General features: G+C 33.5%; 5 protein-coding genes across 7 annotated transcripts; 3 read left to right on the forward strand and 2 right to left on the reverse strand.

The window, feature by feature from the left end:
- Positions 1-2967: 2967 nt before the first annotated feature.
- Positions 2968-3774, forward strand: LOC122598502. The gene has a single exon (XM_043771095.1). The coding sequence runs from the start codon at positions 3015-3017 to the stop codon at positions 3696-3698; it is 684 nt and encodes a 227-aa protein (XP_043627030.1). The 5' UTR covers positions 2968-3014; the 3' UTR covers positions 3699-3774.
- A 140-nt stretch (positions 3775-3914) lies between these two features.
- LOC122598091 (probable LRR receptor-like serine/threonine-protein kinase At1g67720) lies at positions 3915-8596 on the reverse strand. The gene is made up of 8 exons (XM_043770698.1): positions 7783-8596; positions 6726-7177; positions 6493-6628; positions 6325-6396; positions 6138-6206; positions 5560-5631; positions 4835-4906; positions 3915-4148 (listed from the first exon to the last, which is right to left on the reverse strand). Exons 1-8 carry the CDS (start codon positions 8415-8417, stop codon positions 4106-4108), a joined length of 1551 nt encoding a protein of 516 aa, XP_043626633.1. The 5' UTR covers positions 8418-8596; the 3' UTR covers positions 3915-4105.
- A 20472-nt stretch (positions 8597-29068) lies between these two features.
- Positions 29069-30301, forward strand: LOC122596205 (probable membrane-associated kinase regulator 1). The gene has a single exon (XM_043768740.1). It carries the CDS (start codon positions 29142-29144, stop codon positions 30129-30131), a length of 990 nt encoding a protein of 329 aa, XP_043624675.1. The 5' UTR covers positions 29069-29141; the 3' UTR covers positions 30132-30301.
- A 19330-nt stretch (positions 30302-49631) lies between these two features.
- Positions 49632-58645, forward strand: LOC122598563 (C-factor). Of its 3 annotated transcripts, XM_043771157.1 has the most exons (7): positions 49632-49835; positions 50680-50832; positions 51059-51152; positions 51248-51330; positions 52197-52350; positions 57925-58174; positions 58408-58645. In XM_043771157.1, exons 1-6 carry the CDS (start codon positions 49671-49673, stop codon positions 58158-58160), a joined length of 885 nt encoding a protein of 294 aa, XP_043627092.1. In that variant the 5' UTR covers positions 49632-49670; the 3' UTR covers positions 58161-58174; positions 58408-58645. The 3 variants fall into 3 exon arrangements, with proteins under 3 accessions (XP_043627092.1, XP_043627091.1, XP_043627093.1); XM_043771156.1 differs by lacking the exon at positions 58408-58645 and having other exon boundaries at positions 57925-58391; XM_043771158.1 differs by lacking the exon at positions 58408-58645 and having other exon boundaries at positions 52218-52350; positions 57925-58391.
- An 853-nt stretch (positions 58646-59498) lies between these two features.
- LOC122596869 (ethylene-responsive transcription factor ERF087-like) lies at positions 59499-60461 on the reverse strand. Its single transcript, XM_043769513.1, has one exon. It carries the CDS (start codon positions 60459-60461, stop codon positions 59499-59501), a length of 963 nt encoding a protein of 320 aa, XP_043625448.1.
- Between the last annotated feature and the right edge of the window lie 11628 nt (positions 60462-72089).

Genomic DNA, 72089 nt, shown 5'->3' on the forward strand with positions numbered 1-72089 from the left:
TTATAACAAAGCTGACTGCATCATAGATATAACTTGCAACAAAACTGAATTGTATGGATTTATTAAACTGAAATTCTTAAAGTGAGATGTAAATCACAAAAATAAACAAACCACAAGAATAAATCCTATAATTAACTCTAGTGTAATTAATTAAATTTTTTAGTCTTATTTTGACATTAACACGATCCTTATAACTGCTATAGAATCTTTATATTAAATAAAAGAGGATTGTGATGACATAAGATTTTTAAAAATTGTACTTTTATGCATCTTTTTAATTATTTATGACATCATCATATTAACTTTAAAATATCCTTCCTTTTATATATATATATATCTCATTAATATAAATTTTTATTAAATGTTCACACTATTATGTTAGTTTTTAATCACCTTAATTTTTCATTATAATAGGCAGAAAACTATAATGTCTTTTTGATAGGTTTTACTTTTTTGTTTTTACCACCCGTATGTGTTTCAACATGTGTCCACAGCTGCACATGTTCTGTTTCCCTTTAGTTTCATTATCTACATAATAACTTATCATAACCTTTCAATTTATTTAACGTTGTTATTATACATTTTAATATGATAATATATTTTAAAACTATCCGGGTATAATTCAGTTAACTTGTAAAGCGTTTATAAGTTAACCCGAGTTGAACTCGGGTTGATTAGCTAGTAATTAAATATATCTCTTGAAAGTTTTATATTTTTAATATTGGAATTATCCATATTTATCACTGTTATATATTTACACCTTAGGGTGTTGGCAACCAAATCACTCACTACTCACTTCCAACTAATCACATTATGCCACCTCAAATTCATCACTCACTCAATTTTTGATGGCATTGCCACCACTCACCAATCACTCACTACAATTTTATTTAAAAAAACCAAATTCCATTAGGCATAAAAAACATTACATAATTCACTAAAACCATTAAAATACCTTACATAATACTAAAAAAAATAATAAAAACATTACATAATACTAACACTCATAATAGTTCAAGTCCACAGTAATGTCATTGTCGTTGCAATGAATGTACTGATACGGTTCAGGAGACTCGGCAACGTTTTCGGGTTAAGCAGATACGTACTCTTCCCCCGGGTCAATATGATAATCTACATACCGACCACCACCGACACTGCTTTGCCACAGCCCGTGGTCTAACTTGGCTGTTAACGTCGTAGAGGCGGTGGTAAGTTGGAAGATAACTTGACTAAGCCAATCATCTTCTGTCGAAGATATACAACATACTCAGATGCGACAACAGTACGAACCGGATTGGGAGCTTCAATTCGGTCGAATTGGCTCAGTAAGTGGCCTTGTTCTCATATATGCCATCCCAAAGAGTCATATATTCGTTGTTTGCCAATTTAGAAAGTGTGTGTGTAGTATGTGTTTGAATAATGTGTATACACACACACACACATATATATATATATATAAATTTGTTTTAAAAAAAAGAAACAATGAAAGAGCCGTTCCCAACGGTCAAACACACCTCGAAGCTCGCACCACTCACTAGCCAAATCGCGTGTTCCGACCACTCAAAATGCTTCACGCGTGAGTGCTTAGGTGATGACGGCGGTGTGCAAGTGAGTCGTCCCACCACTCACTACCGTGAGCACCCGTCGTTGCCAACACCCTTATATTTTTTTTATCATTACAAAAAAAAGTAATTAGATAAGAACCTCATGATCTCATATACCATTTGGTATCCACTAATCGCAAGCCAAAATGGTGTACAGGTGAATCTCAACCATTTAATAATCCGTTGATTATCTCAAGTTTGCCCTTGTCAAGTCTCGAAACCAGGATCCCGTGAAAAGTGACGGTTAGTGGGGTGGGGAGGTTGTTTGGTAAAGGCGGATCCTCTTGTAGTTACGTATATATTTATCTTTTTACATCGATTCAGTTGATGGCGTTGTCTCAAACAATAATTGCCACTACCACTAATCGTAGGCATTATCATACCGTCATTGTTGTCGTCGCAATACAACATTACTTTCACCTATCCTAATAATGACCGACAAGTAATTTTAACAACAATATGTCCAAACGATTGAAATCTCGTAAGCAAAACAAATACACATTTCAATAAAGGTTAAAATAGGACAAAACCAATTGTCATATAAATATTCATAAGATTCCTTATACTAACATATTATTACCCTGATTAACATAATAAATAAAAATCCATATGTTACCAAGTCATTGATCCTTTTGCTGTTAGGTTTGCATGTGCTACTCTCATAGTATCATGGCTCACCTGTTTCGGCTTCACCAGACACTACGGTTTTTAATATTCTGACCCTCCTATTATTATAATTATACTACTATAGAGTATTAAAAACAGGTAATGGTAACTTAAGATGAAAAATTTATGTTCACGTTATTCAAAATATAGTATTTGATTATAGTCTATGCATCTAATCGATATTTTAGCTAGTGACTGTCTATTATATATTTTTTGTTCTGACCCCCAATATATACTCATTTAACTAGATTACTTCTTAAAGCCGCAAGTCAAAACCAATTAAAAAAAATAATGTTTATTTACTTTAAACGATTACTTCACATAATAATTTCACTTTCGTTAGTTTTGTCATATCAATACCACATCAACTTATTATAAATTGATATACGTTTGTTAACAATATCTCATCACGTACTTCCAACTTTTTTATTACAATGCCGCGCGTCTCTCACAAGGACGTGCCCACGTACCATGTATGGTTTTCATTCGTTTAACCGGCAAGGTGGTGCAAATAACGTCGCTTAAACAATGAAAACTGACAAGACTGTTGAGACGAGCCTTAAAATTTATTAATCAATTTACTTTCAAAATAACAGGAGCCAACTAGTTAAACCATCTGTCACCACTCACCACCCCCCATTTTCTTTTATATATACCCCTGCAAATTTAACGGCATTTACACATACCTATACACACACCCACACACACAAAAAAAAAAAAAAAGGCTCCTTCCCCCCTAAAAAAATGGTATCACCGGAAATACCTCCAATTACAACTACTAGATCAATCGAGAGTCCGCGGATTTCTTTCTCCGCAGACTTTCTAGACGATGAAAATTTCATTTGCATTAACCCTCATGACAAAGACAAAGAAAAGGAGAAACCAAAAACCGGGGAGTTCGAGTTTTTGTCAAACAACATAGCTGCTCCTAATACTATGTTAACAGCTGATGAGCTGTTTTTCGAAGGGAAACTGCTTCCTTTTTGGCAAAAACAATGCTCAGATAAGCTAACAAAAATAAGCCTAAAAGTAGAAAAAGTCAATGAAGTTGCTACAACAGGTGACCATCAAGAAATGAAGATAGAAGAGACTAATAGAATGAGTTGGTTTATTGATGAAGATCCATCTCCTAGACCTCCAAAATGTACTGTTTTATGGAAAGAGTTGTTAAGATTGAAGAAACAAAGAGCTTCTTCACTTTCCCCTTCTTCTTCTACCTCTTCTTCTTCTTCTGCGTCTTCGGGTTCTTCATTAGATGAAGATAAGAAAGAGAAACACGTAAAAAGAGTTAAAAAAGGACTGGAGAGGACCAGATCGGCCGGATTAAAAATTCGGCCGATGGTTAACCTCCCAGTATGTACTCAAAATGTACGGAGTAACTCTCTGCCTCCTCTTTTTTCCATGAGGAAAAATATGTTAGACAGGTAAAACTTTAATTAGATAATGTAATGTAATGTTTTTCTTTATTATTATCTGTTTGATTAATTAAATCTTGATTGTAATTTTGTTCATTTTTTTTAAGGTAAATGTTATGTTTTAGCAATGTAAATGCTTTATTATTGAATGCATTTTTGTTTATGTTTTTTGTTGTGTTTTTGAATCCAAGCAATGAAATAAAAGTAATACAAGTTAATTAGATCCAAATTTGTTCACTCAACTTTAGTTAATTAGATGATGATGATAAAAATATAAGAAATCAGTTGTCAAAATAAAGCTATACAATTTCAACTAATCAACAAATGGGTAACAAAAGAAAAACTCTATCAAGAAGCTTGAATGACATCATCTTATGAGTTGGTGAGATATCTTGTATAGATGATTTCACAGATTTGTGGTCAAGGATTTGGTGGGACCAAAAGTGAATTACCAGGAGAAACCCTGAAAAACAAGAATAAGAGATAAAACATTAAGATTAGATTATATGTTCAAGATGAACTAAAACCCAATTAGCCAAAGACAAAACAGCACCAACCACTTCCTACTGTGTTCAAAAAGAAAAGAAAAATAAATCTTGAAAATTTATTCAATTTGAGATAAAAGTTTTTTCGGTAAAGAGATTTAGAAAAAGTTAGTGTACTTCTTTCTTTTTTTCTTAGACCGCTCCCAATGGTGCTCTTCGGTCACCATTATGTCGGTTTTGTGTGTCCTTTTCCATCGTCGGGTTAACCAACGAGTGAAGGACAACCTTCGTGGGTCTATTCTTCAATCCAACCGTTTATAAATGTTTTTATTTAAATGTGTTTAGTTAAGAAAAAAAAGTTAAAGTGATGAGGAAATGATGAAGTGTTGTTGGAAGAAGTATGTCAATCGATGTGGCAGTTTAGAATTACTGACGTGATGTTATTAACCCTTTTTAAGATATGGGTTAGCTTTTTTACATTTTAGTAAAATTTTCCGGCTTACATATCATCAAAATTGATAATTAAACAAAAAAACAAATACATATTTTGGTGGCCTATATAAAACTATTTTGATATATGGATGACCTTAGTGAAGAAAACTAAAAACTTAGTTGGCATTAACATGAATAATCCCAAACATAAAAATTATTGGAGAAAGAATACCTTAAGTTCAATCCGGGTTTCCCTGTGAGGCTGCTTGGAATTTGACCGGTCAAATTGTTGTTTTGTAGGAATCTAAATAAGCAATGATAACAACAAAAGTCTTATTAATCAGAAGTAACAATAAGCTTCAAAAATAAGTAATAATTGATGGTGGAACAGGTACCTGAAATACATAACATGGCAAAATTTACAAGTCTGTTCAATATATATAAATATCCATCTTCTTATGTCTGGTTGTTACAACTAGTACAAGTCTAATCGAAATGGTACTTCTGTCTATCGAATTTTAATGTAACTTTTTTTTATCTTTCTGTACACGAGTATGGTAGTCATTCTACGTGAAAAAGCTAGTTTCTGTGACGTCGGATTGACCCGTAACATATTTTGTGCATTTTGAAAGAATGGAAAAATACATTTTGGGGCAATTTTTGAGTTGTTTGGTATGTTTGGCCGATTTGATTCATTCGGTCCTTTTAATTGGTTTCTTTTTTGCTCATTCTCAAGATTACTTATGATCTATAGAACAAGGTTCAAAGTAGCCTAAATCATAAGCATATTAACTGATGTTTATTAAGACTGGTGAAAACATGTCAAGATTCTATACATGTTGCTAATAGCCAAAGTTTATACGACACGCTACACAACAGATAACAGCTCGCAATGTGACCCGCCATAAGAAGCATTATAGGTAACACACATTTCATATGCATGATAGTAGTACTTACAGTTCCTGCAATCTGTCAAGATTTCCCAGAGACGAGGGGATCGGTCCATTGAACTCATTGTCTTCCAAATGTCTGTTTAGGAGAGAGATAAAAGTTAATAAACTCGCATGTACCACACAAACTTCATAATGTGAATGGGCTCCATTGTTTAACTTACTCCTTTGTACATCAATATCTAATCATTTCCAACCTAACCCATCCAATGTACATATACTTTCTTCTTATTTTCACTTTACTTTCTTTTGGACCAAATAAATGCCATTTTATATTTACAGATATCTGCCAATAAGCTCTTGGTCTAGCGGTCTAAGGGGGACGTGGGAGGCATTGCCTCATGAGGCCCGGGTTCAAATATAATTCGGGCATTGGCATTTGAATATTAACAAACGTTTGTCATTCAAAAGCAAAACCATCACAGATACCTTGTGGGCTTGTGACTACTCTTAAAGTTCATCACTTTTAGTTGAACTGCTCATGGACTATAATGTTACTTTGGAAAGACTATTTATTATTCTATTGATTTTGTTATAGTAACAAAACATGAAATCATTAACTACGTCTAGCAAGATGTAACTCACATAGTCTTTAACATCCTTAATGTACCGAGATCAGGAATTGGTCCTGATAAGTTATTGTTCCCAAGCCATCTGAAAAAACAATCAAAGGTTCAATAAAGACTTTCAATGGTATGGCCTCAACCGGTTACATAATGAACTCTAGTTATGGAGCACATGAGGATTTATAAAAACAGTTACAGATTCGTACAAGTCACTTAGGGCAGTCAAGTTTGCTATATTGGGAGATAATGATCCCAAAAGCCCCATGCTCGTAAGGTTTCTGCAAAAGAATAAAGAAAATAAGATGTAGTCAATATATGAAAATCATCAAAGTAACAGATAATACATTTTATAATCATTAAGACATTCAACTCACAATCCAGTCACGCGAATATTGGATCCTCCAGAACAAGTAATCCCAGTCCATGAATTCTCCTTGGGTAAACACGGATCACCATTCCAATCAAATGGTGGGTTCTGGAAACTTTCCTTCAAACGGGTCAAGCCAATTGCTGTAACACAAGAAAATCATAAAAACATGTCAATTTAGCTAGTAAGCCAAAAAAACATAGAATTATCTGATTCTAATTAGAATAAATGGAATCAAACCATCTCTTGTGTGTGTTCTTCCAGCAACTTGCAGAACTTCAAAAATTTCACCACCATTAATGAGAGGACCAGAAGTAGATCCATTAGTAGGGGTGAGTATAATCTTTGTTAGACCAGAAAGCTGCCAATGGTTTGCAAACAATGCAACACCAGATTGTGGAACCTTAAGATCGCTATAATATGTAACGTTATTTATGCTAATACTGAAACTTCTTGATGTCCCGGTTTCTTCTGCAAAGTAGAGTGCAATGTAGTAGATTGAGTTCGGCAGAGGTTCAAGAGGCCATTGTAACTCTAGTGGCCGTAGTTGGTTAATCATCAATTGTGTCTGAAATACTTTCAATGGAGGAAGGTTCCAAAAACCATTGATCGATACATTTTCTCCTCTTGAAGTTGTAGGATTATTTTCACCATATGGCTCCCAATACCGATCAAATTGATCATCAGGATATCTGAAATTTCATAAAATCCTTTAATAACTGAAAGTTGAAGGCGGCGTATAGCACATCAAAAATGGTAACAGAATCCTAATAGCTTAAAAACATAACAAGTATAGTTTAGTATCTAACTAAATGAAACCCAATAACATTTTAAGCCAAACATAGCAGCAATAAAGAAACATTGGAGCAAGAATAAAGAAACATTGATAAGATAATTGGAGCTACTAATCAATGTTTCGATCCCTAATTTTAAGCCAAACACAACAACAATAAAGAAACATTGAAGCAAGAATTATGGATGTTTAACCGACGAAATGTGATTAGCCTAGTCCGTGTTCTGGAATACATAGATATCTCCTATTCTGTATATAAGACAAGTTTCAAGGGTCACATTCACAAAAACCCAACTACACATAATTGCAAATGTATTTTCCTAACTACAATTGGGAGTCATTGCTTACACAAGATAAAAACCTCAAATTATCCTTTCAAACTTCCTATTCGGGACATGTTTCCTAATTCGGGCTGGGTTGAAAGCCCATTTGGGCCAATAACAAATCCAAACTCCCTCAGCAATTAATCAAATATAATAGACAAGAAACAAGTACTCAAAATACCTTATCAGCGAACCGTTGTATCCAAAACTATGCCTTGCAACCAATCTAAGACTAGAATTCCCAAAATCTGTCGAGTTATACAAAGAATCTGCCAACATCACAAACTCCAAAGCGGATATAAAAGGTTCAGATTCCGTGTAAGTATTAGAAGCCAAACAAAAACTCATCGACTTCCCAGCAGCAAGAAAAACCCCTTCATAATACGACGCGTCTCCCTTAACATAATCCTCGGTCGTATTCACCACACTCCATAAAGTCCCATCAACAATTTGATCAAAAACCGGAGGAAAAGCAGCCCCATCATTAACACCACCATAATAATAAGTACTCCTAACAAGATACTTAGCCGACCGATAAACTGGGACCACATAACAAAACTTCCTACGACGATTATTGTTTTGAAGCAAAGGAAACAATCTAACAGTTGACAAAGTTTTATTAACAACGTCAGTTGGTTGTGTTATGTTTCTTGAAACACCTGTAGATATAAATCCACCATCCGGGACCCATTCTCGACCGTTGATCACCGAGGTCGTGGTGGCACCGCAGTCTATGAGGACGGCTCTCGGGGGTTGAGAGAAAGAAAAGGGAAGTAAAGTGAGAGCCAAAACAATATATTGGAAGATATGAAACATGGTTGAGTTAGTTAAGAAATGAAATGTTCCAAAAATGATATAATGATCATGAATAGAATTGAAGTTGAAGATTTTTGAACTTTTGGGTTTGATGGATTAGAGGAAAGTGTAATGGAGTTGACAGGGTCGTTAGGATGACCGAGTAATGGAATTGGAATCAAGTAAAGAATAGAATAGAATACAAAAAGATGAAGTCGGTAATAGGGAAGGGATCAACGCGGGAAGTGTATATATATGTATATATCTTATTTTATTTTTATATATGTTTTATAGTGTCATGTAATAATTTATATTATTAAAAAATTGGATTAGGCAAAGCGGCGAATTTGTTATTTCAATGTTTTTTATTTTATAGATTGATTGTTTCTTTGGTCTTTCATATTAGGAAGCGGCAATTTGTTTTTTTTTAACATTGCGTTTCTACATCACATTGCCATCTGCAACGCGAACTCAGAAGATCTAAAAATCTAAAGTTAAAGAGAATACTTGAAAATCTTAACTTCACGGCTTGCTCTACGGAAAAACTGGTGGGTTCGGGTTGGGTAAATAACAAAATATGAATTTAATAATAGTAATAGTACCGAGTAATTAGGAGTATATATATCTATTAAAAGAGTAACCCCACATCATCTAAAAAACCTCTAAAAGTGACTATTTTACTTCTTAATTTCATTAGAGCATTCACAGTTGTAGACATTCATCTTCCAAGAACTAGTCCCTGTCAGCTCCACATCAGCCTAAGGACTAACCAAGGACTAATCTCCCAAAACACCCACAATGTAAGGACTAGTCTAGGACCCACCATTTATTTAACTTTACATTTTCAACCCAATATTCTACCATCTATTTAATTATACACTTTTAACTCTCTAACTTATACAACTTCAATAATTTAATAAAAATACACTTAAAAATTTCATTAAATAAAAAACCATACAATACAATACTAAAAAAACAACATACAAGTAATTAAAAACAAGAAGTGAAAAAGACATGTTGATTTTAGATATATGAATTTGTGTTTTATGTTTATAAAAGTGTGTTTTTGTGTATAAAAACTATAGATGTAAAGATATATATATATATACATATATGTGATAAAAAGGGACCAATACTAAAAATGTGTATAAAATTCGGAAATGGCCGTTATAGGGACTGATTGTGTAACTTTTTTGAAAATTTTGGAAAACTTGACTGTTGGCTAACAAAAAAAAACGCTCTCACTCGTTTCTGGGGGGACGAATGTGCGCAAACGAGCCTAGAGACGAGTCACACCTAACCGTGTGCGCTCGTCCAACGAGCCCTGAACGAGCGTGAACGGACCCATTGTGAACTCTCTTAGCATCATTAAATATCTCCACCTAACAATATAATTATAATACCCACAATAAAATAATTTACAAAATAAATACACCTGCCCTTAAAAAATACAACACCTTCTTTTACATCACTTACTTTACAATAACAATCACATCACCACCGCCCGACATCGCCGCTACCGTTGCCACCATCCACTACCGCCACCGCCACACCGTTGCCATCGCTGCCACCACCACATGTAGTCGCCACCACCACACTGCTTCCGCTACCACTATTAGGGCGATTAACCAACCGAATGAACACAAACGAGACTTTGTTCATGTTTGTTTGTTTAACTTATAAAACAGTTTACGAACGAATCAACAAACATAATGTTGTGTCCACAAATGGATAGACGAACATAATGGTTTATTCATATTCGTTCATTTTTGTTCATATACGAACATTCACGAATACAAACGAATGAAATTTATTAAAAAAAAAAGTAAGTGTATTAAAACTTTTTCTTAAAATGTAGATAACTAAGCATTGATAATAAAATATAATTTACATTAATATATTTCTAGTGAGAACACCTATAAAATGAGAAAATAGTAAGAACACTCAAAAACATTATTTGATGCATTAAAAATCCATAAAAACTAACATAGTGTATAATTAATTATTATTATTTAAGTGTTCAACAACACGTTGATCCTTCAAAATTAAGAAAATCACGTTTTTTTGTTTTGTGCATCCATTTTGATGAATATGCATTCACAATGGATGCACAAAACAAAAAAACATGATTTTATCAATTTTGATATATTAATATGTTGTTAAACACTTAAATAATGATTATTAGTTATACATACACCATGTTAGTTTTATGAACTTTTAATTAATCAAAATGAAGTTTTAAGTGTTCTCATTGTATTCGCATTTTAAGGTTATTCTTATTTGATTGGCCTCTATATCTATACTATATTGTAATGCATGATATACAATACATCTAAACCTTATTTTAAGTTTCAACTTTTACTTCCCAAAATTGCCTCTCCTATCTCTTCTATTTTTACCTAAAATAATTATAATACTATGTCTCTTTTATCAAATCTCAACCAGTCATTTTTTTCTCTCTCTTTCATAAGTTATTTTGTTCCTCTAATTCATTCAAAATTTTTTATCTCAAAAACCATACATCGATAAATTATAAAAATTATATGGGTGTTCTTAATATTTTATGCTCTTTCATTAGACAGGTTATTCGATATATTTTTGACGAATTTGTAAATCCTGGGGCAAAGCCCATACGGCCGAGGGCGAAACCAGTCGGGTAGATCACCCAATCACCGGCACCGCAGCCACCACCGTTACGTCATCACCTCAATCACCGACGCAATGCGCGGGTACCTTTCTCTCGTATGATATAAAAGAGATATTTATATTTGAACTATTTTTAATATAGTTAACTGAGTATTAATATACGTTAGCGAGCATAAATAAACGAATTTTCACGAACACAAACGAACAAATATTCACGAACAGATTATCAACGTTCATGAACATAAATAAACAAATGAGAGATTTTGACATACTCGTTCATTTAACTAAGCGAACATTTTTTTGTATTCATCGAATGAACGAATATGAACACGAACGAATTTCATGCTGAATCGTTCATAAATCGTTAAGTTTGTTTAAAGCCCTAACCGCCATTGTTGCATCGCATTAACTATGCCTACAATATAAAGCGGGAGTTTAATGTAATTTTCATTATGAAATCAATATCAAAGTTATTTCGGTTAGGGAATTACAATAAGTTTGGTTTGTGTTTATTAAAGTGATATTGGGTTTATTTTTCAACTTTAAAGTCCATGAAGCTCCTTCTTCAACACGGGCCTACATAGAGCTGAAAACTGGGCCAGATGGGTTTCCTTATTTATATCTCGAACGTATCATTTGGACGGGCTAAATGGGGTACATCTATTCTTTTATACTAGCATGGTATCCACGCGTTACAGCGAAGATACGATGAAAGAAAAAAAGAGATATTGAAATAAAATTGCGTGTGTATGAATGCCTACAAATGAAAAGGAGAGAGTTTTCTTGTGCATGGTAGTTTAGACATTTTCCTCATGTAACTTTCAACAAAAATAAATTGTTTGAAATACCGTTAATAATTATATTACACTATCAATTTTTTATTTTTTAAATTATCTTCATTAACCTTTACATTAACTACTTATACATCAACTATTTATACCACTTGACGTTGCCTCTACCAGTAATAGTCGTTCCTCACCACCACACTGTCTTTGACACAAACACCTTAGCATTACGCGGATACTAAAGACAAACACCTTAGCATTACGCAGATACCATGCTAGTTGTATAGTAGAATTGTATTGTATATAAAGAATAAACTATATTCAAGTGAACAAGAGTAGCATAATAGGGGCAGTAACTTAGTTATATGCTGTAGTTTATTGTTATAATATATTTATATAAAAAATTGTGATAATTTATCAATTTCTATAAATTATTGACGGTTGGAATATTCTATTTTCTATCAAACACATTTTGAACCTTACATTACTTTATATATGATTCTAACTCAAAGAATTTAAACCCGTTAGCTCAGTGGTTTTCGGGTTGTTTATAATGTTTTTTTCTTTTAGGGGTCTCAAGTTCAATATATACAAATGTAGTGAGCAGAGGCGGTAGAGGTGCACAAAAAAACCGGTTAATCGAACCGATTCGAAAATTAACCTATAACCGTAACTGGTTACTAAACGATACAGTAAAAACCGATTATAGATTAGGAAAAACTGACGGTTAGTAATCGATTTACACTTTCAAAACCAATAACCGATTTCTAATCGGTTAACTAGTAATCGATTTTTATTTTTAAATTTAACCGGTTAATCGATTAATTATATATATATTGGGATTGTTTCCTATTTTATACTTACCAGTGGTGATTATTATACCCAATTTAGCACCGATCGATTCACAAAATCACAATTGCCAAATAAAAACCCAATTTAGCACCGATTTATTCACAAAATCACAATTGACAAATAAAAACCCAAATAATCAATGGAATGTAAGTTTTGAACTAATATATACATTCAATCATATTACACACATCATCATCTATCTACACATCACACACACACAGACCTGTAAACCCATCGTCGGGAAATCACCATCACGGGAAACCCGTCGTCGTTGTCTATCTTTTTCTTGATTTCACCGGAAAATCACCATTTATATCAAGTAACCGATGACGATGGGTTTCTGCTTTCTTTCTTTTCCTTTTCCGGTTAGATGACGATGATGATGACTATGGGTAATCAAGCAGCCGATTTCATGGGTTAGATGACGATGAGCACGTAGTTATCCTGCTTTCTTTCTTTTTCTTTCTCATTCTGCTTCTTCTTTCCTCTTTTTTTCTTTTGGACTTGTGGTTGTGGTTGCGTTTGGTGAGATATTTATATTTGGTCTCAGTCGGTTAAAAAAAAACCCAAATAAGTTAACCGGTATCGGTTGACCGGTTATTATTAACCGGAACCGATTACACCGGTTAAGGTTTTTCCAAATACAAACTGGTTATTAACCGGTACCGGTTAACCGTAATCGGTTAACCGTAATTCATAACCGAAATCGGTTAACTGGTATTTGCACCTCTAAGAAGCGGAGCTAGGAATCTTGATTGGCGGGGGCTCGACCAGTAGCGACAAATATGTTATTCAAACATTTTTAATAAAGCCGAAATATACACGTTAGTTTTTCTACTTAACACCAAAATATTGATAATTTGATATGCTATACAATCAAACTAATAAAAACATCACTTATAAGTTGAAAAAAGTATTTGTTATACATTTTTAATGAGAAAGTTTACTACATAGTTACCATTGATAAAGTAATTTTAACTTGATGGTAAACCATTAACTTCTTCTTGGTCTTGGTGGGGGTCATGTAAAAACTAAAGAGACATCTCAAAATGAATTACTCATATATTATTATTTCTATGCTTTGACGTTTTTGGCCCATTCAGGTAATAAAATATGAAAATATCTAATGATAGAAAAATAATAAATCATGTTCATCTTCTTCTTTCTTATATTCCTGCATCCACCTACGACCTACAAACACCATCATAATTCATAACCATTTAAACTCAAACCCACCACCATTTTAAAAGCGTATATATGTTGGATCGACTGATTTGCAGCTGGGTAACCAGCAACTTCCGACAAAAGGTATGATTTCTCATTCATATTTTTTGCATTATCCGGAAATCGATCAACTTTAGGGGAGGCTTGATTGCAAAAACATTATCAACAAACAGGCATGACACTAATCTTCTAATGGAAAACATGATTTGTTGGGGGTGGCTAAGCACCGACTAGCCCCCCCTTGGCTCCGCTACTGGTAGTGAGAGGATTGAGTAACGGCATACCATCAGATACATGGTGAGCAAATCCTTTAAAGCATTGTCAGGAATCGAACCAGTATGGGCACATCTGGATGGGAAATTTTAGCCATGCATTTATCCGTTGCTGTTTTTAAAAACTAAAATTCAATCCTTATTTGATTTATATAATTGTTGTTTATTTAAACGGCGACAATTGTTTTAAGCCCTTATTTGTATATTATTATTTTGTAACAAAATTTAATAATCCCAAATTTTGTACACAAACAAGTCATGGAACAATACTTATTAGAGTGAAAATCCCCTCAAGTTAATTTCAATTTAAAGGATTAAGTTAGAAAAATTTAAATAATTGAATTATAATCAAATGTCAAAATTTAAAGATGGTTAAAATTTAAAAATTATCTTTAAATTTTAACTTTTGATTAAAATTTTATAATCAAGATGTGTTATCAACTGAACTAGTGAAATTGATAAAGTTAAAGGGAATCATTCCCTAATCCCCCAATCAACTAACATAAGCAATTACAAGCTATTAAGTTTAACTATAAAATATAAATATTATTTCGTAAATAAGCATTGAACAAACAAATAAATAGTTACTTAGAATTTTATATAAATTTTGATTTATTTGTTTCATTTATACATATAGGGACTGTTTGACAAGGGCTTTTTAGAGGCTTTTAAGGGCTTAAAAGCCCTTACCTTTTAAAAATAAGCTCATTTGAAAATTATAGCCCTGTTTGGCAATACATAAGAAATCAAAAGCCCCAGCCCCCGAAAAACTCATAAAAGTCCCAAAAAGTATTTAAAATAAAAGCTCGTAGGAAAAGAATTGAAAAAAAAGCCCCAACCCCTAGCTCCAACGTTAAGCTCCACTCCTAAGCTCTTAACTACAGCCTCAGCTCCAAGCTTTTGTGCCAAACATACTCATACTTTTAACGTTTTGGGTGAAAAATATAGTGTCAATTATTGGTTCCGTACTTCCGTAGGTGGGTTGCCGAAAATTAAAAAGGAAGTGGGAAAAGTAAATTCGTTGATTGGATAACAATTAATTCATTCTATATAACTATTCATTCATACTTTATTAATTTTTCTTATTATCTTTTGTTTAGTTGTTTTATACAGTAACTATTTATGAAATTGTAAAATAGATGGTATTTTAGTTTTAGAAAAAATGAAGTTTTCTCAGAAACGGTATTTTTAATTATCTTATAAATTTTGTATTTAATTTTGTTATTTTTATATATAAAAAATTATTATGAATATAATTCACTCGCTAAAAATAAATAACTTTTTTTAGTATGTATGGTAAATTTGCTATAAGTTATATTAATAATAAAAATTTGGTTTAGAATTAGGTTGTAAATATAAGTGAAAATTTGAGTCAGGTTGAATAGTATAAGTGGAAGAGAGAAAAATTAAGTTTTATTTAAAAATTGAGTTGTGATGGATTAATATGGGTAGTCTTTGGGTATCCAAAAGCCGTATTCTTATCCCATGAACAAATACTCTACATACTGCTCTCATTTCTGATTAACAAGCATTGTTTTCATTTCTGATTAACAAACATTACCAATAGTCGTCTCTTTTATTTTAATAATAATAAAAAATAAACTGGACAAAACTATTTGCTATTTTTTTTCCCCTTGGTCGAAGTGGGGAACTACCCACCTTGCGATCACTTCGAAATATATATAGTCTTAAAAATGCTAATTTTACATATGTAATTGAGTTTTAGTTCATTGTAACCATTGAATTTTTAAAATTGTTGGAATAGCACAAGGGAGCCGCATGATTTTATTAGTAGTGTTTGCCATAGGGTGCATTTGGACCGAAACCCGTGACCCAAACTGGAACCGGCTCAAACCGACCCACCCGAAACATTAACGGGCAGGGTCACGGGTCACGTTTTTAGTGCATTCACGGGTTACAGGTTGGTCAGGTCGGGTGAAGCCAAAAATCAAAAAAATTGAAGAAAACTTGTGACCCGCCCGAACCCGACCCGAACCGACCCGGACCTTCACGGGCCAGGTCACGGTTCCTTTTTCATGCTTTCATGGGTCACGGGTCGGGCAGGGTTTCGACCCGTGCATATCCCTAATTTGATGTGTCTATTTGTTTTCACATAAAGAAGGATCGATATGGATACCATATGTGGCAATTACAGATTAGATCGATATGTTACATCAGCGATACTTGGAAAACACTTTAATGCTCATATGTGCATTCTTTAAATCTAATTTGAGATTCAAAGTACGTAAATCTTCTTTGAATTCCTCCATTATACACTTCGTTATCATACCACTGAATTTGGTTATTTTGGTAGCCTGGCATTATGTAAAAAGATAATGACCTGTGGATGTATTGGATTATACAAAATGTTATGTATTGATTTAATCGGGAGTCTATGTTATGTAATGAACTTACCAAAACTGTATAAGTGATACATGTTACCGGGTAATCTACAGGTAGCCGGTTATGTAACACCCCGAGCTAGGCTCGAAATACTACCGAAAATATATAGCGTATGCATGGGATTATCGTAGGACATGAACTATATGAAAATAAAGGGATTCGGTGAATCCATCATTAACAAACAAGTACATAAAACATAATGCAAATAGAGGCAAATGAATCCTTGATCCATGTAAGACTAAGCCCAAACTCTAGCGCAAGCATCCATCAACCATCACGTCTTGGATTCACAAGGTTACCTGAAAAGTGTACTAAACAAGGTCAACACTAGGTTGGTGAGTTCGTGGGGGCGAATGACGAGGATCTAATGCCAAAGCCATTCACAATATGAACTAAGCTAACGAGCAACGAACACACTTACAGTAAGCCCTTAAAAGGCACGAGTACTCAATATAGGTTGGCTCGTAGCGCAACCTGGACCCACATGTATCCATTGCACGATCATACCATAGCTAGAACACACATACTGCACAAGAACACAAAATGTCGACATCAACAAATATCCATCAAGTTCTAAAATGTCAAACATGTCCATCAATGTCCCTCAATTGTTCTCATGTCATCTAATTGTCATCAAGTACGTATAGCACACGTTTATTGCACATGCACACATTGTCCCACTATTGTCATCGATATTGTCATCAAGTACATAAGTACCCGTTTAATGTCATCAAGTACATAAGTACCCGTTTAATGTCGTCAAGTACGTAAGTACCCGTTTATTTGTACATGCACACATTGTCCCTCTATTGTCATCGCTATTGTCATCAAGTACATAAGTACCCGTTTAATGTCATCAAGTACATAAGTACCCGTTTAATGTCATCAAGTACGTAAGTACCCGTTTATTGTCATCGAATACGTAAGTACCCGTTTAATGTCATCATGTCCGTCATGTCCATCAACTCAACCATGCACAATGCACATACATTTCATACGACTTTACATTTAAGGAATCTTAGATGTTTGTATACAGGGTCACCCGCAGCCTTCCCACCACATCTCCAACTCATTAAATGTATCATCGTCTTCCATGTATGTACAACTACCCTAATCATAAATAAATCAATCATACTCAAACAATACATAATCAATCAATGTCCATCAATGACCCTCACATATGTACTCACATAATGAACTACGCAAGGTATTTAGAATACGCATAGTAAACAAGAACAAGTAATAATGATATCAAGAAGTATCTAACAAGTTCTATAACGCCCAACATGTCTATCAATGTCCTTCAATTGCACTCAACTACACGTAATGTACCTGATTGTACTCAATTGTGCGTAATGTACTTCATTGTACTCAATTGCACCATGACCATCAATGCCCACCCAGGAACAAACACTATGTGTATATACTTCGTACGATACTACTTTTGAAAGGCCTTTGATGCTTATATATAGGGTCACCCGCAGCCTTCCCACCACATCTCCAACCTTTCGAAAGTATTACCGTCTTCCATATATGCACGACTAACCTGATAATCAACCAAACATGCACATACAATAATCATATAATAACCACGTATTTACACGTTAACAATTCCATCAATCAAATAATGTCATCACTCAAGACACTCAACATATGCACAATCAAGTCATGTCATCATCAAGGAAATCAAACGTATGCACAATTGAACTATGTCATCAATCAAGGCAACACATAATTGTACAAACAAACAAGTAATCACACAAAGGTTGTACACTTTTCAGCCCGAATCTCAAACGAGTAGGGAGCTATGAACTCACCTTGATCGGCAATAGCAAGTTAATAGCAAGCTACGAATGCCCAATGGTCGTCAAAAGTCCACAACCTAACAATATATGTCACAATACAAGACATGGTCAATACTAGTTATACTATACCACAATTTCCCCTAAAGATGTTTTATAAGTCATTCGAGAACGTTTAAATGACAAATGAAGAGTTTTGGTTAGACACGGTTCAATGACTTAGCACCAAAATTCCACTTGAAAATCAAAGTGTTTAGAATTGTGTTTAACCAATTTTGTTAACCTTAGTATGTTAATATAAGACCAATAAACAAGTTTTGGATCATTAAAAGTCGACCGATAACCGAACGAAAAAGTTGGGGAAGGAACAGAAATACTGCGGTCGCTCGCACGGTCGGCCGTGCGAGCGTCTGCAGCACGGGAAGAACTGGGCACATAGCACGACCACAAGCACGGTCCGTCTGTCTGAGCGGCCGTGCTCCGACTGGGCAGATTCTTGACTTCAAGATCGACTAAGGAAGCTCCAAGACACATTTTTATGCATAAATCACCATATTTTAACATCATTGAACATAACCCATATCATAATTTTGATTCATAACATCAAATGAAGGTTAGAAATTGTTTTGACCTATTTGAAACCCTAGGAAACCCTAAATGCCCTTTTGCCCAATTTATGACCCAAATTTGCTTGAAATCAACTAGAAACAGGTTAATAAACATAAATGATGATTTTGGGAGGAGTTTAGCTTACCAAAACCTTCAACAAGTGTTCAAACTCGAAATTGACCCGAATGAGAGGTGTTCTTGCACTATGAAACCCAAAATTTTGATATGTTATAGACAAAATGAAGATGATAATGTTTCTTGTATAATTCTTGCTTTAAAAGACAATAATGGTGATGAATTTCTAGAGAGAGAGAGATATGAGTGTAAGTGTGTGTTCTTGAGAGTTTAGAGAGAGAAAAGAGATGAAGAATGAGAGGGTGGTGGTGGAATGGGGGAATAAGAGTTGGGTCACGGGTTAGGGTTAGACCCATGGGTAGGATCCACATTCATTTTACTAGTTAAATGTCATCCAAATGAAAATCGATTAGCACCACTAATGACCTCGACTAACACATAAACCATCAATTTAATAATACATTGACCCATATAAACGCATTGCACCCCATTGAACCTCAAATTGCACTTGAACTATATTGGTTAACTTAGTAGTTAGTTAAATTGTTCACAAGTCAAAGAGTCAAGGATCGCGGTTGTTACATTATTCCCCCGTTAAGGGAATTTCGTCCCGAAATTCGATAGAACCATAATCACTACACGAACGCGGGTGTTTAGACCTCATATGGTCTTCCCGCTCCCAAGTGGATTCAACCCCACTTCTAGCATGCCATGAGACTTTGACCATCATGTAACGTTTGTCCTTCACTTTCTTGACCTCAAGCTCTAATATCTATACCGGCTTGTAACAAAATTTGAGCTTCTTGTCCACTACTTGAACCTCGTTCATAGGCACATGTAATGTAGGATCCGCCAAGCACTTCCCTAGGTTACAAATATGGAACACGTCATGCACACCGTTATGTTCTTGAGGTAGCTTCAATCGGTAAGCCACCTAGCCCACTTGTTCAATGATCTCAAAAGGTCCAATGTATCTTGGTCCAAGCTTGCCATTCTGTAACACCCTTCCACAGGGAGACTTTCAAAAGCACATGATCACCAACATTTAACTTTAATGGCCTATGTCTCACATCGACATGTTTCTTTTGTCCCTCACAGGCCAATTGTAATCTCTCCTTAATTTTGAGAAATCACTTTTGTTGTCTCAATTACTATTTCCGGCCCAATAAGTTGGCTTTCGCCAATCTCCGCTTAAGCGAGTGAGAGTGACACTTTCTACCATAAAGTTCCCTAACCCAATTAAAGTAAATGATCTTCCCATGTTCCACCAATGTCAATAGCACAAGCCCTTAACATGTCTTCAAGCATTTGAATGGTGCTCTCGGTTTGTCCATCCGTTCGAGAAGGAAACGCCGTACTCATGTCAAATTGAGTACCCATTGCTCGTCGAAAGGCTTTCCAAAAATTTGAGTTATACCGGATATTTCCTTCAACAAGAATAGGACCCGTACTCCTTACTTGGACACCACTTCTTCAATGTACAAATGCGCCATGGTGTCAAATTTATCGGTCTCGCGAATGGCTAAGAAATGAGCCGACTTCTTCAACCGATCCATAATCACTCGAATAGTATCATGAAACCTTGCTTGTCTTCGGTAACTTCTTGATGAAGTTCATTGAAATTCTTGCCCATTTTCTCAAACGAGTTTTATGTCATCTCCAAGTGATTCATTTTGTTCAACCAGTCATATCGCGGTTAAGTCTTTCCCACTCGGATAGATATTAGGTTCTATTAGTTGTAGACATGTAACACTTATTATGACGATTTGACATATAGTCAGCGCACTCGTGACGTGTTGCACCCATTGTTTGGCGGCTCATTCATTGAAGCTAACCGTTTGCTCTCATTTCCGGTCTTCCCTTTGACAATGGAAGGGTTCATGTCCACGACATCCAATCCTGAAGGTACCCCCATTCGTGTGACAGACAACGATATAGCAATCCGTTTAAATTTCAAAAGTTTTGAGAATCGCACACTATAAGGACTCGAGCTTCCCTCATCTCACTTGTGGCTCGCACTATGGCACTTAATTGGCTCATCATTCCCCTGTTTATGAGCTCTCGATTGCGCATTAAGCTAGGCGTTCAATTAGATCAACATTAATTCCATCTTTGCTCACCACATGATCGAGGAAATGAGCTTCTTCTAGCCAACTCGCATTTAGAGAAATCGCCTACAAATTCTCTTTACTAAGCAATTCTAGCACTTTGCGTAAATGTTCGGCAAGATCTTCCTTCATCCTCGATTAAACAAGTATATCATTAGTAAGGGCAATGACAAACTTGTCCAAGTTGGGCCACCACACCCGCTTCACCAAGCCCATGAACACTGTCGTTGCATTAGTCAACCCAAACGGCACACAACAGTGTATTCTAAATGCACATACCTTGTATGAAACGTCGTCTTGAGATGTCATCTTTATGGATGCGCAATTGGCTCTAACCTGAAAGAAGGTAAATCTTGGAGGAGGGATTAACACCCTTCTAGTTGATCAAATAAGTTATCATTTATCAAAAATGGATAATGGTTCTTCATCGTGAGCTTGTTCAATGCCCGGAAATCGATACACATCATAAAAGATCCATCCTTCTTCCTGATAGAAGCTCCCCATGGCGATTGGCTAGGATAGATGAACTCCTTCTCTTGAAGCTCTTTAAGTTGATGTTCCAACTCTTGCATCTCCGTTAAGGCGAGTTATAAGGAGCTTTGGCTACCGATGCGACGTTAGGAGTTAGTTCGACATAGACATCAAGTTGTGGAGACGGTGTAAACCAGATAAATCATCTAGAAGCACATCGGGAAGGTCATGAACGATATGAAATGGTCTTCAACTCAACTATTGTAGTGGTAGCACTAAGTACTTTTGAACTACAAGGATCCGATGTTTCACCTTGAGCTCTTAAGACCTTACCGTTAGACAATGGTATCTTCACCACTATTTCATCACAATCAGTAACCGCATTAATCGTCAACATCCAATCTAAACCCGTAATGACGCCAAAACTTCCCATATCGAATGACACAGAATCAATGAATAAATCAAAGTCGTTTAAAGTCAAGATACAATCACGAAGTACTTGACTAAGTCTAGTTAGAGCACCATTGACCATTTCAATATCAAGCACAAGGTTTAAGGCACGAGGAAGAATATCTATCGAATGAATGAAGTTATGCCCAACATCAGGAATCAAATAACACCGTGGAGTAATTATTGTTAAGAGTAAATGTATGCGATACCACATTAGGACCATTGTGAACTTCAGTAGTACCCGCCTCAAAATTTCACTTATCCCCCTTTTCTCTGGTTTCGTCGTTTTGCACAACATCCCGCTTGTCATCATAATTGCTTGGCAACACCCACCGGTACGTTTAATTGTATCCACCATAGTAATGATCTTAAAGTTTATGACCCGACGGTTAGTCTCAAATCTCTTACATGTTAGTCACACTAGTAGTCAATGCTCTCATACCGACATGCCACACATAAATCATATCTTTACACTAAGGCAAAAGTACTAATGTTCTAGGGGAATCGTTATGTATCATGTCATCATACCAAGTTAACAATAATTGTTCCTCATCAAGCCACATACTTATGTTCAATACAACACACAACTGCACAACTAAAACAAGTGGTCCAAGGTATAATCCGAATTCGATATGTTCTCTAGTTATTGTCCGAGTATGTATACAGGGTGTACCAGCGGCTAACCCTCCACCCTATCAACTCCCATTAAGCATATCGGTTCCTTATTATACTCTAGGCCAACATATGCAATCCATGATGTCATTAACTTGTTATAACACCGGGTAACCATAAAATAGTTGATCAGGCTCTTTTAGGGTTGCCACAATGTTACATCAAGTTAACGCCATAACTTCATTTTGCCCTAAATCATCAAACAACATCAATTTAAATCATCTCAATCCAACAATATGCACATGACCTCATTGACCTCAAATAACCACATTGACCTCATGCACTTGACCATCACACAATAACACATTGTCCGCATCAACCCAGTTGTACTCATGTTATCACATTCATCACATTGTACTTGCCACAACATAACACATTGTTCATATTGTACCCGTCACAAAACAACACGTTGATCACATAGGTATCATCTCAAATCAACACATTGATCACATAGTATCCATCTCAAAATAACACATTGTCCAATTGTACTCATATCATTACGTATACGATCCTGCCTACGAACTCTTAGTGTACACTTACAAGGTTCATAAAATTCACATTGCATTCAAAATTCCTAACCATGCATGCTATATGAAGAGATTTAACTTAAGCCGTAGTCTAGGTCAAACCACCTAATTCTCTACGACTACGCATGGGCCACCATTCTGTAACACCCCGAGCTAGGCTGGAAATACTACCGAAAAGATATAGCGTATGCATGGGATTATCGTAGGACATGAACTATATGAAAATAAAGGGATTCGGTGAATCCATCATTAACAAACAAGTACATAAAGCATAATGCAAATAGAGGCAAATGAATCCTTGATCCATGTAAGACTAAGCCCAAACTCTAGCGCAAGCATCCATCAACCATCACGTCTTGGATTCACAAGGTTACCTGAAAAGTGTACTAAACAAGGTCAACACTAGGTTGGTGAGTTCGTGGGGGCGAATGACGAGGATCTAATGCCAAAGCCATTCACAATATGAACTAAGCTAACGAACAAGGAACACACTTACAGTAAGCCCTTAAAAGGCACGAGTACTCAATATAGGTTGGCTCGTAGCGCAACCTGGACCCACATGTATCCATTGCACGATCATACCATAGCTAGAACACACATAATGCACAAGAACACAAAATGTCGACATCAACAAATATCCATCAAGTTCTAAAATGTCAAACATGTCCATCAATGTCCCTCAATTGTTCTCATGTCATCTAATTGTCATCAAGTACGTATAGCACACGTTTATTGCACATGCACACATTGTCCCTCTATTGTCATCGATATTGTCATCAAGTACATAAGTACCCGTTTAATGTCATCAAGTACATAAGTATCCGTTTAATGTCGTCAAGTACGTAAGTACCCGTTTATTTGTACATGCACACATTGTCCCTCTATTGTCATCGATATTGTCATCAAGTACATAAGTACCCGTTTAATGTCATCAAGTACATAAGTACCCGTTTAATGTCATCAAGTACGTAAGTACCCGTTTATTGTCATCGAATACGTAAGTACCCGTTTAATGTCATCATGTCCGTCATGTCCATCAACTCAACCATGCACAATGCACATACATTTCATACGACTTTACATTTAAGGAATCTTAGATGTTTGTATACAGGGTCACCCGCAGTCTTCCCACCACATCTCCAACTCATTAAATGTATCATCGTCTTCCATGTATGTACAACTACCCTAATCATAAATAAATCAATCATACTCAAACAATACATAATCAATCAATGTCTATCAATGACCCTCACATATGTACTCACATAATGAACTACGCAAGGTATTTAGAATACGCATAGTAAACAAGAACAAGTAATAATGATATCAAGAAGTATCTAACAAGTTCTATAACGCCCAACATGTCTATCAATGTCCCTCAATTGCACTCAACTACACGTAATGTACCTGATTGTACTCAATTGTGTGTAATGTACTTCATTGTACTCAATTGCACCATGACCATCAATGCCCACCCAGGAACAAACACTATGTGTATATACTTCGTACGATACTACTTTTGAAAGGCCTTTGATGCTTATATATAGGGTCACCCGCAGCCTTCCCACCACATCTCCAACCTTTCGAAAGTATTACCGTCTTCCATATATGCACGACTAACCTGATAATCAACCAAACATGCACATACAATAATCATATAATAACCACGTATTTACACGTTAACAATTCCATCAATCAAATAATGTCATCACTCAAGACACTCAACATATGCACAATCAAGTCATGTCATCATCAAGGAAATCAAACGTATGCACAATTGAACTATGTCATCAATCAAGGCAACACATAATTGTACAAACAAACAAGTAATCACACAAAGGTTGTACACTTTTCAGCCCGAATCTCAAACGAGTAGGGAGCTACGAACTCACCTTGATCGGCAATAGCAAGTTAATATCAAGCTACGAATGCCCAATGGTCGTCAAAAGTCCACAACCTAACAATATATGTCACAATACAAGACATGGTCAATACTAGTTATACTATACCACAATTTCCCCTAAAGATGTTTTATAAGTCATTCGAGAATGTTTAAATGACAAATGAAGAGTTTTGGTTAGACACGGTTCAATGACTTAGCACCAAAATTCCACTTGAAAATCAAAGTGTTTAGAATTGTGTTTAACCAATTTCGTTAACCTTAGTATGTTAATATAAGACCAATAAACAAGTTTTGGATCATTAAAAGTCGACCGATAACCGAACGAAAAAGTTGGGGAAGGAATAGAAATACTGCGGTCGCTCGCACGGTCGGCCGTGCGAGCGTCTGCAGCACGGGAAGAACTGGGCACATAGCACGACCACAAGCACGGTCCGTCTGTCTGAGCGGCCGTGCTCCGACTGGGCAGATTCTTGACTTCAAGATCGACTAAGGAAGCTCCAAAACACATTTTTATGCATAAATCACCATATTTTAACATCATTGAACATAACCCATATCATAATTTTGATTCATAACATCAAATCAAGGTTAGAAATTGTTTTGACCCATTTGAAACCCTAGGAAACCCTAAATGCCCTTTTGCCCAGTTTATGACCCAAATTTGCTTGAAATCAACTAGAAACAAGTTAATAAACATAAATGATGATTTTGGGATGAGTTTAGCTTACCAAAACCTTCAACAAGTGTTCAAACTCGAAATTGACCCGAATGAGAGGTGTTCTTGCACTATGAAACCCAAAATTTTGATATGTTATAGACAAAATGAAGATGATAATGTTTCTTGTATAATTCTTGCTTTAAAAGACAATAATGGTGATGAATTTCTAGAGAGAGAGAGATATGAGTGTAAGTGTGTGTTCTTGAGAGTTTAGAGAGAGAAAAGAGATGAAGAATGAGAGGGTGGTGGTGGAATGGGGGGAATAAGAGTTGGGTCACGGGTTAGGGTTAGACCCATGGGTAGGATCCACATTCATTTTACTAGTTAAATGTCATCCAAATGAAAATCGATTAGCACCACTAATGACCTCGACTAACACATAAACCATCAATTTAATAATACATTGACCCATATAAACGCATTGCACCCCATTGAACCTCAAATTGCACTTGAACTATATTGGTTAACTTAGTAGTTAGTTAAATTGTTCACAAGTCAAAGAGTCAAGGATCGCGGTTGTTATAGGTTACCATCCAAAGGGATAATGACCTATGAATGTAGTGAACTATGACAAAATGTTTATGTTATGTATTGATCCAATCAGGGGTCTATTTACCAAAACTGTCTAAGTGATGCATGTTATTTATTGTTTCCAACTCTTCCCGAGTATTTGAGAACTGCTATTTTCTTGTTTCCATTTAGTTATTTATTAATATCCCGAAAAGAGAAATGATGAATTCTGAGGTCTAGGGGATTTGATCTTTTCAGCTTTAGGCTTGTAATGCGTTCTTCAAAGTTTGTTGTTTTGTTGCTTTAACTAAAATCTAGCAATTAGTTATTCTTTTTCATTTCAATTATAAGTTATGCTTCAAGGAGCCATGTAAAAATACGTCCCCTAGTCTCTCATTGTTTGTTTGTGTGGGTTGTATATATGTACCCTTATATTAGTGTGTGTCAATGTGTATATGTTTGAGAATATATGTAATGATTGGTTTCAGGTTCTTGACCTTATACGGGATCGTAATCTTCAAATGTGGTTTTAATTTTTGAGATCTTTGATTTTGTGGTATATAATTGTGTTAGGGTTGATTGGAAAAATGGAGAGTTAGGTGGCGGCCAGAAGATATGAAGGTGTTTACAGTTTTTATATAATTACAGAACTTATATACATATATGTTTCCATAACTTATATTTATTTATATATGTTAAATAAATAAATTAATTATTAAGATTAAAAATAAAGGGAAAAAGATCAATACATAACATAGATATTTTGTCATAGTTCACTACATCCACATATCATTATCCCTTAAAAAATGGATGGTAACAGGCTACCTGTAGATTACCCGGTAACATGCATCACTTAGATAGTTTTGGTAAGTTCGTTACATAACATAGACCCCCGATTAGATCAATATATAACATGGACATTTTATCATAGTTCACTACATCCACAGATCATTATCCCTTATGTAAATTGACACAAATTGAAAATATAATGCTTTAAATTCTCAAAATAAATAAATGTATAGATTAGGTGGCATTAGTTATTATTTTCCTTTAATAGAAGATAATAAGACAAAAGAATTTAGCCATTATGATATCATATCGACGGTGCTAAAACTAAAATATCTTGATTCTATATGAGTATATGATAAACTACACGTAACTACGTAAGCCGTCTTCCGTGTATTTATTGTCCATATAATATTGTCCATATACTACAATGCTGAGTTGCTGACAAGATATTTTCGATCTGAACTCTGAAGTAAATACGTACCACATTCTAATATCATAAACTTGGTTTTCACGATGAGACCCATATAAACTTGAAATTAATTCGTATAATCTTGAATATATGTTACCACTTCGATCATGAAAGTATTCCAACTAAGATGATCGGTGGTTCATCGATTGGCTCGCCTAATCGATACCGTTGTCATGGCCTCATCCCTTGGAATATCGGTCATCGGTGGAACGAAGAGCAAGTAATGAGAAACGGGTCCTGAATCTAGAGGCGGAGCCAAGATTTTACATTGAGCGGGGCTCAACCAATTTCTTTCCTGATCGTTGTATGCAATATAATGTGAAAGACATAACAATTTAATAAAATGTAAGTAAAATAGAATTTTATTACGATGGTTTACTTTTATGGACCAAATGTAAAGGTTTTATTTGAACTGTCATGGATAGCAAACATTTATGGATTGGGGGTGACTTGCTTCAAAAAGACATTTATATTAGTTGGCTATGACTTAGCCTTGCAATAGAAAACAAGAATGGTTGGCGGGGGCTAAGCACCCCCAATCCCCCTACTAGCTCTACCCCTGCTTGAATCTCAACAAACAATGGTTATAATGTCGTTTAAAATTTCATTTTGAAATGAAAAATGTATTTACGAATGCATATACAATGCATACATTGTTATTCATTTAATTCATGCTTTAAAAATTATTGTAATGTTTCTAATATATTTTTAATTAATAATTTTTTTATTCTCTTATTTAATAGAATGCTTTTGTTGTAAAAACGTGTGATATTTTTTTTTATCATTGTGTTTAAATTAGTGAAAAAAATTAAAATTTAATGCGATGCTGTTGATAGAATATGCGATTTTAAAATTACTCATGTAATTGATGTAATGTTAAGGAAGTAAATTTAAAGGGTTTTGTAGTTATAGCCCTTAGAGTTTTTAATAAAAATTAATTTGGTGCATTAAAGTTTATACCTTGCTGTTAAAAAAATCATGGTGTGGTTTTTAATATATAATGTATAAATTTTTAAACATGTAATATGTTGTTAGTGACGGACTTATTATCATTTTCCAAATTTAAATATAAAAAATAAGTATTTGGAGAGAAGTAAATAATACATCAAAGATGTACATTTTCGATATGCGAACATGGCATATATATTTTCAAATATTCATTATACGATCAGAATTCATGAATTAGCACCTTTTCACCCGTCTTATGTGCAAAAAGTTTCGGTACAAATCAAGTGAAAAGTTATAAGAATAATTCCAAAACTCAAGAAAAAGTTGAATGAGTTTTTTTAACTAAAAGAAAAAGCCAAACAAAGTAACTCCCCTTCCGATGTTGAGTTCCGGATCACAACTTAAAAATCCCTCTGTCAACAGCCCATATATCTCATTTTCCTCATTATATCTCCCCTTCATTGCCTTAACATTAGATCTACCAATGTAGCTTATTTCAAAGAGCTAAAAACATGAAGCAACATTATCATAGAAAAACCAATGGCAAAACTCCTAGATCACAAACTCTACCTTCTTCACCAACTCACTCATCATCTTCTTCCGATTTCGAGTTCACTATATCTCTATCCCCTCGTAAATCGTCCGCTACGAATCTTTGCCCGGCGGACGATCTTTTCTACAAGGGACAACTTCTTCCGCTTCATCTTTCGCCACGAATCTCTATGGTTCGTCACCTTCTTTTGTCTTCTTCCTCTACTTCTTCTTCTGCCACCACTACTGCTCGTCATTCGTCTGACTCGCATTCGTCCTTCTCTACGGACGGATGCGATTCTTCTCGTCCTAGCTCCGTGGACGATGATCTCAATTTACAAACAAAGTTATTCCCAACTAGCTTGCATAACCAGACGTGTGCCAATAATAATCAGAAGAAGCCGAATAAGTACTTTTCCTTGTCTAGATTTTCATCTGTTTTCCGTAAAGAAACAAAAACGACGTCTAGCTCTACACCGACGTCTACAACAACAACCACAACCACACCCGTAACAGCTACGCGTGTTGACCCGGATATCATAGCCGGGTCATCTGTTAAAAGAATGAGTGTGACAGCCAAAGAAATGATAAGAAAGTATCTGAAAAAAGCAAAGCCACTTTATGAAAAGTTGTCCCAGCGTCAGGGTACTGGGACAACTTTTCAGGTTCAGAAAATGGCTCTTCCTTCCAAGACAATTTGTGGTCCAGAAGAGACCACAAGAAGCAATGTTAAGGAAAATGACATAATTTCACACTCGTTTTCTGGAAATCTTCGGTACCCAAGAAGGAGAAGTTGTGTGTCAAGTTGTCCATCGTCTATGCGATCGTCTCCAAGTCACTCTGGGATTCTGTGTCGGAAAACCGTGGTGAAAGGCGGAGGTATCTACTCGAACAATTCGTCGTCCATGGAGGAGCTACAAAGCGCGATTCAAGGGGCGATTGCGCATTGCAAGAACTCCATGAACAACTAGAAGAAGTCTCCGTTTAGGGCAAGGTAAGAGTCATTATTAATTAAAATTAACAATGCATTGTGATCTAGATCTTGACTGTTTTGGTAGATCATTCCAATTAAATTTGTAGTGTACTTGAATATGTAAACTCTTGAATCATTTATAACACTTGTTGGGAGTTATTTCAATAATTTTATTCCTAAATTTGATTGATTTTAGAAGTACTTTCTTAGATTTGGTATAACTTTTACTCTTTTGTTTATGGTTTGTGTGACTTGCACAATTAAATAAATGTCATCTTAATTTGGTATCATATATTTCCATTTGTGAGCACCAATTTCATTTTCATTCCTTAATGTTCGTGTATCCAAATTCAAGGCTTTATTCTTGTTGTGCTTTCTATTTGATAGTGAGATGTGGTATAAAATTGTTTCTATACTTCAAATAAAAATACATAAATTTGGTCACTATCAAGAATCATTAACTTTTGTGTTAAAGGCATTTCGTAGATTCCTTTTGGTTCTAAAATCCTACTCCATGTAGATATATACTCGTATTTGGTTTCCCAAATGTTTGGAGACGACGCAACAATATGTCAATTGTCTCATGTTCTACTTTTTCACATGATTTAACAATGATGTACATGCATTGATGATAAGAGCAAATTCATGATTTTTTGTATGAATTTGCATGTCCTATATAACAACATTATATATACAAATGAGTTGCGCGCTTTGTTTAATTTTCATCCATTTCAATTGTTAGCTAGTATTGTGACTAAAAGAAAAATAAGATGATATGTCATCCTATGAACCTATGATATTATCTCATTACTTGTTTGTATGTATATAATTTATTTTCGGAGTAACACTAAGTAGAGTCACTTGCTTGATATTTTTTATTCTGTTCATATACTATATTAAATAAATTATTAATATTAATATATTCGATTCATTTATTAATAATGAGCAAATAATTGAATGAGGGCCACGTTCCATGTGCGAATGCTAGGTTTACGATGGTAATGGCAGTGTACTTGTACTCTTCCTCCCTTGGATAATAACGCCAATTTATTAGCAACCACCTCCTCATTAATCTTATCGCTAAATGTACTTTAATTTATTGACCGGCTATTCGTGGTTATCTAATGGCGATATACATTTTACGTGGAGGAGTTTCGGATTACATTTATTTATTTATTGTTTCTATAAAATTTGAAAAATATAATTTTAGAAAAACAAATATATACTCTATATGCTTTTGAAAACACAATGTTGAAACCAGATAATATATTTTGAAAACACAAAATCTATTTAGAAAATGCAATAACAAGCACCCCTTAAACGCTAATGAATAATAGATAGTAATATATAGGTAGCTAAAGTTTATCGATCAAAAAACCATCAGTTCTAGGAAAAATCTGCCACCTAAGAACTCACTACTACTATACGATAAAACACGTCATGAATTGAATAAACTCAACAATTATGATGTTAAAACTATCTCTTCATTTTCACGTGTTAATTGATCGAGCTAAAGCTCATTCGCACTAGAGGTACGAATTCAAGTGCTCCAATTAAAATCAAGCAAAAAAGTTATCATCCTTCATAACTCCCCTTTCTCAACTACACAAAAGTACAACAACTCATCAATTATATATCACCCTATGTCAAAAATTTTGTCTGGCATTACGGGCCAAAACATGTGGCGCATTCATTTCATTGCAATGACAATGTTTTACTGTTTATTTCACAAACCAATAACAGGTGAAATTATTTCTACTTGCTATGAGCAAGCATACGTAGTCTCTCTCCCACTCTAGCTGGAAAAATAGGACATTATTGAACATGGGTTGTATTAACTATCGGCCTGGTAAACTACACATACGACCTAAAATATTTGATGGTGAACCTTGATTTTAATTAGGTTAGATCCTTAAGGATTTGTTTCGTAGAGGGGAGTTATTTGAGAACTTTCTAAAAAAAAAAAAAACCTAAGAACTTTTCTACACCCTTGGATCAAAGAAAATGGATGGACAAGATTAAAAATAAAAAGAGCGATAGTTATTTTCGATATACTTTTAATGACTTTTTAAATTTTGTTTTTTTATCACGTTCATGTTACACATGTGTAAGTTGTACTTACCAATGGGCAAATTGTACTTACCCCTAATACATCTCGCTCTAGTGTCTAGGGTTTGAAGGTCGAAACCCTAAACCCTGGAGTGGAAACCCCATCCTTTTTAGGTTTTTAAGGTTTAGCATTTATGGTTTAGATTTTCAGGATTTTTAGAATGTAGCTTCCCCCTCGAATTAGCAATTAAGTTTTAGGGTTTGAAGTTGTAGGGTTCACCTGGCGAACCCTACAACTTCAAACCCTAAACCCTAACGCGTACCGTGTACCCGTTCTAGGGTTTAGGGTTTGAATGTCGAGGGTTAGCCGAGGGCTTCAAACCCTAAACCCTATAGTGGGAACCCTCATCCGTTTTAGGTTTTTAGGGTTTAGATTTTCCTGGGTTTTTAGAAAATAGCCTGCACCTCAGATTGGAAATTAAGCTTTAGGGTTTAGGGTTTTACAATGCGTACTCATCGTTTTTGAACTTTATAAGTAACTTACCCATGTGTAGGTTGTACTTATCCATGGGCAGGTTATACAACTCACCAGTTTCAGGTCTTTCTTACACATGTGTAGGTTGTACTTACACATGTGTAGGATGAACGTGATGGAAAAAACGAAGTTTATAAAGTCGTCAAAAGTATATTGAATCGCATCTCTAATGAAAGGGAATGAAATTTCAAGACTACCTATGCTTTTTTTTCTAGTTTAATGATGTACGGTATGTGAGATAAAAGTTTTTTAATGATTTAGATATTTTTTGATTTAATAAGAGGATAGAGAAAGAGAGTGTTGGACAATTTTTTTAATAATGACAAACATGCCTTCCTGATCTTGATGAATGAAGGACTGAGATTTGCTTTTTTTTTTAATGGTTATCAAAATAACACACCCCTTGTTTTGTATTATGCTTTTAAAATATTTGCAATTCTAAAAGATCGTTTTTAAAAACACATGTTTTATGTTTTCTCTTTAAAAATTATAGATAATCAATATAGGGATAACAGTACCATTAATTACTTGTTCATATCACTACTAGATTTTGGTACCATGTTTTGGTGCTTTTGGAAATCCAGCTAGCACTGTGCTAAGGTACTATCACGCTTCGAACGAATTCAAATATATTAAAAAAAGTTTTTTAAAAATGACAAATAACTCTTTTAAAACAAAATTTTCTTTTGATGTCACAAAAATAAATAGATTTGAGACGAGGTCAGGTTCACTCTATTGGGTCTTGACATCATGTATGTTTAGGAAGCTTATGATACGGGCCGCCATTGTTTCAATAAGAATAGATCATTAAAAAAGAAGTTTAATTCTATTTCAAAGTCATCATCTATAATGGTATAAAAAAGAGAAAAATGTTATATGATGTTACCATTATCGTGTTGTACTCATATCAATTTTCATACATGTTAAACAGTCTTTTTAATATTAAGGTTTATGAAGAGAATATTATATGACTATACGATGTTAATATCATATAAGCAATCCTTGTAAAAGAAACAACCAATGTTAAAAGTTACATGGGAGAAAATTATCTAAACACCCTTAATGATTAAATTACCCTTTACACCAATTATCTTTTATACCACTCGACCCATCTCTACCACCAACAATCGTTCACACCACCACACCATCACCGTCATGACCATTATTGCATTACGCAGGTACCATGCTATTACTTCAATCATTTTAATCTCATTTGTAAAGAGTACATTTGATACATGTGCAAATGGTGATTGGTGAATACTTTTGCGGGTTCAATATTATCATTAGAAAGCGTATTTAATTGTTCGTTACATGTCAATGAGATCTTCCCGGCGGTACATTTTGTATAATGAAAAAGATATCGATTATAAATAGGCTTTGAAGGTGGTCAAAGGTCCACTTTTGATGAGTCACATGGAACTGTAGCAGTGTAAGGAGTTAGAACATGCTTTAATCGCGAAATATGGGTGTGGTACTATCTTCTATTTATTTATTTATTTTTACATTTATTATAATTATTATTAGCATTACTAGCACAATAAATGCATAATGCAACGGTGTTCATGACAGTGATAAAGTTGTGTTCGTGGCGACTGTCAATGGCGGAGGCAGCGCCAAAAAATATAGATAATTGATTTAATGTTAATTGATGTAAATGATTAATAGAATTATTTTAATAAATACAAGATTGATGATGTAGTTCAATTATTAATGTTAAGAGGTATCTTATGGTGTCTTTTACCAGTTCATCTCATACAAAGTTCTGGCTTTATGTTTGTTAGATTGTAAACAAAATATACAATAACAATATATAACTCTTTAAATTATAAGCAAGTAATTAATGTGTCCACATTTTTAATATGTAAACTAGTCGTAGTAATCCGTACAATGTACGGTAGCCATATAAATTGTATTATAAATAAATTCAAATATGCAACATACATGATTCGTGAATATGAAATAAACTGTAGTTAAAGTAAAGCGATGGTCGAAGCTAAATTATACTCCATCGGTCCCATTAGAATTGTTCTACTTTCAATATTCAAATTCTTTATTCTAAAACTTTGACCTTAAATATATTTTGTTGTATTATATAAATTTGATAAAAGTTATATCATTTATAACACGTCTAAAACACAATCAATTTATATAACTTTCATCATATGTTATTTAAAACAAATAGAATTATTTAAGTTCAAAGTTACAAATATTACACTTTAATAATTTAAAACATGACACTACTAGTAGGACGGAATGAGTAATAAACAGTAATGATTAATATAGTATATGTTTAGTTAGAGTTCTGGATTTACTTTAAGTTTACACTGACATCAAAATCGTAATTTGTAAGCGTCGTTGATAACTGCAAATATCCTTGTGATTTCGAATCAAAAACTCAAAATTTTGAAGTATTCATGTTAACAACTTATTATAAGTGATATAAGCAAGAGAAAATCGCGACAATAGCCATATTTCGTTGTGATTGTAGCAAAATAGCAAAGTTTTTCGAATTATAACAAAATAGCCATATAACTCGCAACAACCGGACAAAATCGCATAAAGAACCTTAAAGTCGCTACGAGAGTTTGCAAAATTGCTACGAGATTTTGCAAAATTGCAATTTGTGGGCTTTGACTTTTTTTTTTTTTGCAAAATCGCAATGTGTTTTGTTGCGATTATTGCGATTTTAATTTTTTTTTATAAACATATTAATTTATTACGTAGTCCACAAATGCAAAAGCTTCAAATACATAAGAAACATACTAGAAACATGCTAATAATCCCTAAGCTAATAGTTCAAAAGGAGAAGAGTGTGAAATCGATTTTGATTTTGATAAGATCCATACTCTCTAGATGGAGGAAAACATGTTTGTGATGGCATGGGTGCACCACAATTCAGCCTTGTATGTTCACGTTCTTTCAACGACTACATGTTGTTGTCTTCCTCTCTTCACTCATAGACGGTATACGCTCATGATTTTACGACAAAACACATTTTGATTTTCAAAAAAAAAAAAGTCAAAGTCAACATATTGCAATTTGTAAAATCTCGTAGCGATTTTGAAGATCTCGTAGGGAACTTGAATATCTCATAGAGATTTTGCAAGATCTCGTAACAATTTTGCAAAATCTCGTATTGATTTTGAAGATCTTGTAACGATTTTAAGGTTTTTTATGCGATTTTGTCTAGTTATTGCAATTTAAATGACTATTCTGTGATAATTAGAAAAAAACTTGACTATTTTGGTACAATCGCAACGAAATTTAGTTATTGTCGTGATTTTCTCTATAAATAATAAGAGTTCAAGAATTGAGAAAGATAAAGAGACAATTTTATTAATGAGAATACGATCAATCAAATAAAGTTATAATGTGTTTTGTATATATAAGACAAAAGTTAAAGTTTAATTTTAAGTCTAATAAAAATATTGAATCTATATATAATTAAAAAAACTAATTTTAATAAAATAAATAAAATAAAAAAACACGTGTCGATCAATGATTACGTCACGTGTCGTTTCGAGAACATCTCAATTTTATTTTATTTTATTGGTAGATTAGCACTAAGGGGGAGGGAGCCGGAGGGATCATCTCCCTCAACCCTCAAATTTATCCAATCAAATTACTCCATCTCATTTCAACCCTCCAATCTTTTTTCAACATTTTTTTAGTGGCAACCATCACTTCCAACCTTTTCTTTACATTTTAATAGTTTATCCAGAACATAATAAACTTTACACAACTAACCCCCTTTCACTTTTTGATTTTCAATTTGAATCTTATTTTGTCGGTTTTTTGAATTTGACCGTTATAATAAAAAATAAAACCACATACATTTTTAATTTATATGTTTTATTAAGAACAAAACACATTAGGTAATATTAAAAAAACACATTACATAATAATAAAAATACATAAATAAAAAAATAAATTTACACTTCGCCACCAAAAACAAAAGTTTGGAAAAAAAACAAATATTATTATTATTTAAATTCAAGTTTTTTAGAACTGAATATAACTTATACTTATACATCAAATATTATTATTATTATTATTTATTATTTATTTTATTCAATAAATAAAACTGAATATTAATTCAAGTTCAGCATGTACTTTAGAAGGAAACAAAACTTTTCAACAAATTTACATAAATGGTTCCTGGCGCCTGCAAAGTTACATTTTCGTCCCTGCAAAGTTACATTTTCATCCCTGCAACACTTCCCTCTTCTTTAACCATCCGCGAGTTCACAGCTCGCTACCTCCATCTTGCGCTCAGCTTGCTCAGCCGGCACCCGAATCTCGCTCAGCCCTCCCCAGCTCGCACCCAACTCGCTCAGCCCTACCCTTCGACTCCCTCCACCCTAAGGTATGAAATTAGCATGCATAAAGATATTATATTTTTTTTATAATAAAAACTAATTACTTTTGAAGTGAAATATTCATTTGAAAACTAAATTTTTTGTGAAAACTAGAAAACTGACCAAAACACACTGTGATCTAAATTTAACACAATGTGTTTTTATTGTGTAACCTAAAATACGTTATGTTAAGTTTTAAATCACGATGTGTTTTTGATAGCGTTGTAAATCGGAAAATTGTTCAAACACAATGTGATATGAACTTAACACAATGTGTTTTTGAAAAACATATTAAAAACACATTGTGTTAAATTCAGATCACAGTGTGTTTTTGTAGTTTTCTAGTTTTTACGAAAATTTTAGTTTTAAAGTGATCAAAACCCTACTTTTGAATTTTATAATATTAAGTATGTAAACTGTAGTTAGCAAAACTTTACCTTAATGATACGAAATAATATTAATATTTTTGTACGGGCAAGGATTATTAATCAATTCTGTCAAAAGCAATAAGGTTTAAACCGTCACAATTTCAACCGAAGGAAAATTAGCTATTTGCTTTCAAAAAGACCTATGAGAGTGTGTGGCCATTCTAGTGTGTGACAATATATAAGTGACTATCCAGTATGCAATGTATCACGTATGATACTTTTTCTATGCGTTGTCACAAAAATATATAAACATAGAGAAAAACACATTAAAACATTTCAACTTTGGTCCTAGCTATTATAGAATTGGTATTGTGTATATTTTAATTAAGATTAAAATAATTTTTCAAATCCTATAATCCCATCTCGGTACCTTTTCAATCTGATATAGTCATTTCTATTTCGAGTGAACTCTCTAACGCTGACCCAGTTTATACAACGTATGTTAGACCTCTCGCTGTCGAATTGCGACACGGAGTTTTCAAGCAGAATTTACCTTAAAAAAAAAAAAAAAAAAAAAAAAAAAATCTCAATCCGATATCGAGACTGGTTTTCTCTTTTTGTGGTTTCAAGAGAAAATGTTTAAATTCTGTCGGGTCCACTTACAGCAAAAAAGCTATCCTCTAAACGAAAGTAATAAATCTTTTAACCTTTGTCACATCCACATCAATTTGTCACGATTTTTAACTATGTTTTGTAGTTGGTTGTATAGATACCCAACCATTCAATTTCTATCCAGAGATCTAAGTCAAAATTCTAGTAACATATCATAGTTAAAAATTTATGGTGGTGAGTGCAATGCAATGCAATGATTCCTTTTTTTGTGTTTTCTGTTGTACTTGGTAGATGACAAAGGCCCTGCCATAATAGTAACAATAACTAATTATATTGGACCATGATAGCAATGCTACAATGATGTTATTGGATGCATCATCTTCTTTGGCACCAACTAATGCTCTTGTAAATGGATTACAAAAATTTGTTATTAGAATTTAAAAATCTCAAAAAATTTAAATGGTGTTATCCAATTCTATCTTGTTTATTACTAATTCAAAAAATTTGACTGAAAGAGTTCAATGTGATCAAAATAGCCTCCATATACTTTTCCTCTAAAAAAATTAGCTCTAAATTAAATACTAGCATAAGTTCTACCCAGCGCGTTGCGGTAAAAGCATAAGTTGTTATATTTACATAATTACATTGATGATAGGAAAATGATTGATTCTTCTAAATTTTTAGCCTAAAGATTCTTCTAACCCTTTATGAATATCACAAGTGTATTCCACTTAGTTTCTCTCTTAATCTCCTCCCTCGAATTTCCACATGTCACTGTCCAATAAATTAGAAGGATTTTTAGGCTAATGAATTAGGAGGATTAATCATTACTCTTTGATGATATTCTCTAGTTACATGAGTCATAAATGTAAGTTATTTTTACAAACGTAGGCTAATTATCAATATGTGCTCCAGTTATGACCTTAGCCTCGACTATTCTTGGCAACAGTTGTGTAATAACCATTTTGGATTACAATCTCGGCCATCTGATTCATGTTACGGAGTAACATAATTGGGGCACCAACTTTTAATTCAAAAGTGAACGAACTCAAAGATCAATCAAAGAGTAACAAAAAATTATTATTATTATTATTATTATTATTATTATTATTATTATTATTATTATTATTATTATTATTAATTCGTAAATAATCAGTCGGCTGTAAACGTCGACTTATAGAGTTCGATTATTACAATAATATGATCAAGATGATCAGTCAAATGATTGATTAAGATAAATCAATCTTAATCTAGAAAATAGAATTACAAGGAGAAATATTGAGAGAACAAATAAATTCAGAATATGTGTGTGAAAAACATGATTGATCTCAACCCTAATTGGGTATAAGCAGGTATATATACTCCTTATCTTCCAGCTAAATACACCGACCTCCTTCCACTTTAGCTTCTAACAACTTCAGTCCTTCAAGAATCCTGAATAAGAAACCTGCACAAACTCTTAACCCTGAAGTTAGGTAAAACTTATAAATACAACCCTAAGTTTATATTAGTTTTTTTAACACCCTCCCTTAATATAAACTTAGGCTGCAAACAAGTCAATCGTATTCATCTTACTTAACAGGAAATCATGTTGTCTTACACAAAGACTCTTAGTGAAAATATCTGCAATTTGATCATTAGAATCAACTTTAATGAGATTAAGTAATTCAGAATTAACCTTTTCCCTTACAATGTGAATATCAATCTCTATATGTTTTGTTCTTTCATGAAGAACTGGATTTGTTGCAATCAAAACAGCAGAATTGTTATCACAAAATAAAGTAACAGGCAACAAATCCTTTACCTTTAAATCATTTAAAACATTAAGGATCCAAATAATCTCACATGTCACAGTGACCATAGCCCTATATTCTGCTTCAGAAGAAGATCTGGACACTGTGCTCTGCTTTTTACTTTTCCATGAAATTAAAGATTCTCCTAAGAAAATACAAAACCCAGTAATTGACCTTCTTGAGGTCACACATTTACCCCAATCTGAATCTACATAAGCATATAAAGAAAGAGATTGACCTTTAATAACATGAATACCTTTACCTGGGTTTTTCTTTAAATACCTTAAAATCCTGAAAGCAAGTCTCAAATGTGAAGCTTTAGGAGCATGCATATACTACTCAAACACTGCACATGATAGCTAATGTCTGGTCTAGTAATTGTAAGATATATCAATTTACCAATTATCTTTTGATATGAAGTAACATTTTCAATAAAAGGATCTGACTCATCTTTTCTGTCAGATATCACAAGATTCATGTCCATGGGTGTTTTCATAGGTTTAGCACCTAACATCCCATATTCAAACAATAAGTCCATACAATACTTTCTTTGAGTTCAGCAAACTCCTTTTGAAGTATCAATAACTTCAATTCATAAAGAATACTTTAATTTTCCCAAGTCTTTTTTAAAAACTTAGTTTTCAAAAAAGTTTTAACTTTTTCAACTTCTGAAATATCATTTCCAGTAATCACAATATCATCAATATATATAAGCAAGGCAATAAACAAACCAGAACCACTTTTAGTAAAGAGTGAATAATCACTCTTACTTTGATCAAAACCATATTCCAAAAGGGCAGTAGTAAGCTTATAATTCCATTGTCTAGGAGCTTGCTTTAGTCCATAAAGAGACTTTACAAGCTTACAAACCCTTTTATCATCTTTAGAAAAATATCCAGGAGGTAAGATCATATAAACTTCTTCATATAAGTCACCATACAAGAATGCATTATTAATATCTAACTGATATAAATTCCAATTATTTTGTACAACAATATTAATAAGACACTTAACTGTTACCATTTTAACAACAGGAGAAATAGTTTCTTCAAAATCTATACCTTCTTTTTTATTATACCCCTTAGCAACTAATCTAGCTTTATATCTTTCTATTTCTCAAGAAGATTTGTATTTAATTTTATATACCCACTTACAACCTATGGGTTCTCTTCCTTTAGGAAGATCAGTTAAAATCCAAGTATTGTTCCTATACAAAGCTTCCATTTCAAGATTCATTGCCTCAACCCAATTTGGATCTTTGGCAACTTGATTATAAGTAGATGGTTCAACATTTTTTATTAATGCTAGACAAGAAATTAAACACATTTGAACTTAAGTTAGAATAATTCACAACTCTGTCAATACCATATCTAACTTTACCATCAAGCACATAATCATTTAAATTTCTAGGAACATTAGTGGTTCTATTAGACCTCCTAAGATTGAGAGTATCCACTGGAATAGTATCATTAGTGATCTCATGATCAACTAAATGAACACTCTCAGAATTATCATTATTCCCACATTGCAACACCACATTGGGTCATTGGTGTTGTCATCATGTGTTGTTGTGCCTCCATTGTCATTAGCAGATTCATGTGTACTACCAATGTCAATGGTGGCTCTGCCATCACAAACAGTTCTGTTTAAGTTGTCATCATTGGGTCCAGTGGACTCAACAATCATCTCAATCCTGTCAAAAAAATTGCACAACTCTTCATTAGAACAACTACTTGTACTTATTTTAAAAGGAAATATTTGTTCATAAAACTTTACATCTCTAGCAAACAAAATAGTTTTATCATCTAAATTATACAATTTATATCCCTTTTTCGAATTTGAGTAACCAAGTAAAACACATTTTTCAGCTTTCTTAGAAAACTGATTATCATTATTCAAAATAGTTGCATAACAAAGACAACCAAAGTTTCTAAGATTAGATAAAAACAGGTTCAAAACTAAATACAAGTTCATAAGGAGATTTTCCTTTCAAAACAGAAGGATGGGTTCTATTGATCAAATACACAACAGTATAAACACATTCAGTCCACATATATAAAGGTAGCCCTCCCTGAAATAGAAGTGCCCTAGCAACATTCAATAAATGTCTATGTTTCCTTTCTGCAACCCCCTTTTGTTGGGGAGTGTATGCACAAGAAGTTTGATGTATAATACCAAATTGTTTAAACATTTTATCCATGTTCTAGTCAGGGACGGAGCCAGGAAATTTTTTGCGAGAGGGCAAAATTTAAAGTTATTCGTCATATTTATAATAGTCGTATCCGAAAATGGAAAAAAAAACAAAACAAAAAAGAGCCCTAGCTTGAAAATAGAAAATGGACCCTCAAAAGAATTTGTTATCTACATCAGGTCTAACAATCATATTTAAAAATACTAGTTTTTCTTAATAAATAATGACCAAACGTATCAAACAAGATCTTATTAAATGAAAACGTATTCAATCATATAATACAAGAAACTCAAAAAATATATTTCTTTAGATTTACTGTAATCAGCTTGTGTATATATATATATATATATATTATCTACATTATGATAATTATAATTAATTGTTTGTGATAAATATATATAATAAATTAAAAGAAAATACATTTTCTATAAACAATTCCACTATAATACTACACATTTACATACCCAAACAACGAAATTTTTTCTCTAAATTATACTTCATTCTTTCTATTAAAAATAACAACTCGGGTTTTTTTAATCTCTTAATGAAAAAATCTATCTTAAAATTAATGTTTGATGACCAATGACATACAAATAATAAGTTTATGACAAGTTGACAACGAAGGTAACATTTATATTTATTTCCTACTTATTTTTTCTTACTTTTACAAGGAAATTACAAATATACCATTTAAATTTTAAAAAATTACAGTGTACTAAAATTGGAGTGGGGTCAACTGACCCCGCTGCCCCCAAGCTGGTGTCGTCCCTGGTTCCAGTTAACAAATTCAGTCTCATTGTCTGACCTAATAACTTTAATATTCTTCCCAAATTGTGTGTTAATCATCCTTATAAAGGCATTTAAGTTTTCAAATACTTCCGTCTTATTTTTCAACATGTAAACCCAAACTGCTCTTGAGAAATCATCTACAACAGTTAAAAAAAATACTTGTATCCTTCTTTACTTGGCTTCCTATAGGGACCCCACACATCAACATGTATTAAGTCACCAAAATTTAATGATTTGTGATCACTTAGAGGAAAAGGTTGTCTAGTTTGCTTAGCTTTATGACAAGTATCACATGGCAGAGAATCATCAATGAAACCAAGTTTAAGTTTGGATTTTAACACATGCAGAACATTATAAGATGGATGACCTAATCTAAAATGTCACAGTTCAGCAGACAAATTGCAATTATTCACAGAATTCAAGCTGACATTATTAACAGAAACCTTACCCTGATTTAACAAATAAAGACCTCCATGTATTCTACCAGTCCCCAAACTTCTCATTGTTCTCAAATCCTGTATATAGCATGCATACTCAGAAAAACCAAAAAACAATTTACTATCTCTAGTTGCTTTATGAACAGATAAAAGATTTACATTATACTCAGGTACAACAAGCGCATCAAATAATGTAATGTTATCTGTAACTCTTAAATCACCAAATTTTAGTAATTTGAGCAAAAGTACCATTTGGATGATTTACAGTTAGATTTAAAGAAGACACATCAATTACATTAATCATGTTTTTATCAGAAGCACACATGTGTTGATTTGCACCAGAATCAATGATCCAGTTAATTTAACTAATCAAAGTGTCAAACTGAATATTTGAATTAAAATATGTAGACGGCATGAAAGCATTAAACAAAGAAACTGCCATATTAGCTTGAGTTTTTCCTTTTGAATCCTGATTCTCATTCAACAAACTCATAAGTTTTGCATTTGTTCATTAGTAAAAGGAAAACCAGAATTAACAGAAATAACATTTTTAGAACTTTGAACATTAACATCAGATTTATCATTCAAGTTATTTCTTTCATTAATCACATTATTACTAGTATAACTCTTATTCTGGTAACTAGGTTTCTTTTTATTAAAATCTGGATATCCAATAAGTTTATAACACTTATCTATTGTATGCCCTTTTAAACCACAAACAGGATTAGCACATACCAAATTTTCATTTCTAACAAACTTCCATTTAGGATCATTAAACTTTGACACAAAAGCAGAATTAACAAGTTTAGCATGATTCACAGAACTAGCATTCCTATGAGATTCTTCTCTAGACAACAAAGCATATGTAGATTTCACATTAGGTAAAGGATCTCTAGTATTCTAGTAAAAATGTTACTTCTAGCAGACATATATATTTCATCTAAACCCATTAAAAACTGCATTAACCTTATCAAATCATGATGAGCCTTAAATTCTTTTGCAGCTTTACAAGTACAAACAGGCAATTTAACCATAGCATCAAATTGTTTCCAGAAAGTATTCAGTTTATGATAATAGTCAGACAAAGAAGAACCATTCTGACTTAAATGTATTTATCTTATGATACAAATTAAAAGTAACAGAACCATCCACTTTATCATATGTTTCTTTTAAATCTCCCCATACTTCACTTGCAATTTTAAAAAAAATTTGTCCCATATATAACTCTTGACTGACAGATCCTAAAATCCAAGATAAAATCACTGAGTTACACCTATCCCATTGTTTTGCCAATACATGATCATCATTATTCTTTTCACATGAACCATCTATGAAACCTACTTTATTTTTAATTTCTAAAGCAAGCATCATAGCACATGACCAAACATTGTAATTATCAGTACCACTTAACTTGAAAGACAAAATAGAAGTACCATTAGTATCAGTAGGATGAAGATATAAAGGATCACCAAAATCAAGAGCACTAAGGTTGGACGGAGTGGTTAGGCACCCGACCGGTACCGGGCCGGTACCGGATAGCACACCGCTCCGACCCCTCGGTACCGGTGGGGAGGGGAGCAATTCGGGCACCACGGTGCCGGTTTCCATGCCGTGTGATTCGACCGTTAGAAAAAAAAGGAGGGGCCCAAACCTAACGTCTCTCTTCTTTCCTTCTTCTTTCTTTCTTTCTTCTCTTTTTTTTCTTCTGCCGTCTGTTTCTTTTTTTTTTCTTTGATGAACACACAAAACACACACACAAATAACACATACATATATCTATATTTTCGGAATCATGAACCCTTTCTTCAACAATCCTTTATTTCTTGACAATCACGGCCCAACACCCCCAAATTTCCAATCGGATTCGAGTTCATCCGACGAGACAGAACGTTATATTAATCTATTCACAATGGCGCATTATGCGATTCAACAAGATGTCCGTGATATTAATCTATTCACAATGGCGCATTGTGTTGTCGTTTCGTTTTAACATTGTAGTTTGATGTTTGGATTTGTTGTTTTACATTGTTGTTTATTTTATTTTTAATATTGTAGTAGTTTTAAATTATTTAAATAAAATTGTTTTAGTTTTAAAAATAAATAGAAATTAAATTAAATAGAAAAGGGTGGGGAGGGGAGGGGTGGCGAGGTACTCCTAGCAAAAGGGGAGGGGAGGAGAGGAGAAGAAAAATCTGGGAGGGGAGGGGAGGAGTGGGGAAGCTCTCCCCCCACCCTAACAGCAAGCAAGCAAAATCAAGAACCACTACCAGGAGGAAGTTCAGGAGCCATAATCAATCAGATATCAAACAAGCAAATAACAAATAATACAAATTATCAACAAGTAACCAAATTACAGATACTTAACCAACAAACAAACTTTAACCACACAATAACAAGAATAAGAAAAAACTTAAACCAGATTAATATATATATATATCTATACGTATATATAAAAAAATCAGAAAATAATTTCAATCTCTCAAATGTGCCAGTGACAGGATTCCAAGCCTCTCTCGGAGACCGGTCAAGTATTAACACAAATGCTTTTGTGAGAATTGAAATAAAATAAAAAATATTTATGAGATTAACAAAGATTTAAAGGAAAGAAGATCAACAATACAGTGCTATCAGCTGAAGGTAGAAGAACCCTAATTTTCTTCTTGATTCACTTAGTCAAGAAGAACAATCAGGATCTAAATATGAAAAAACCCTAAATTTGTTATTGATTCACTTAGTCAAGAAGAAGAATGATCTGAATCGATATGCAGCGGAATCAACAAGATCGTAAACCAGAAAACCCTAAAAATTAGGGTTTCTTAGATCTAGGGTTTCGAAATCGAAATACGCCCTAAATCAAAAAAACTCTTAAACAGAAATCACCGATCAGAGGAACCTGTCTCTAATACCATGAACGAACTCAAAGATCAATAAAAGAATAACAAAAAATTATTATTATTATTATTACTGTTAATTCATAAATAATCAGTCGGCTGTAAACGTTGACTTATAGAGTTCGATTATTACAATAATATGATCAAGATGATCAGTCAAAGGATTGATTAAGATAAATCAATTTAATCTAGAAAATAGAATTACAAGGAGAAATATTAAGAGAACAAATAAAATTCAGAATATATGTGTGAAAAATATGATTGATCTCAACCCTAATTGGGTATAAGCAGGTATATATACTCCTTATCTTCTAGCTAAATACACCGACCTCCTTCCACTTTAGCTTCTAACAACTACAGTCCTTTAAGAATCCTGAATAACAAACCTGCACAAACTCGTAACCCTGAAGTTAGACAAAACTTATAAATACAACCCTAAGTTTATATTAGTTATTTTAACAAAAAGAACGGTTGAACTCAAGGAAATTAAAATGGGTAAAGAATGGACTTCTCAACCTAGACTATTATTATAGAACCAAAATTAAGTAACAGGGGTTATGTCTTTGAGCATTAGCTCAATGGTTGAAATACCATCCCCTTATACATGAGGTCTTGAGTTCTAGCCTTGGGGAGGACATAAGGAAGTCCCTTTATGAGGGCTTGGCTTGGGTATACCCATGTTCAAGTCTGAGGGGGCAGGGTTTACCCATATTGATCGTCGTGCCTTCGGGCGGATTAGTAGGGGGTTTTCCCCCCATCGGGTATTTGAAATAAGCATTTCTACTTCGAGGGAGCTCTCTAGCGCGAACCCAGTTAAGACAACGTATGCTGGACCTTCCGCTGTCGAATCGCGACACAAAGTTTCCAGCGAAATTCACCTTTCAAAAAAAAAAAAAGTAACAGGGGTTATGGAATGAGAAAATAGAAAAGCCTAGACCGTGTAATCGACTAATGACCAACAATTTTTCTTCGGTAGTGAATGGAAGCCTTTGCCAAATCTAGTAGCTGCAATATATTTTTTCAATCAATTTGAGGGAATTTAATGTTATATTTATAGACTAATTGAGTAATTGGTTGATATGGGTTATGTTTTTAATAATCTTTCAACCAAGCAGAAGCAAAGAAGTGGAAATTTTCACACTTATAAATGGGCTGATATGGGTTATCCTAAACTTGTTAAATGGGCTTCTTAAAATAATTTTTAAAAGGATAAAGGAATCAAATATTCAAATGGGCTAAATGGGCCTAACAGGTAGAAAGTCTTCAGAACTTCACTCGATGACTCAAACGCATATATAGAGTTTTTCCAAATACGAGTTAGTACCCACGCTATGCGGCGGTGAAATGGTGGGGGTGATAGGTCATAGGAAGTATTAAGTAATAGAGTGTGATAGCCAAATGCTTTAGCCGTACAGGCTCCAGACTCGGATTTAAAAATTCGTTGAAAGTATATTGAATGACATCTCTAATAATAGAGCATGAAATCTAAGAACACCCATGCAATTTTTATAATTTATCGATATACGGTTTTTGAGATAAAAGATCTCAAATAAATTAGAGTAATAAAATGATTTATGGATGAGAGAGAAAAAAATAAGTGGTTGAGATTTGAGGAGAGATAAGAAAATGAGTGGTTGTGATTTAAAGGTATTACAGGTATATTAGGTAGAGATGTTTAACTTAAGGAATAAAAAAGGGGAAGTAATTTAGGTAGTTCAAATCATATTTTGAGATTTTAAAAAAGAATAAAATGCTTTATAAAATAGTATAGAATAGTACTTTGGAGTTTGTGGGATTGTTCAAGTTGTAATTGTAGTTGGATTTATATGTATATGAGTATATCTCCTACAATTGTGATATTAGTTGTAATTATTGACAAAAGTTACTCAATGAGAATTCTATCTTTTGCTTTTAAACTTGATTTGATTAGTTCTATATTTTTGTTGTTACAAGAACGGTACTCATGTGTTGCGACAGTAATGGAGGTGATGGCGGGGTGATGATGTAATGACGGCGGGACGGTGATGGGATGATCTACCGCCTGTACGGGTTCCGCCCTTAGCCGTATGGGCTTCGCTTTCGGATTTAAAAATTCGTCAAAAATATATCGAATGACATCTCTAATGAAAGAGCATGAAATTTTAAGAACACCCATATAATTTTTATAATTTATCGATGTACGGTTTTTGAGATAAAAGATTTTGAATGAATGGGAGGAATAAATAATTTATGGAGTAAAGAAAAGAAAAAAATGATTGGTTAAAATTTGAGCTGAGAGAAATGATATTATAGTTATTTTAGATAAATATAAAATTAATAGCGGAGTATTTTGAGAAAGTAAATGTTAGAAACTTAAAAAATTTTAAAAAAGACAATTTGATTTATAATGTAATCAAAATCCCTATATTCTCTTTTGTTAAATGCCCTATTAATAATACATTACCATATTGTATTCTAAAAGTTACCATCTTATCATTCATTTTGAAAAATATAACAAACTCTCAGTAACGTTTTATAAAACTGAACAAACTTTTTGTAAAAAGGAATAGAACTCTTGACTCAAACTAAAAATAAATTTAGTTTTTTTATGAATTAAACATACTCTTTTGGATTCACACGTGGAGTTTTATTTATTTTTACCGTTGAATTTAAATAGGTTATCGGGATGTAATTGAAATGATGAAAACGAGAACAAATAAAAAGGCCCTAAATTACACCTTCAAAGCCACGAGCTCACACAAGTACCTCCTTTACCCGATAATGTAAAGGTACTCACAATGGGTACCACATGACTAATGGTATACTCATTTCTTCCCAACCACGAGCTGTCACAATTTGTGTGGGTCTCGTGGTGCTGTCGTTACATCCGCATGTTTTTACTTTTATTTTTTTTTAGCTTTTTTTCAACTATGAATGAAGTAAAAAAAGATACTATGGTTAGTGTTTGATTAGTGATGTATTAAGGGTATTAAAATGGTTGAAAAATTATTGTTATTTGTTGTTTAGTTGAATTTTATTATGGATGGTCTTAGTGTATTAAAAAAACTAAATGGGAATTACCGCATACCAATTTACCAAAGTGAGAGTATTATATCTCACCTTTTTAACTTCGATTTCAAATTACTAAAAAAAAGGGTGGTGGTCTCTACATCACCAACTTTACATCGTATATTATCAAATATGCATTAATGTGTTGTACAATACGATAATGTAAAACATGTTTGGTGATATATGATAAAAGTTAATCATGTAAAGGTAAAAAAAAAAAAAAAAAACCTTGCTAATCGAGTTTCGGGTATTAAAATACACTTTTGGGGAATTAAAATGAGTAGGTCTTTACTTAACTACCCCACAGCATTCAATTATCGCAGCAACGCAGAGCAGGGGAAAACCGTGGGTATCCAAGTTGTAGCGCCACGTGAATGGTGCAAATTAAACCACGCCATGAAATGGCCTTCAATTCAATTCGCTCGCTCTTGTTTTTCGACCCCCACATTCGGAAAAATAAAATAAAATGATGAAGTTTCAATATCTCAACAAATTCTCATTCCATCAAAATGTTGTATCGTCCATCTTTAAATCAAAATTATATTGGTATTCTACTGTTGCATCATTTAGACCTCAAGATGCAAGTGTTTCCATGGTTCAAGGAGCTTCACGAGGCATAGGCCTTGAATTCGTAAGATACCCTTTACACTGTTTAGATTAAAATATGAGCTTTTGAACCCAAATGTCATTGTGTTTGTGGCCTTTTTTTATATAGTGTTTGGATGTGCATAGGTTTAAATCCTCAGAGTATTAGCACAGTTGTTTTTTTAATTACTAGCCTTTTATCTGCGCAAAGTAATGATAACTACTAGATTGTTACTATTATTATTATCAGTTTTTTTAAAGACTTATGGCTATTCTTAGTGTTTTTAAGAGTTTTTGGCACTTTTGGCAGTTTCAATCTCTCATTCAGTTGTGTAAATACGTCTTTAAAATCTTTCAAATGTTTAGACTTTAGAGTCAGCTAGATTGACCGGTGTCCCATATTGTTTGATCCATAGCGTCAACAAAGAAGCCCGCGGTTTTAAACAAATCTATATTACATGGGTTGAGTGGGTCTGTATCCCGGGCTACCCGTACCTCCAATGTGGTTTAGCCCCGCCCCACCCCCGGGTCACTAAAAAAACATGCCTAAGTCTACAAATTATATGAGGCAATTCCTTCAAACATGAGCGTCTGGTGTATTGACTTTCCGAGCATTAGTATAGTTTATCCATCACTAATGCATACAATAATTGCTTCAAAGTTGAGATGAACAAGATAGCTAAAGCCTCTATTGCCAGCCAGTTGGCTCTAGAATGGTCCGCATTTCATTTGATAGGCCGGTTAAAACCCATTCCTCCAGAAGCCCAGGCAAAGCCTGCCCAGTTAAAAGTCTGGTCCTGGCTCGTAAAAGCATTCAAATATTAGTTTTGTTACTGTGTTATATTGTGAAGGATATCCTCTTTAGCCTTTTCATATGTTTTGTAATACAGGTCAAGCAGTTGCTAGAGAGAAATTCGAAAGAACATGTCATAGCTACTTGCCGAAATCCTGATGGAGCAGCTGGACTGATTGAGTTAAAAAACAAATATTCTGAAAGGCTGCATATTCAAAGGTTGGACCTTACCATTGAAAGCACAATAGAGGTTACTTCTTGTTACTTGTCCTTTAACAGAGAAATATTGAAATGTCAATTATGATACAATTTAGGAGAAAAAATCTTAGTAAGGGACGATCTGGCCTTACAAAACGAAAATGAGGAAAAAAAGATCATCTTTTTTTTATTTTGCAAGTTTCAAAATTTTCATCTGTTTTGTATACTTAACAATCTTTAGATCTGCTAAAGAAACAACTAACAATACACCATGACAGGACTCTGCAAGAGCCATAGGCGAGAGTTATGGCCACTTAAATCTCCTTGTTAATGCATCTGGCATTCTTTCAATACCTGGTGTTATACAACCAGGTACGTCTAGAAGCAACATTGATGCTTTAAGCCTTTAATGTTAACCAGTTCCATTGTACATGAAGCCATGAACGTTAATTAGTATATTATTGCAGAAACAACATTGACTAAACTAGAGAGATCATCTTTGATGCTTGCTTATGAAGTTAATGCAGTGGGTCCTGTTTTGGTGACAAAGGTATGCTCAATTTTTTCAATTATTTTGTGTGCTTCATTATGACTGTTTCGCGCATATATCTAGTTCAGTTAGTTATAACAAGCATCAAATCGTGTTATTTCAAATGTAATACAAGAATGCTGACCTGGGAAGTAGCTTTGCAATTTAGAAGCATCAGCAAGCTCATAATGTGTAGACTTAAGTAAGGGTTCGGTATGATGTCTATATGACGACCACATGTCAAAAGCTAAGATGTTTTTCAGTTTTTCTCTTGTTGCCTTTGCAAATTTTGCTTTCCGTAAGTTCCTATATTTCTTATCAACTTTACATCTGAACAATTATAGAGAAACATAAAAGAAAAGGAAAAAAAAGGGTAATTGGATGGGAAGCCAATGATCCCATGTACCATTTGGTGTCCACTAATCCCCCAGCTAGGCTAGTGTCCAGGTGAATCTCAACCACTTAATAATCTTCTAATTATCTCAAGTTTGCCTTTTGCAAGACTCGAATCCAGGATCCCCATGGGAAGTGGCGGTTGGTGGCCACTCGGTTGTTACCCAATGGTTATGTATAGTGAAACATAAGACTACTCTGAATGGAATTCACTTAGTAAAGGGTAATCGGCCCTTTGACGACTCCATTGACTGACCCCATAGCTACATAGGAGTTATAAATCACATGATACTATGAGCAAAGGGACATATGAGATTAGAAACCGTGACCTCAGCTATTATGTTGCATGACCTTCTACTAGACTACCCTTGTGGAGACACTTCACTTAACATTAATGACTTTGTTCATTTTTCAACTCTTTATAGAACTTGATAGTTATGTTTTAGATTAACATAGTATAAATGACCAAATAGGATTTATGATGATAAAAACAGCATATGTGGCCTTTGCTAAAGGTTGGCGGTGGGAGTGGAACTGAAAGAGATGTTGCTGTTGTTGCTAACATAAGTGCAAGGGTTGGCTCAATTGGGGATAACCGTTTAGGTGGATGGCACTCGTATCGATCTTCCAAGACTGCACTTAATCAGTGTAAGAGTTTTTTCTTGAAATTCTAAGTGGCAAAATGGGTAGGTTAGTGGCGGGTTTGGTAAAGTTGGGTTGACACAAAAATTATTAGTTATAATTTTTCACAGTTTTATTTTAAACAATGTATATAATGTTAAATTTGATTTGAAAAAGGTATAGTATGTCGTTATTAATCATTTAGTTGCATAAACATGATTAGAAGGTTGTATGCATTAAAGTCGATTTTTTTTTGTTCAAAATATTTTGGTGATAGTTTCCTGTTGTGATGTGCTTTAAAGATTGTTGTGCAAAGGGATGTAACTTCACATAAACCCAATCACCAACTTTAAATGTCCTATCACTTCTTCTCTTGTTAGCCATCTATTTCATTCGATTCTTAACCATAGCCAAATGTCGTTTTAGTTTCTGAATCTTGATCTCTCTGTCCCTATGCACTTCTTCTACAACCACAATAGATGTATCCCTAGGTATAAAAGGTATATGAACTCTTCGCTTAACTTCAAACAAAGCTTCATATTGGGACATTTTAATGGAAGAATGTCGGTTGGTATTATACCACCATTGAGCAAAAGAGTCCATACACATGGCCCTTAAATAGCTTTTTAAATAACAATTTAGAACCTTTGTTTTGGCCATCTGACCGAGGATGATAAGTCGATGACATTGATGACTGAACACCTTGTAACCTCATAAACTCAGTCCAAAAGTTGCTCAAAAATACAGGGTCCCTATCAGAAACAATAGCAGTTGGGCAACCATAGACCTTGAACACAATATCTATGAACACCTTGGCCACTGATTACTGAATGTGGATGACTGAGAAGCATGAAGTGGCCAAACTTAGTGAGTCTATCCACCACTACAAATATAGTATCCACCACCACAAATACTACCTTAAGATCTTCCATATGTTGATCCCATGGAATACTGTATACCAGTATGTCATCAAAAAATACCAAAGCAGACTTCCTGATTTAAAAGTGGTATTCATCAAAGACTGGATTGTGGCAGGTGCATTTGTGAGTCCAAAAGGCGATACTACAAATTCAAAATGCTCCCCATGAGAGTCTTGAATGCTGTTTTATAGATATCTGGCTCATACATCCTGACTTGATGGTACCCAGATCTAAGATCAAGCTTTGAGAATATAGTAGCCCCTTGCAGCTGATCCAACAATTCCCTAATTAAGGGAATGGGATATACATCCTTAATAGTGGCTCCATTAAGTCTTCTATAGTCAACACACATTGTCGATGAGCCATCTTTTTCATAACCATAACCACTGGTGTAGCAAAAGGACTGGTACTATGTCTAATGATTCTAGCATCCAACATCCAACAGTTCTTGTGTCATTTGTTCAATAATATCCTTTTGAGCCTTAGGATATCTATAAGGCTTGAGGTTCGGATTAACATTATTGTCCTTAAGGCTTATCTTATGATCACGATCTCTGTTTGGAGGTAAACTCCTCGGTGTTTCAAAAATATCATTGTATTTTTCCAATAATTCTTCCAATTCATGCTTATTAGTACCTCATTTTAAGTCTGGTTGATACATCTTTCTATCGTCAGCAGAATGTTGTATAGTGAACAACTTAGCCTCGACTGCCTCATCCCCATTTTGTAGCAAATAGTTGAGTTTTTCCAGAGAAATTGATTCAATCCTTTAAGTACAAAATGTTGCCCTTATGGTCAAATGCTTGATATTCCACACCATGTCATTCAAAGTCTCCAAACGCTGAACTCCCAATACAATGTCATAATTGGTGAGTTCCAATGGTAACATGTGAGATGTGAACCGATTGCCTTGCATCATCCAAGTAAAATCTTTCCTTACTCACAGTGACACGTGACATGTTATTACCATTGGCAATTCTAACTTGGACAATAGGAATCTCTATGAGATTATTCTTAATTTGACAGCTAATGCCTTATTCGCAAAATTATGTGTAGAACCACTGTCTATTAAAATATGCAGTTTCATAGTTCCCATAGTGCCTAGTATTCACATAATTACGGGTTGTTGATATCTCATAACTTTGGCTCTCAATTGCATGCTAACAATAATACATCCTTCTCTTTTTTAAGAGTATATACTGACGCCAACTGGGCTGGGATGCCTTGATGACCGTCGATCCACGGGGGGTTTTGCTATAATATCTTGGAAATAATGTGATTTCATGGTGTGTAAGAAAACAATAGACTATCGAGGTCGAGGTCATCAACTGAGTATGAGTATAAGGCGTTAGTTGATACTGTAGCCGAATTGACATGGCTTGAATCTCTTCTTGTGTGATAATCTTGGTGCTACTTATCTTTGAGCCAATCCTATGTTCCATGCTGGTACAACGCATTTAGAGGTTGATTTTCATTTTGTTTGAGAAAAGGTTGCAGAATGGAAGTTGTGAGTTTAGTTTATTTCTACACATGACCAAATCGCAGATGTCTTCACGAAGGCTCTTCTATCATATCGTTTTATATTCTTAAGGTCCAAGCTAAAGGTCGCTCCTTGACCTTAGATTGAGGGGGAATATTAGACTATATTGAGTTTATATTATATTACCCTAAACAAGGGGTTAGAGTGTAAATATATTGTCTATATAATCTCTTGTAAAATCCGATTATTCAATAATACAATATACAACCTTTATACAATTTTTGTCTCATTGTAGAGTAGGAGGGAATTCCCATAAGTGCATTGAGTGAAATCTCTGGCTCTCCCTGTACTACTTTAGGATGAGATGTTCCCTTATTAACCTCAACAACTACTAATGCAGTCTCCTGTGTCTCCAACACTTCTTCACCAAAATTCTCCACTTCCACGAGGAATAACTGTTTTTTTCCCCTTACACACCCTATTATGGCCAGGCATAAATTTTTCATTGCATTAGAAACACTTACCTCTGGCCCTTTTGTCATCCATAAACTCGTTTGTGACTAGTGGTGACTAATGCAGAGGAAGGTAAAGCATTCAAAGGAGTAACTAATAGTGGAGATTTAGCAGAGTTAATTAGAGTTAGTTAGCTAAGAATTTGTCCTAGAACCACCCCCTTATAGCCATAACTGCTAGCATAAACCTGAGATCTACTTAAGGATTTATTGCTATGATTTTATAATTTAACTAAATCATTAGTATCTCTAAGTGATTTAGGTTTCAAGATACGAATGACATTTCAATTCAGGCTTTAATCCTTCTATGAATAGACTAATAGTGTGTTCTTCTAGAAGACTGACCTTAGCGAGGAGTGCATCAAACTCATCACAATATACTTCTAACTCCCTGTCTTAAGGAGCGCCTTCAAAGCACCTACAAGATCCTCCGTTAGAGTAGTGGAGAACCTTGCTGCTACTAACGAGAATAATCACTCTAGAGGATCTTATCTATAGTTTTATCACTTGATCTCATGTAAGCCAGATGCCATTGGAGAGCTCGTCCATCCATATGCATAGCAACATCTCACTTTGCTCAATTTAGTGTATCATCAATTATGAAGAAATGATCACACTTATAAAGCAATGAATCTACGGCGAGGAAAATCAAGCTTTGTAAGTCTGTCGATAAGCGATCGCGGACGTTACATAAGGTCAATTGACTCTGTTTCCGCAGTATTTCAACCTTCTTCGCCATAGCTTCCATGGCAGATCTCATCGTCATCATTGTCTCCAATGAGTTGGAGTAGGGATGAGCAAAAAATCCGACAAATTGATACCGAACCGGTACCGTTTCCGAACAGTACCAGGGATTCGGTATCGATATTGTTTTTGAGTTTGGGACTAAATCCGTTTCGGTACTGATCAGTTCGGCACTGATCGGTTCGGTACGGGGAAACCGAATATGGATGCCGATACATCCCAAGTTATACATTACCACTTAGCTTCCTTAAAAGTCAATTGTTTATATCATTCACATCCTTAATTAAACGGAAACATTTTGTCACCATTATCAATAGGTGTCAAATCCTTGTATAGATATTCATCCACCTATTATAAACACACACACACACACACATATATATATATGGGGGATGGGTATATAAGGCTGTCGGGTATCTAAGCTTAGGTGTGGAACACTCACATATTGTTTTTTTAATCTATAAAAATCATGGGGCCCATGCATTTATTCATTAAACAAGAAATAATAAAATATTAGTATGTGAGGGGTTCAACACCTAAGCTTAGGTGTCGGACAGCCTTATATTCCCTTTTCCCTATATATATATATATATGTTGCCACTTCACAAACATAAGCATTTTGATATTGAGATCCCTTTGAGCCATTTGACTTCGTTGTCTCTACAAGAGTAGATGCAATTTTTAAAATTCTCTTCCCATGACTGTTACTTGATGATCTCCATATTTTTTAGCATCTCAGGAGTGGACCTCATTATTTTATCTTTTGAAATCATAAATTGTACGTAACTGACATTTTTGAATAGAGATTGAGATTGGCACGTCGAGAAGCACGCACAAGATCAGATGAGATATTGTGACTGGCACGTTGAGAACACGAACTCCTAAGACAGAGAACACTGACCCATAGCCATTGTCATAGATAGATACAAATGGCATGGCAATCGGGATACCGGTCCGAGGATTAGGAGCAACAAGTTATCAATCCCATTTGTATATGCTCTTGTTGGAAAGAAAACATCACTATCACTTCAATGAAAAGTCCCACATTTACAAAATTCGGTACCAAACGAGTATAGAACTGAAAATCCCGGTACCGAAACCGGTACCAAACCAAGAGTTAGGTACGGTATTCAGTAAAGGGTTTTGGGGTTTTTCGGTATTTTTGGTATCGGTACGGTATTTGTACCGATACCATCCCTAAGTTGGAGAAATCCTTCTTCTTCAGTTAAGCGAAATTCTTTTGTAACCGTTCCATATCCTGATGCGCGTCTCCGGAGCCATTGATTGAACGAGAAAAGAGGATCAATCGATTCTCCGGAAACCTAATCGGAAACCAAATTTGAAATTGATAGTTAATCGGAATCGTAACACACCGGAATTGGTGGCTCCGATACCAAAATGATAGAGAGAATTCGGGATTTGAGAAAGAAATGATTGATTAAAGTGGATTATGAATATTATTCCACAATATAGGGTATTTATACAATTTTGACCGGGTTGACTAAAATAATCACCCATAACAACCTATTTGAAATAGTTTTATAAAGTACCCTAGACGTAAGACTTTTACACAAACGACCCATAATATTTCCTACACATCAGAAAATAACCCAATCAACCCATTATAGAAAAAAAAAAAAAAAAAAAAAACCATTATAGATAAAAAGGGTGGAAATTGCTACCTCTACTTGGGATGATTTTGTTAGCTCTACTCTTCCGTGCTAAAGGGGTAACCTAGCCTTTGGGTGCCCCTCCAGATTCTGTTGACTATCTCTTTCCTAAGGAGTACATCATTACACCTTGAACTAATTGGAGTCTCCCCTTTTTAACTCAAGTTCAGGATAAAACATTTGAAGCAATGATTTTAAAGTTTCTGTTTTTTTGCAAGTGGCAACATTTTGCAAGAAAGATATGTGTTAACTTTAATGTGTGTTGATATCTGCAGTAACTAAATGTGTAGCTGTTGAATTTGCACGAAAGAAGGATCCAGTGATATGCATTCTACTGCACCCAGGAACAGTGGACACAGATCTTTCTAAGCCATTCCAAAAGAATGTTCCGAAAGACAAACTCTTCACTAAAGAATTCTCAGTACAAAAGCTCTTGAGCATCATTGACAGCAGCAAGAGTCATGACAATGGCAAATTCTTTGCTTGGGATGGTCAAGAAATTCCTTGGTGATTGCGGGGAATGAGGTGTGATTCTATACTTATACTGTTTACTTGTGTAGAGTGACCTATCAATGGTGATTTTAAGCTGGGCCGGGTTTGATTTCTGGCCTAAACTCGTTGTGCATCTCTAATTTATTACTTGGTTTCTGTAGAACACTGATAAGTGGGCCACAGGGTTGTGTTTGTATCAATATTTCGTTTACTCAACGCTCACAAAGTTGATACCATCAATTTTCAACAACTCTTATTCCTTGTAGGGTTAAATTCCTGTTCTGCTGCTGGCACAATACAAGTATAATATACGAAAGCCATATAACTGAAGAATCTTGACATGATACCATCAATTTTATCAACTTACCTTACATGGTGAAGTTAAAATGCCGCTGCATACTGACATAAAATGTATTTCCTACAAAAAGATTCTTGTAGTTACACTACATGTCTATTCAATACTTCGTAATAAACTGATCTTAGTGTAATATTATTTTTACTGTGTGTTTGATTGCAGAACAAAAATCAACACTGTCAACACATTTATAACTAGCACTACTAGAAGATACAACTTTATGACAAATTGTAAACTTTCTAATGTGTAGTGATCCAGTAGTTAGAATAACTCCTTTTTAAGCAATGGGAGCATGACTGCATAAGATATGTATATGTAATTAACATTAAACAAAGAGCTTTTAGTCTAGCAGGCCAAAACGAGGTAATAAGGCATTGCCTTAGGAAGTTCCGGGCTCAAATCCCAGCATAGGCGTGTATTTACTAATTTTAGGGGTTGTTGGCACCTTATAGTTTGAACAATTCACACCAGTACTCGAACGTTTGTCTTTAGTGGCACTTAGTCTCTTGAACCCAGATTCCTTTGTTTTTGTTCCCCTCGAATACTGCTAAGCCAAAGACACTTTGGCAAACAAACATAACTTATACTACACCATATCTTAAGTATTAAATTATAGTTTTTAATCCATATTGAAGTTTGACTTTAGTATAAAGAACCTACCTGTGTAAAAGTTAATATATGTTTGTATAATACTACTGTAATAATTCTCTTAAAGCACTTGTTTTCTTCTGGCTTTAGACAGCGATGATGATGAAATAGACTTTTAACTAATTTCAACATAGATACATACACTTGATTAACCAAACCAAACAAACAAATAAATGATAATAATTAAAAAAAAAAAAAAAGAGTCATTACATACATCAGAGATACAGTACTATACATGTATATAGCACTACTTACATCTCTTCTCCTGTACTGTAAGATAATCGGAGGGGTGGAGGGACGGCACAAGTTGCCACATTCACGCTCTGTGCCCATAGGTTTTACTAGTAATAACAGTTAAAAGAAGGGGGATTTAGAAGAAAGGGAAAAAAAATCAGCAGAAGGATCAGAGACGGGAGGCATCTGCCCAAAAAGCGGGCTGTGGACGTAGTTATAGCCATCAACTCCGAGGTACGAGGAAAAGGTGGTTGTGCCCCCACTTTCGCCTTCAAACAACATTGCTCCCTGTCCTTGGGCAATATTATTGTCATATATACTGGCTGAAAAGTTGCCACATACATTCAAGTTATTGTTAATGCTAGCATTAGTTTCAGTGTAGTTAAAGTCAGTAGAAGATGTTTGCAGACTGAGATAATTGCTGTTATCAGCATCCATCATTGTAGAAGTTGAATAATGCTCATCTACTGTTGTTGGTTGATGGCGCCCGTTTTGATAATCTATGCTCCTGGCTGAATTAGTAACATTGCTCGACTCTACCACACCTAATCCAGCAGCTGATTGATTAAAATAACCGGACTCATTGTTTTGGAAATGATAATATTGGTCAGAAGGAGTAGTAGTGTAGCGCATATTGTTATGATCAGAATATTGATCGAAAGTAAAATGATGGCCATCATTCTGGTTGTTAGAAGGTGGTGGAAGTTGTGGTGATGGTGGCAAAGTCAAAGACGAGATAGGGTCCTCTGGAGAGAGTATTGAGGTGACGGAGGAGCCAGGTGGCATGTCAGAGTATACAAAGTTGGTACGAGCACGGGAACCACGCATGGAACGAGCAGCACGATCATAGGCAAGCGCTGCTTCTTCGGCCGTGTCAAAGGTACCAAGCCAATGTCTTTCTTTAGTTGATGGATCCCTTATCTCGGCTGCATACCGTCCCCATGGCCGTCTTCTAACTCCAAGGAACTTTGATTGTTTAGCAGTAGCACTACTACTAGCATTCATTTGTGACTGAGAATCTTGCTTCTTGGATGATGGTGATGAAAGGATGCTCATGAAACCCCCTTTCTTCATGACATTCATGTTAATTACTGATTATAATATGAAATGTTTAATTAAGTTAGTTGCTCTAGCTCATGCTATCTTATATATGCTAGTAATGCTACTCTATGTTACCGGCAACCTGGACCACCGGTGCTAGCTTTATAAAATAACAATTTCACTTCTTTATGTAATTTTAGTAGCTTTACTAAGGTGGTTTTTGGGTTAGTTTTCTATTTACCTTTTTAAAGGCTTTTTGAGGTTTGTTTATGTATCTTTAGCTAGAATTAAAAGTAGAAAAAAACTCTATATGTTTTTCAATACCAAACAACTTAATTATGGTTATTAGATACTTAAAAGTTAACATTTTGTTTTTTACAGGTGTGTATCGAATATCTTCACGTTAGCAAACCTGCTCACTCAATACCTAGTAGGAAGAATCCCCTAATAGTTCGCTCGAAAACACAACATATTAGGTGAAGACTTGAAATTGGGTTTCTCCAAATCTAAGCTTTCGTAGAGAGACTTTCTTACCATTGGGTTATTAACCAAATTTATTGGGCTCATTACCTTTGCTTTTGACTTAGGATATTTTCAACCGGAGTTTAAAACCGAATTTCTTGTCAAGAGAATAGATGAGGCAATCCAAGATAAATCCAACTTTTCATTCACTCATAAGATCTAACCATGACTTTTGTCTTCTCGATTAAACTCATTGGATAAGTTCAAAAATACCATTTAATAGAGATAGTGGTGAGGGTTCGATCCTCTCCTTACAAAAGTAGTTTGGAGGTTATTTGAAAGCAGTTTTTTTACTTAGTTACACTTTAGTTAATAATAATAATAATAATAATAATAATAATAATAATAATCTCTATATATAATAAAACAAGATTGTCTATATAATATATTTTTAAAAAAATTCTGATATGTCAAGCTTGAATTATTTCCTACCAATATTTATAAAAGTACATGATGTCATATATATTTTCTTTTTATTTTTTCTATTCACACATTTTCTCAGAAAAAATTTAATAAATAAATTGTTTTTATATCTTTATTTGTCTCTTTTAATACAACTATCTTGTTAAGACTTATCTTGCCAAAAATTTCTTAGTTTAATTTGCATACTTGTATTTTTTTTGTTTTAAGTAGTCGTTATATTTGTTTGTGCTAATGTGTTTTTTCTATTACTATTATTATTGAAAACTTCCCCCGAATTGGCAAAAAAAAAAATTCCCAACACGTCTGGCTAAAGTATATTTTGTCTTTACCACAAGCCATTTTCCGGCTAAATTCTTTAAACTTTGGCACATATTTGCGGGTTCATCAACAATAACTATAACATTTTTTTTAAGTCTAAACCTTTTTAGTGCAGCTCTTAGTTAATAAACTTATACATTTTTGCAAATTAAATATAAATCTATCAACAACACAAATAACATATTACTTACTTTTTGTTAAAAGATTTATAAAATAACCCGGATTTAATCCGGGTTGATTAACTAGTAATAATAATAATAATAAAATGATAATAAAACTTTTATCTGGAAGAGATATTCATAAATATTAAGAATTTTATAATTAAATTTATATTTGTTTAGTCCAAATTGTCTTTAAGCCTTTAACTCTTCAAGGTCTACCTAAGAGTTTTATAGCTGTATTACGTGATGGACGTAATAGAAATTGGAAACAATCATTAATAGGAATTATTCAATCTAGTGATGTTAATATACTAGATTCTTTAACATTAAATGTTAAAACCCATGGCTATAATTATATCCTTGGTTCATAATTAATATGTATATGCTATAGGATATATTATAAACCTCTTACCACAATGAATCCTAGAAGTAAAAGAATTAATAAACCAACAAATGAAACAGTTTTAATAGAAACTAATTTTAATTTAGGGAATTCGAACATATTTAGCAGTATCATCTGATTCTTCTTCTGTTGCTGTCTTGAGATAATTTTTTAGGAATTCTATAAATTCCTCTCTGAATTCTCTATACATAGCTTCTTTTGGAGATGATGATGATGACGAAGCGAAATTTACAGCTATTAGTTGTCTCCTTCCTTGTTGTAATTAGGAGTCTTTTCCCATCTATGGGTTAGCTACCTCTACCCCTACCTAGGTAGCTTCTTCTTTCTCTCGAATGTGGAATCATTTAGACATTTTTTTTGTAAAAACTCACGAGTTAGATAATCAGGGAGACTATTATCCTCCCCTCTCTTATATAGTATCTCAAAATCAAAAGGAGCTAAGTGGGCTTGCCATCTGGCAAACATTTGTTTTGACACATCATGCTTAAAATCATTATTAAACATGAACTTGACAGCTTGACAATCTGTTTTAATAATAAAGATGAAAAATATGATATTTATGAAATACAAGCTCAATTTGAAGATTTAAAAATTAATGTTTTAAATCAAAAATTATTAGCTATTTATCTAAGGATTGAGAAGGATCATCAAATGATACAAAACCTTATACAATGCCTAATGTATATAAAATACTTAGACAAAAACAAAAAGACAATTTGTCTACTAATGTCTCCATACAAGCCTTAATACGTGAGATAAATAATTTAAAAAATGAAATTAATAACCTCAAAAACAATAATAGTAAATTAGATAATAGAATTACTATTTTAGAAACAAAAGAAAATTTTCCAAGAATTGAAGAAAATAAATAACTTATTCCAAATAAGGAAGATGATTTTCTAGCTATACTAGAAATGGTGACTTCAAGAAAATGGTTTATTAAGTAATAATAATAATAATAATAATAATAATAATAATAATAAACGATGGATTAAAACAATATAAATTAAAGCTTCCGTTGCAATCAAATGATCCACATTGATAATATTCTAAGGCTTAATTTAGTGAATTTACGCAATTTCTATTACGGTATCTTTAATATGGTTACAATTGCACACAACAACAATCCAATTTGGTAAAAAAATTTTTTTTTCAACGTTTAAACTTTTTGGGCTAAGAAAGTATACAAAACCCAACAAGAATCCGGGGGACTAGATTTATGCACGCGCAATACGACGGCGGTTGGGGTAGTGATAGTGGAGGTGGTGGTGATGACGGTGGTGGGGGCGGCAGTGGAGACGGGTGTGGGGACGGTGATGGGGGCGACGCTGGTAGTGAATGTAAAAGTAATTGATTTTAAAGGTAGTATTGTAGTTATTTTAAGTGTTGTGGATCTATATTGTAAATTATTTCATTAAGGATATTATAGGTATATTAGATGAAGATGTTTAAATTAGTCAATAAAGGAGAATGATATTTTTAGTTTTTTAAAGATAGAAAGTTTAAAGATAAAAAGAGGTGATTTGCTTTATTAGATAGTATATATAACTCCGCAAACTTATCTGTCAATTTGGTATATGTGTTAGTTGTGTTGCCAAATTTATAAAAAAAACAGAAGTGAAGTTGTGAGTGGTTTGAATATGTTTTGCAACCCCCTCTATCTTGAATACAAATATGATATATAAAGTCCATTTGTACAACAGATTAATCATCAATATTATGAAACTCTGTTTATGGAAAATTTTAAACATAATAGAATGTGATTTTTCTAAGTAACAAAGAAAAAGAACCTTAATTTTGAGCCTAAACCTTAATCAAAAACCAAAAGGAATATAGTACGTAGTTATTTATGCCACGCACCGTTTCCTGTCACTAAAGGGACAGATTATCATTTTTAACTCTTTATTGAATATCCAAATTGTGGACTGCGCGCACATGCAATCGACAATCTCCTGCTTTATATTTTATTTGACAAAAATACTTTAAAAGTGTTTGTAACTGATGTATCATTGTGTGTGCAACATATTTTTACGCGTTAGTCTAAGGCATTTATTCATTAACTGACTGGAGAGTGATGGAATAAAAATATAATGTTTGTATAGATTAAGTCAATATATTTGATTGACTTAATTCGTTAAGTCATGACTTTTTAATTAAAACATTATCAAATAGTACCTAGGCATTGTTCTTAGATAAATGGTTTAGCTTTTAATTTATAAAAACTAAACATTAATACATTAATTACATGTTTATGTTTATAAGATATTTTTACATGAAAATATGAAAAATGATCATTATTACGGAAATATAACTACTTAATTAATCTTTAGTTTTATAAATAAACTAGATATTTAACCCGCACGATGTGTGTTAATTTTAAAATTGATTTATTAATTTGAATGATGTGACTCTGCGATAAATATATTTTTTATTCTTTAAAAAAAGTTTTGAATTACTCGTGAATGCTGGTAAGTCTATCATAAGTTATTTTAACTCATTTCACGTTAAAGAGTCTTCACAAAATAGATTCCCCATTAAACTCTTTGATGAGAAACCTTTTATAATGTGCAATTATATTGACTAAATATAATGACAATAAGTTTAAATACTTATAAGATAATAAATGAATATATATATATTGGTTTTCAAAAAAGAAAAAAAATAGCAAAAATAAAATACATTATAAATAAATATTTAAGAAGCTAAGATATTTTAAATTCAAAACATAGATTCGAGGTGATCTCAAATCAGGTACTTAATATTGTTTCTATATTTGATACATATACTTTTAGTAATGTATACGACATTTCAATTCAATTTTGGTATTATTATTATTTTTTAATTTTTTTCTTAGATCTGTATATAAATATTAGATATAAATATTATATAAAAAGTTTAGGGATGACACATAAGATTGAGTCTTATGTGGCAATTTTATAAAATAGCTTTAAATTTTTAGAGGCCTTAAAATCGTTCGAATTCCTACTGTTTTAATAATTATATAGATAGGGTTTTTCTTCACATATGCCCATAAAGCACATGTTTAAGTTCATTATAAAAATTATAACACTCTCTCAAAATGTCCCCATGTAAAATGACGATTATACCCTTAATAATTTAATTAATTGTATCTCTTTTACTTATAATTTAAACATCTCCACTTAAATAACCTATAATTTTCTTAATGAAATAATTTACAACATAAGCTCATCAACTCTTAAAATAACTACACTACTCCTTTTACAATAATTATTTTTACAATAATAACCACACCGCCACTACGCGTCGCGCCACCACCAACCACCGCCGACACCACCACCCCGTCGCTAACACGACACTGCCGCATTCTGCGGGTAAAATGCTAGTATTTATATATATATATATATAGTTACATTAGTTTAATATATTACATAATTATAACCCGAACTCTAATTAGTAAATTTAATAGACATCAATAAAGTATAAAATTTATCATTTTAAGATGAAAGATTTTCATTTCATTTCATATCATACTAGTAAAATTGTGTATAGTTAAACATATATGCATATTGAATAAATTAACCCTTATAAAAAAATGTGTCAATGGTTAAAAAAACCCCCTATTATTAATACTTTTGCTAAATCTATACTCCCTATATAAACAAACTACCTTTTTCCACAAATTAAACACTCCACCTTTAAATTCCCTATTATACCTTTACAATTTACACTTTCCCAAACACTCTATTCCTAAACTTCTTAAAATACCTTTAGAAAAATCTTATGCATCTACGTATCTATCATTCATTTTTTTGAATAGAGATGTTTGTGCGTTTAGGTAATGGATATTGTGGTATATTGATGTTTGCAAGTTGTTCACTATGTACATGTAGATTGAAATGAGTTTTTTTTTTCAATTTTATTTTAATCGCTATAACGCTGGTTTAATAAGAGTTACTTGATGTAAAAGACAAGATCTCAGTTTAATTTCTATATTCGATTAAAATTACTAGTCGCATCACGTGTATTTCTATTCAATACAACCCATTGTTTTTTGTTCATGATACTCCACATTTAACCGGCTTTCTTTTTCCACCTGTGCCGCTGTAACGCTCGAGTATCCCTCTAGTACTTAAAAATGGCAATTATTTAAGTATACATATCGACATAATTTAAAGGTTAAACTGAAAACATTCTTTTTGGACCAAGAATATATTAGGAAAGGACGATGATCAGTTAGCATATCCATGTGCTAAAGTTATATGAAGAAAAAGAAGATACATGAATGAGGAGGTTAGGATAAAAAGTTCTTAAAGGCAAACATGATTTTAAAATAGAAACAAAAACATAATGCAATTAATCAATCATTGAGATGGATTAATATAATTAGTCTTAGATTTTCAAATTGTTTGAGTTAAGCGCATGTATGCAACTATGTATGATTGATGAACAGAACTTCACATGCCCTCACAAAACTCAATTGGCTTTTTCAACCTTCCTAATTGCGTTCACATCTATATTTAGCATTAATTACACACACACACATATATATATATATATATATTGTTTAGTATGTTAGATAAAACTAGTCGATAACTAGGGATGTGCATGGTCCGGTTTGGACGGTTTTAGCTAAATATCTTGTAACACCCCACCGTTGGCGGAAATATGAGGTGTCATGAAAAGTACAACACGACATGGAATTACATAGATACTGCTAAATGAAATAGAATATAATAGATATATCCCAAAACATGAGTTCAAAGACATAACAGTGCTAAAATAGCTTATTACAACCAAGTCCATAAAGAAATAAATCAAGGCATGTAGCCTTAAAGTCTGGCAATTATTAAGGAGTACTAATCTCCGAAGTCCAGCCTAGCATAGCAGTCCTTATCCCTGATTAGCCTGAGTACCTGAAAAGTATACTAAAACGTGTCAACACAAAGGTTGGTGAGTTCGTAGATTTTATGTCAAAAGTCCAATAAAAGAAATAAGTCATTTGTCGATTCCTTTAAGTCTAAACAAGTAATAGTTCAATATATAACGAGCAGAGTTACGCCGTAATAAGTCCAAATGTCTCAATGTCTCAAAGTCCGGCCTTAGTCCAAGTCTCAAGTCTCAATTCATACAATAAGTACATCCAAAGCACAACAACAAACACATAATCACACGCATACAACAAGATCAAAGCACGTCAAATGGCACAAGTAACTCTATACGTACAGGCTCAATATTGAACTTAAAACAGAAACTGACAAAACTGTTTGAAATAAGTATACTTTCCACCCCAAAATTTGTAAAAAGAGGGGATACGAAAACTCACTTGAAAGCTGCATAAGTATAAGTATCCTATATCAACGAACAGGAACACGAACTGTCAGAAACACTGAAACAACTCACTATCTGTCCAAAAGTCCTACATTGTCCACAAGTCACCCAATAAGAACTTGGATTTAATTGTACTCGTGTATGTCCTATACTAGTGTCTTAGAAAATGCCATTATGTCTCGTCAATGTCTTAATATATAATAGTCTCGCTGTCCTTATAAATTGTCCAATAATGATGTCACGTCTTATGTTTATATCTCGTCAAGTATTTGTATGGAATGTCATCATAAAATATGTTAAGTCCGATGAGTTATTGATTTATTATTATACAAATGTATAATTTATATAGTCTTTACAAAATCTTTTTAATATATATATATAGATTTAATCATATGTCTATGTCAATATAACTCTTACATATATATATATATATATCTACTTAAATTAGTCTTTTAATACATTTATATATATATATATTTATATATATATCCATATTAATTTCATTATTATAAAAATGTGAGATTTAATTTTTAATGATAGATTAATTAATTGAAATACAATTTGACTTGTTCAAACACTTTAAAATTTTGACCTAATGCCCAAAACAATGCCAAGCCCTAATCTTTATAATTAAGCCGTCGTTGACTAAGTTTGACCAACAATTTGACCGAACCAAAAATCAAGATCTAAACGCCAAAAGTAATTCAAATCGACTTCTAGACTAAAAAATATGCATTTCAACCAGTTTGACCCAGTTTGACCAACCCACACATTTCCCGGCCGGTTTGACCGGCGTTGACCGATGTTGACCGACGTTGACCGGCTCAAACTCAAAGACAAATCTATATCCAAACACAATTACTAATCGAAAACCAACAAAACAACTCGATAATTCCATGTTATTCACAGATTTAGATTAGATCTAACCGAAAACTAAACAAAAGTCACATTTATCTCGGATTAAAACAAGGTTTCGGTTTATATATGAACATGAACCGATTTCGGATATAGATACCACCGAAATATATGTACATAAATAAAATTTTCGGACCTATATATATATATATGTACCGAACGATCTTGAAAGAAGGAAAAAGAAGAAAGTCGATTTATATATGGATCTATGTGATATTTTCGGATCTAAATGTTTATATAGAAATATAGTCGGAAATATATATATATATATATATGGGTAAAGAAATTCGAGATTTGAAGACGAATAAACAAAGATCCAACATAACTTACTCAAATCTAAAAGAAAAAGAAGGAAGGGTTGAAGATTTGATGATGATTGATGGTGGTTCGTGTGGTTCGTGGTGGTGGTTCGTGGCTGCCAACAAGAGGGAGGGAGAAGCGGGAAATAGGGGGGGGGGGACGGCTATAGTAGAGAGAGAGAAGTGAGGGTGAGTTTTGGGAGAAATGAGGATTTAGGTTAAGAAAAATTAGGGTTTTGTTCACCCTTTCTACCCCTTGACCGAATTTTGACCACCATTGACCCTCACAAAAATCATTTGACTCGACCATTCTGGAAGACTCGTGACCCGTTAATCTATTTTGTCGTCATATTTAAACGTAACTTTTTAATAGCTTTTTAACGGATATAAACATGTCTATCTTTACTTATTAAACCTTTTATTGATTTAATTTTAAGTATTTTACTTAATTTGACACTTCCACAAGACAACTAGTATTCCTCCTGTTCTCGAGTCCACGTACAATTTTCTAAAGTCTAGACGCTCATAAAGCCCAAATCTAATAGAAATTCATTTATTCCGTGATAAAGTCTTATTAGACTAATTACGTACATAAACAATACGAACTAAAGTGACCGGAAAGGTAGTTCAGGGAAAACGCTCAGATGACAGTTGTCACATATCTCAACCAAACTAATACATATGGTTTCATGATTTTTCAAGCCAATCCGTCCAAATTGTTATGTCAAACCAAACCAATTAAAGCCAATTAATCCGGTTTAGTTTGGACGGTTAAAAGGTTTTTTATATTCATAAAATAATACGTAGCATTTAAGATTCGATATCATGACATAACAAAATATTCATAAATCTTATTAGACAAAACAAACTTAACAATTTAAGATTCGATATCATGTCTACAACTTTGACAAATAATATGTATATAAATTTACATTATTGGTTGTATGGCGAGAAAGACTATTTAAGATCCACTTAGTGCAGGACCCTTTTGTTGTGCGATTAGCACACATCATACGCGTCTGAGGTAAAATTCACTTGTCAAAAAAAAAAACTTACTAAAATAAATATAAACTTACAATTATTATAACTAAATAGTCCGGTTTGGTTTTACCGGATTATATAATATTTAAAACCAAAACCAAACCATATAAATGGTTTACGGAAAAAACAAACCGATGGTTCAAAATTTTGATTTAAAACCAACAAATCCGTCCAAATACATCGGTTTAATTGGTTTAGATGGTTTGGACTAAACCGTGCACATCCTTACCGATAACTGGTTACCGGTGATTATTAGGTGTTGGTTAGTAGCTGATAAATGAACAATTCTTGACATGTTCAAATGTTCGATTAAGTGACAAAACTATTAAATAAGAAAATATGAAATGACAAAAATAGATAAAAATAATACATACTACTTAATGTCTGTTCGTCGGTTCCTAAACATAGACCTTAATTAATCCTTAAAAAAAATTTAGCAAAAAAAAAAAACAAAACAAATGTGATGCAACATAAGTTGTACTGCGATGCACGTTAATCAGACACTTCAAATTAAAATCATAAGAGTATGTTGCAATCCTGCATGAGGTTCACTTAGGTAGACGACCCAACTTCGAGCAAAATATTTTGAACCGTTCGTGGGAGGTGTATTATTTTATTTTAGAAAACTTCAAGTTTTTTAAACACAATGTCACTTACTTTTTATAAATTAATTTGTTTTTTGATACACCTTAGCGAGACACTTCACATTGAACTTACAAAAATATGTGAATCAGCATGGGATGTATTCACGTACCGATACAATTTCAGGCGAAGGGTTTGAAGTTGAAACCCCGCTACAAATAAAACGAGAATCAAGTGAAAGAACACATATGATATGATATAAAACACATAAGAATACCGTCTCCCTTTAAAAAATGTAGTGTTTATGCATGTTACCTGGCTCAATAAACTATTCCTCCATATAATGATTAAAAGATATATAAAACATCTCTTTTATTTTCATCAATGAAAACAAAAAAGTGACAATGATTGGATGCTTTGCTTCATTATTAGTTTCAACCCATTCCATTTTTTATAGCTTATTTTAACAGGGGATGCCTTCTAAATTTAAATTATGGATATTCAAGTAGTCATAACTTACTTACACACCTTAATTAAGATATACTATTTGTTTATTATTTATTTACTTTCTTATAAAACAAATAACATACACTATTGTTTAATTTTTTGGTTTTAAAAATACTAAAATTACTCCTCTAACTTTTAAATTTTTCGCCAAATCACTCACGAAATCTACCCAATAAAAAACCAAAATATTTTCCCACGCCTATTTATAGAAACTATTCCTCTCATTTATTCATTAATTTAAATATCCACACGTAATAATCCTATAATCACAAGATGGTGAAATGTTGAAACCAAATGATAATTAGAAATAAAATTTAGTAGGTAAATAACTTATGATTTAAAAGGATTCTTATACTAATTTTTAGAAGGTTTGATCATTTCCTTCTAAGTATGGGTGGTGTTTACCATTTCAAAAATATAGTCCGTTTCTAATAACTAAAAAATCCGTTAATTGTTTAATGGGCTAAACTAGATCTTGGTTACGGGCCTTGCATAATTAGAGCTAGCAGGAGAACATGATTAAATCTGTCTGAAAGTTTTTAGATTTATTTAATTTCATCATCTACAAGTTGTTTATCACTACGTGCCGTGCGTTGCAGCGACAGTGGTCTATAATGCTTTAGACACCGAAACAGTTTATAGCGTTCAGTTTACTTTCATGAGATACGTCAACGCAGGATCTAATCGTATATATCATTCTAAAAATAAGTCGCATATTAAGTGCAAAAAATAATAAAGTGCAAACACTAACCATGAAAAATATCCACATACAAATTTACAATTGTAGGGGAGGAAACCAAGGCAATTAAAAAATAAATAGTCAAAAGTTAAAATTTAATACGAATATACAAATGACATAATTGGTTCGTAATTTCATGAGTTATAAAAAGGTAATTATTGTTTAAACATTTTGTAATATAATCTATGACAATTAAGATGTTTTTTTCTTATCCGTAGCAATACCTTCAGCAATAATTTTAGAGTTAATGAGGATTTTATTATAATAATAGAGGTTTTAGGTAATTGTAGGGTTATTTTTTTTATTAAGGGTAATTTCGGAATTTAAGGGATAAGGTGTGTGGAAGTAATTTAAATGTAGAGGGTATATTAGGTGATTCAAAGGCCAGAGTTGAATGGGGTAGGGAGTAGTTTGTTTATATAGGTAGTATAGATAATCCATGGATTTTTT

This window comes from Erigeron canadensis, chromosome 4 (assembly GCF_010389155.1).
Source record: "Erigeron canadensis isolate Cc75 chromosome 4, C_canadensis_v1, whole genome shotgun sequence".
In the NCBI taxonomy this organism is placed as follows: Eukaryota; Viridiplantae; Streptophyta; class Magnoliopsida; order Asterales; family Asteraceae; genus Erigeron; species Erigeron canadensis.

Coding starts and splice junctions, on each gene's coding strand:
- LOC122596205 (XM_043768740.1), top strand. CDS start 29,142: ATGAAGCAACATTATCATAGAAAAACCAATGGCAAAACTCCTAGATCA.
- LOC122598563 (XM_043771157.1), top strand. CDS start 49,671: ATGATGAAGTTTCAATATCTCAACAAATTCTCATTCCATCAAAATGTT. Junction 49,836..50,679: donor GAGGCATAGGCCTTGAATTC/GTAAGATACCCT, acceptor TTTGTAATACAG/GTCAAGCAGTTGCTAGAGAG. Junction 52,351..57,924: donor CAAGACTGCACTTAATCAGT/GTAAGAGTTTTT, acceptor TGATATCTGCAG/TAACTAAATGTGTAGCTGTT.
- LOC122598502 (XM_043771095.1), top strand. CDS start 3,015: ATGGTATCACCGGAAATACCTCCAATTACAACTACTAGATCAATCGAG.
- LOC122598091 (XM_043770698.1), bottom strand. CDS start 8,417: ATGTTTCATATCTTCCAATATATTGTTTTGGCTCTCACTTTACTTCCC. Junction 7,178..7,782: donor TACAACGGTTCGCTGATAAG/GTATTTTGAGTA, acceptor ATGAAATTTCAG/ATATCCTGATGATCAATTTG. Junction 5,632..6,137: donor TTAAGGATGTTAAAGACTAT/GTGAGTTACATC, acceptor TCTCCTAAACAG/ACATTTGGAAGACAATGAGT.
- LOC122596869 (XM_043769513.1), bottom strand. CDS start 60,461: ATGAATGTCATGAAGAAAGGGGGTTTCATGAGCATCCTTTCATCACCA.